Source organism: Tetrao urogallus (assembly GCF_951394365.1).
Source record: "Tetrao urogallus genome assembly, chromosome: 4".
NCBI classification, from domain to species: Eukaryota; Metazoa; Chordata; class Aves; order Galliformes; family Phasianidae; genus Tetrao; species Tetrao urogallus.
In genome coordinates, this window is record NC_136817.1 from 10,949,319 (window position 1) to 11,021,407 (window position 72,089).

General features: G+C 43.0%; 1 protein-coding gene across 1 annotated transcript; it reads left to right on the top strand.

Annotated features, from left to right (window-relative positions):
* Positions 1-3,053: 3,053 nt before the first annotated feature.
* Positions 3,054-26,379, top strand: SMARCA5 (SNF2 related chromatin remodeling ATPase 5; the record flags this gene model as incomplete). Its single annotated transcript, XM_079534903.1, is given in 26 exon segments — positions 3,054-3,165; positions 3,168-3,317; positions 3,320-3,699; positions 5,805-5,879; positions 8,737-8,903; positions 9,609-9,709; positions 10,850-10,950; positions 12,759-12,938; positions 13,961-14,116; positions 14,217-14,348; positions 14,960-15,028; positions 15,581-15,690; positions 15,975-16,201; positions 17,334-17,455; positions 17,537-17,689; positions 18,915-19,051; positions 19,728-19,872; positions 20,103-20,222; positions 20,464-20,574; positions 21,115-21,228; positions 21,401-21,523; positions 22,738-22,870; positions 23,845-23,963; positions 24,581-24,793; positions 25,255-25,365; positions 26,314-26,379. Coding segments are annotated over 26 exon segments (3,627 nt in total).
* Positions 26,380-72,089: the final 45,710 nt, after the last annotated feature.

Genomic DNA, 72,089 nt, shown 5'->3' on the forward strand with positions numbered 1-72,089 from the left:
TTAAAACACACTTTTTAACTCCTATTTGTTTGCTGCATAATATATTCAGGATTCATCGCTTCTTTGTTACCGTTAGTTCTGCTTGCTTGTGTGCTTCACGTGAAGCACTTAACTTTTAAAGGCTTTCTAAAAAAAAAAAGCAGAAGGGTGGGTCAAAATTGGGATTTAGTCTCTCATTGATCTCGCAGTGACCTTCTTTTTGTTGGCTTGCTGTAGAGAGCAGCTACTCGTAGTTCCAGTACTCAGAAGTGAGAAGTTTTGTGACCGGTGTGAGAGGGGCACCAATTTTTTGGAAGTAAGGAGGCTGAAAACTGCATAGATTCTTGGAGGTATTTGGTGGGTAGTGGTTCTGCTTCACTTGTTGGAAAAGGAAAACAATGTAGCATTGGGATGCAATTACAGTGGATCCACAGCATCTTATAATGCATCAGATGGTCCATCCCCAGGTTTTTCTACTGGTATCTGTGGTTGATTTACATCTGTGTGGAGTATTCTTACATTTTGGCCTACTAAAAAGAGAGTGATCTTTTCTTTTAAACTATGAGACCGACTATAAGGATCCAAAAATGTTCCTTTCTACCTTTTCTTTAGCCAGCCATCTAAGCTGACCTGGGATTCGGTCCCGTCAGAAGACTTGGGCAAGAAACAGAATAGAGGCTGATTGATGGTCGGGTCTAGTCTTTAAACTTTTTTATGCAAGCTTATTGCAGACCTAGTTTTGTGATAATTTGACTAGCCATGTGGATTCATTAGGATTTTAGTTCTGGTGGTTTTTTTGGTCAGGGTATATTTGCATAAATGCAGAATGTACTTTCACAAAAGCTTAGGGATGAGTTTCCAGTTGATATTTCTAACGAAATTTCTAATCTATTTCTAATGAAAGCCTTGAGGCTTTCATTTAGTAACTGCTTTGTGTAGGAAGACAGAAACATTGAACTAAGCAAACAGGACTGTTCTTTATATGGAATTAATGCCTCTTATAAAAAAAAACAAAACAAACAAACAAAAAAACAAAAACAAACAAAATAAAACCCCAAGCATCAGAACGTGAGAATGTTTTCATTTCGTATCTCAGATTAGCTGCAGTTGTACGACCTTCTGTTTCCTTCAGAAAGTATCACTTCTAAATAGCATCAATTTTGCTGGCTGCAGCCTTCTGCTCGGAGCTGCTGAAATAACTTGGCCCAGCCTACTCCCATTTGGTTGATCATTGGCTAGAATTGTATCTGTTTTGGTCACATATTTATGTCAGACTGTCATTTTTGCTAGGTCTTTTCTTTTTCCCTGCTTTGTAATGAATTGAGTACTTGGTGTTATTGTTGCCTGTGTGCTTTGTTCTTTGAAGTTTTACTTTGATTTTTCATGTCTTTCTGACAAGACTTATCCCCTGAATCTTCAATTCGAGGAGGTTTTCTCTGTCTCTGCCAGCGAGCAGACCGGGCATGCACTGGAAATTGGGAGGAGACAGAACCCAAAATGGCAAAGGGATATCCCATACCATGTGGTACCATGTTTATAAGTAAAATGTGGGGCATGTTCGTCAAGGGGCTTGCCATTGCTGGGCACTGGCCAGCTACTGGTGAGCAGCTGTGTTGTTCATCACTTTCATTCTTGCTTACTAAACTGTGTCTATCTCAATCTGCAAGTTCTTGTGCTTTTTCCAGTTCTCTCCCCTGTCTTGCAGTGGGGAGGAGGTGAATAAATGGCTGCACTGTGTTTATCTCCCTGCCGGCTTAAACCACAATAGTAACTTTCTTTTGCTTCACAGTATGATTCACTTCACTTGGAAATAGTTTGTCCAAAAACTGCATCTAAGAGTTGACTCCTAATGGTATTGTACTGTTGCTGTGATACAGGGTCCATGGCAACTTCAGGAGAGTTATGCTGAATAATGAATTAGGGTGAATTAGTGCTACAGTTAGAAGTTACATTGAGAAGTAAATTGTATTCAGAAGCCTTTGGGTCTATCGTGTGTTTTCACAGGTATCCTATTAGGGTTATCAAGGAATACTCCTATGATGTTCCAAGTTCTGTACAGCTGCAAGACCAATTTTATTTCCTGTCTCTATAGAGAGGTTTGGGCTAGAATGTTTTTTAACAATGCTTGACCGTATCTGAATGAAAGATTTGGGGCTGACACTTCATTGAATCTTAGCTTTGAAGCAAAGATTCTTCTCTATAATAAAAGAGGAAGAGAGAGAAATAAGCTATCCAGGAAGAGAAAATAATTTTGCCATAGAGACAAATATCTTCTGAGGCCCACAAGGATCTCAACACCACACACTGCCTTGCTCGACGGCCAGGTTCGATGAGGCTAGGATGGAGATGCTATTTTCCCCCCCTCTCTAAAACTTCTCTCGTCTCCCACCAGCCCGTATGATCTGACCTGATGATTTTTGAACTGATAAATGTTGACGCTGAAACATCCCCAACTCTTCCCGGGTGCCTGATTTCTTCCTAAAAGTCACGTTTCTCCTCACCAGGGATCTTCCACCTGTGGTTTTGAGTGCTTCTCGTGGGAGGTAGAGTAAGAAATAGGAAGGGCACCACGTGGTGCTTCCCAGCCCTCCATCCTGCCTGCACTGGGGGGAAGGAGTGGAGGAGAGCAGGTAAAAACCTGCACCCAGGGTCCTGTTAGATGAGCACAGGCAGCTAAATGAATAAAAGGGGTGTAATCAGCTACTGCTTACAGTTCCAGGGTTCCGGTCGGCACTGGGCTCTCCTGTGCCGTGAGGGAAAACAAGCAGTAGAAAGCATGAGTTGAGAAATCCTATTCTCGGGAAGCTGAACATTTCTGCCGTGTTATTCTTGTTTTCAGAAACTGAGTGCCACAATCGCTGTATCAAAGCCGATTCCCTCCGATCCTTGGAAATTTTAGGTCGGAGCCGCCATCCCAGCAGCACTGTCCCGGCGTGGGACGGGCAGCTCCGTGCGCTCATTAACAGCAGATTGAGGCAGGCGCACCTGCGGCGGAGCGACGTGTCATCACGGTGCGTGCAGCGTGCTGGGACGCGGGCTCTGCCTCAACGAGCAGCTGGCGCGGACGAGCACGCATGTGTGCTTCGGCCGAGCTACCAGCCGGCTTTGCCTGCGCACCCGTGACGCCGCCGCGCTGGTCCCGCCTCCTTCCCCCGCCCCCCCACCGCGCGCGGCCCTCAGCACGCGGCGCTCCGTTACCGGCCCGCACAGCCGTTCGCGCGCGCGAGGCAGCCCCGCCCCCGTCCGGCTGTTGCGTGGCCGCGCTCGCGAAGGCGGGCGCGAGAGGAGCGGCGCCAACGGCCGCCCAAGGAGGAGGAAGAGGAGGAGGCGGAGGCGGCTCGCGACGCGCTCGCTCCCGCCGCGCCGCACGTTGAGGCCGGGCTCTCGCGAGAGCGGGTTGCCGGCTCGGTTCCTGGTTGGTGGGATCCCGCCGAGAAAGCCGGGGCGGCAGCGGGACGGGCCTCCGCCGCCGGTCGCGCACCGGGCTCCGATCGCAGCGGCCCGACCCCGCCGCCGGGCCGCCCGCCGCGGGCGCGCAGCCAGCCGGGCGCTGGCCCGGCCCGCGTCCCGCCCGAGCGCCGTCTGCGGAGAGGGATCATGTCCGCCGGGCAGCAGGGACCGCCGCCGCCGGACGAGCCGCCCGCGCCGCCGGGGGCCGGCGGCGGAGAGGCGGCGGGGACGGCTCCCGCCGGGCCCGCTGGAGCCGACGCCGCGATGGAGGTGAGGCGCGTTTCGGCGGCGGCCCCGCGCACCTCGCCGGAGGCAGGTGCCCGCCACGAGGGCCGGCGGGGCGGCCCGGGAGACAATGGAGGGGCGGGCGCGGGGCCGAGCCGTGCGTCGCGGCGCCTGCGGGGGGGGCGGCCCGCCGCACCCGGGACGGCCGAGCCGCGCGCAGCCATCCGCCGCCGCGGAGGAGCCGGCCGGTTGGGGCTGTGACTGAGGCAGGGCGGGGGGTCCTTCACCGCCGATGCGGTTCGCGGCCGCTCCCGCGTGGGTTCGCCTCGCGCTGCTTCCGAGTAACGCTCCCCCGCCGGACGCCTCGCTGACGGCAGCGAGTTCGCGGCGCTGAAACTTGGGCGCTGCGAAGCGGTCTTTAACTTTTTTGGGGAGGGGAGGGAGTTGCGGAGGGGTTCTTGGCGCTTTTTTATTACTGTTTTGGCAGCAGGTGCTTATTGCGGCTCCTAGAGATGCGGGTTTTATCGCGGCTCTGTGTCCGTGGCGATAGGAGGAAACCGGTCGGTCCTGCTCCCCGCGCGGAGCTCTGAGTCACGCCGCCATCCCAGCGCCTCGCCGTGTTTTCCAGATGAGCGAGGAGCCGCGGCGCTGTGGGAAGCGGGTCCTGCCGCAACCTGCGGGAACGGGGCGCCTCCGGGCTGCGGCTGCCGCGTGGGAGCTGCGAGGCGCGGGCTCCTTCAGGGCCCGCTGGTCGGTTCCTTCTGCGCGGGGAAGGGAGAGCCTTCTGCTCGGCGAAGCTTCTGTTCGGGCGGGTCTCGGTGGTCCCGAGCGCCTCGGAGGCACGGCGGCTTCCTGCTCTCCGGCTGAGGCTTGTAGCTGTGTGAGCAGCTCTGGCGGCGTGCTGCCGTGCCCCGTGTTCCTTGCTGCCGGCGTATCTGCAGAAAGAGGAATTTGGCACGGAAGTTCCAACGGCCCTGTGGTGACCGGCTGTCAGCTAAGTGCAGCGGGAGGAGAATAGAAAGGTTCGGTATAAGGTTAGGAGACCTTTCGCCCTAACTCTGCCTTCTCTGAATGTTGGCCGACCTGCGTTAGGGTTGTTCCATTTCCGTGGGCTGTACCTGCAGAGTTGTGCGAGGAGCCGCCCACAAACACCCCGTGTTTTGCCTCCCTTTGTTTAGTGGTGTTTTGTACTTCTGCCTTTGTTCTCCGCTGGCTGGGAAGGACTGCGTTCAGCTCTGGCTGGGCTCAGCCGAGCAGATGGTTAACGACGGTTCTGAGGGCACTGTGTGCTTGTTTCTGTTTCTGAGCCTTTCAGGAACTGCTGTGTAACGTGCTGTTTTAGTGCGGTTTAGCGGAGAATGGTTGCCCTGTCCTTTGGGGTCTGAGAGCAGAAGGTGAAATAATTACACGTGGGAGATGATGGGGAAAGAACTAACCTGGTTACAGGCAAGACAAGGACAAAAACACACTGGTCAGGAGGCACAGTGGAAGGCACTGGGTGAAGGATTTGGCAGGAATGGGCTGAAGGGAGGACTGCCCTCCAGCGTGTTCTCCTATTAGCAGCGGTGGTGTCCGTGGTTATCAAGACTTCTGTTTGACATGGACAGTTGTTTGACTTTTCAAACCAAACAATAGAAAAGTGTGGTTTCTCTAAATTCCTGTGCTGTTTTCAGGACAGAGCTGCAGCCCAGGTTCTTATTTGGATTTGTTCCTTTGATAGAGTACGATGAGAAATTGGGATATGCTGGAAAAAGGAAACACTGGGAAGCGCTCTTCCTTCAGGACCAGAGCTAGTTCTTTCCCCAGCACTCCCAGGAGCCGGCTGTAGGAGGCGTTGGCTCAGCACTCTGAGATGGCCTGCTGAGCTGCTGCATCACAGCTGGTCCCTCATCCACCCGGGTGGGATGCGGTTACGATAGAGCTGAAGTGGGTCAGGGAGAGCGAGCTCTGTCCCACACCCTGTGGCAGGGATCTCTGATCCAGCTCCAGATCGCTTTACAGTAATACGAAGCTAACTGTATCAGAGCAGCGAAAGGTGGATGTGCCATCTGATGTGGATAGATGGTAGTTTGCAGTGAGCTTATTCTCTTTGACATAGATCTGTTCTCTTATTCAGAAAATAAGTTGTTTTTAATTCTTTTTCATCTTAGGAATCTTTTAATGATGCATCACCAGGAAAACCAAAAGAAATCCAGGAAGCAGATCCTACATATGAAGAGAAAATGGTACGTATCACTGGGAAATGCATACAGCTGTCCTGTACTTAGGCACTTGTTAGAACAGACTTAGTGTTCTGCTCTTTTTAAATCTCGTAACTGGCTTTGTAAGACTTTGTTGGGTCATTCAGAAATATCTGAGTAATTTAAAAGAAATAATCCCTTCCCCTCCCCCCCCCCCCCCCCCCACACACAAGAAAACCAACAAAAAAGCCCACAACCCATTTTTATTTTTATTTTCAGCATTCTGTTCTGTGTTTTTCCTGTGGTGGTCTGTGGGACTAACTGTGAATGTGTTTTGCTTTGTCTGACAAACATTGAGCAGCTTTGAAGTGCCCCAGGCTTATCAGAATCACGTAATGAGAAGTATTCTAGTGTCTTTAATTTAAGAAGTGGAAAAGGAATTGGTTGCGTTGCTTTTGAGGTTGGGTGTACAGTTGTAGACAAGGAGGATAACAAGGAGTTGATCATTCCCTTTCTCAGTCAGAAGGATTCTCTCTTGGTTCCTAAATGGCTGCTACTTCATTTTCTTCAGTATGTGGCATCAGTTGAAGGCTAGGATCTTTTACGTATCGCTGTTCAGCACAGGACAATAATCAAATTTGTTTTTGAACTGCAGGAGTAGGAGTCTTGTGTAGGAAAAGTACATGAATTTTAATGTGAGGAGTGGAAAATGATTTTTTAAAAAAAGGGGGGGAACATAAGGCTTTGAGTGGTCACTGTGTTCGTTCTCAGTTGAAATGTTCTCTGGCAGCGCACTTCAGAATAGGGAGTTTCTTTCAAGCAGTTCAGTATATGAGTAAAGTAAATAAAAGTTAGCTTTGAAATTCGCAGGAGGCTGAGAAGAGGTTTGCTGTTTAGTATGAGTGCTGACTGTAAGCCTTCTCCAGCTCTTCAGCCCTTTCACATTGTTTAGACTGAAAGGGGTTTTATTAGCTTTTCAGAATTGCAATTTGTTCTTTATGAAGCTCCAGTTTAGATTCCTCAAACTTGAGAGTGGGTAATTCCATGTCTCAGATTAGATAGGAGAAAATGTCCTGTATTTCCTTTCATGATATCCCAAATGTAGGAGATACAGCCTTCCGCTCCTTAACGTTGCCTCACGTTTTCTTTCTGTGTTCCTTCTTGTTTTCCCGCTCCTGATCCCAGTGCCTGTGAGTACATGTGGAATTTCTTCATAGCAAAGCGAAACTGATTCTTGTCATCTGCTACTTCCTGTGTTTCTTCTTAGCACTGAAAATAACCCAGTCTTCTGCTAATTTCTTTGTGCTACTTCCTAGAAGAAGGCAAACTTGGATTTGTTTCCTCCATGCTGTAAATAGACACAACGACAAGGAAGACTGTATTTTACTGTAAAAATAGTCAGAAGATGCACTGTAAAAGAAAACAGGAAAAGTTTCTCTGTCGGTTGAAGAACAGCTCAAGATTGTGTAGTGCAACCTATTCTTGCCTGTGTCCCGCCTTAAAGATACAGACAACATTTGTCAACTCTTAAGGGAACGCCCTGAAGCACCTTGAAAATGGTTGTGACGTATTTGTGCACCGCCAAAAAATTATGGCCATTTCCTTGCTAAATTTGTTAGAAAGAGGAAGCTTCCAGAACGCATTTTGTATTTATCTTTCGTGCACCCAGTGGAACAAACAAGGGTTGGCAGCTTGGATAGCAGTAAAATCTCAGCTAGTTTAGACTTCAGAAACAGTTACAGTGTAAATAAAAGCAGTCGATGAGGAATAAACAGGAACTGTTTATTGGCTGTGGATTTCAGCTGTGTCAGTCAAGCTGTAACTGTGGTTAGAATCTTTCTGACTCCTCTAGTACATAGAGGATATTCTTGTCTCTTCTCATCCCATCTTTCTGTTTTTCATGTAGCACAGGATCTGCTTCAAGAGGCATGTACTCAGAGGGCTGGCATTGCTCTTGCTAAAGTCTGGAACACGTTCCTTTTTACCAAGAAAGTGGCTTCCTGTAGCTGTGCGTGTTACTAAGTACCAGGTTACGTTGTGGCAGCCGGCAGAAGGTCCGAGCGGTTGTTTTTAAAATAGGAGCTGCCTTCTGTTTTTGTTGCCTATTCTAAAGTTCCTGTAACCTCAGAATGTTTGGAAGATGTGTTGATTCCAAACAGAACCTGTCTCGGAGGCTCTAAACCTTTTAGATATTGTCTCCTGAAAAAAAATCTTTTTTGTGTAGCAAAAATGGTGACTCGTATCAAGGGGTGCACTCTGTCATCTTGGGCTGAACGTGTGTTATGGCCCTTTACTGCTGAAATCGGTTTACTGGCTCTAGCGATGGGCGTTTCTGCTGTCCCAGCCCCTTTTCATGCCAACTCTCATACTTATCTGACACCACACTAAGCAGCTAGGGTGCTACTGCGATAGCAGAGAGAATGGTTGCTGCCAGGTTGGTGAGGTGAACGAGTTCGCTGCTACTGTGATAGCAGAGAGAATGGTTGCTGCCAGGTTGGTGAGGTGAATGAGTTCGGTGCAGAATTCTGTGCGTGGTGGGTGGGCGTACAGCTCTGAGAATAGGACAGTAATTTTTAATGGAAGGAGGTTGTTGAAGGGGCTATGCTGCCTTGTTTAGCGACACTCGCACGCTCCTAGTACCAGTCAGATTTCAGTCTTAGGGCAGGTCTGTTTGACAGCTTTGATCCTAACACTGGCAGCAGCAGCTAGCCGTGACTTAGTGAAAGGATCTGTCAGCAACAGTTACATTGCCGATGTTATTCATCTCTTTTTTGTTATTGTAGATATGTATTTGAAGATATGGGAATTGTTATTGTTCAAAAAGCATTTGTTGTCTTATCTTTTAAATGAATGCATATTGTAACGTCTCACACTTCTTCTGCTTAATTTCCCTTGTCAACAGCAAACAGACAGAGCAAACAGATTTGAGTATCTGTTGAAGCAGACTGAGCTGTTTGCTCACTTCATTCAGCCTGCTGCTCAGAAAACTCCAACTTCACCTTTGAAAATGAAACCAGGACGTCCACGAATAAAGAAGGATGAGAAGCAGAACTTGCTGTCAGTTGGCGAGTGAGTGATGACATGTACATCAGCTTGTATTGTAATTAAGGATTTTATTGTGTTTTAGAAGCGTAAGTTAACCCTGTCAGCTTTTGTCCCATTTGGGTGTGTTTTACACTGTACAACTGTGGTTATTTTTCCCCGACTACTTTGTAGCTTGTAAATTGTCTAAGAATTCTAGGAGTTACAAGACATCTGTGGAGGTGGCAAAGTACTATCACAGTTGAAAGTATTCCAGTACCTAGAAAAGCTGGGGCAGAAGAAAAAAGCAGTCACGTCTGTAGCTTGTAAGAGTTCATGAGTAACACAATGTCACTGTCTTAGAGGCACCTTGAAAATCGCATCTACAGAAGTGGATGGCCTTCATTGCAGCTTGTGCGTCTGCACTGCTTCTGCAGCTTCTAGCAGATATTGCAGAACCTTGAAGCACAGGTGTCATTTCCTGGCTTGTAGTTCAAGACCAGTACTGGTGCGCAGTGGCTTTGTGTTCTTAGCCCTTTCATTTGCCCTAACACTTGACCTTGCTCACAATGCGAGTCACAATCTAGCAGGCATCCTATCATAAGAAGCTTCTGTTCTAAAGAGTTAAAAGCGTTTCAGTTCATCAGTTTACCTTTAGAGTTCTCTTGCGAGAAGCTTCTTCAGGTGTTCATGCTTACCCATTAAATTTTGAAATAGTTCAGCCGAAAACTTACTTCTTTCTTGCACTTTCAGCTATCGCCATCGTAGAACAGAACAGGAAGAAGATGAGGAGCTGTTAACAGAAAGCTCCAAGACAACCAATGTCTGCACTCGGTTTGAAGAATCTCCATCATGTGCGTTTCCTCTTCTATTTTCTTTCCCCTACCCAAAGTGTTTTCCCCTTCACAAGTCAAGCCTGAAAGTCAAGATTAAACAGGAATTTATTTTCACGCTAGTCAGTGAGAGAAAGAGTCAACTAGGTATGAGGAAAATGGGGGAAAAAAACCAGCACCACCCTGATGGAACAAAATAGGCTGGCAGGGGAGCTTTTATATTCAGGCTAAAAAGATGCTCCAGTCAGTCTTGTCCTTTAGAAATCCATTTGGTATACCGTAGTTACTAAGAAAGAGCTAGCTTTAAGTATTCTCACAGTTCTAGCTATTGTGATTCAGCTTCAAGTACAAAATGGCATCCATCCATTTGACAGAGAAATTGATTTTCTGCTATTTTAACATAGTGCTTTTGTAACGTGATGGAAAGCTCAGCAATGACGGGACAGCAAGTTCCCAGGCTGCAGCAAATGAGGATTGTCTCTAACACAACAGCTGTGGACATAGAAATAAGGGAAAAAAACTGCTTACCTTCAGAAGGTTCTAGGCACGTAGGGATCTTCAGAGAGATTCCCTCACCTCCACTGCCAGCCCTTAAGTGAATTCTGGGAAGGGATGGATCCTGGCTCCACCCCTTCCACTCACTCAGGTACATTGCATGCAGCTGAGCTCCCCTGGGTTGGCCCCGCCTTCCCACCAGGTGCTCCATCACTGCTTCAAGCCGTGACAGCATTTCCAGTACAACGGTGTTCTCATTTTGGGGGGATTATAAAATTAGAATATCTGTATAATTTGCATCGTTTCCGAAATCAGAAACAAAATTAGCCGTTCACTGTCTCCAGTCTACTTTGTCCTTGGAACTGCATATTTACCACTTGAATTAGTTCTGTAGCTTAGGTGAATGTCAGTTGGCACGCAAGGAAAGGTGAAATTCTTTGGGACAAATCTTCCCAAGTCATCGAATGGCCTGGGTTGAAAAGAGCCTTTAAGAACAGCTAGTTTCAATCCCCTGGCTGTGGGCAGGGTTGTCCGCCACTAGATCAGGCTGCCCAGAGCCACGTCTAGTCGTGCCTTGAATACCTCCGGGAATGGGACAGTCACAGCCTCTTTGGGCATCCTCTTACCACCATCCTCATTCTTTGTCTATTCTTTTACATCTTTTAGATGTTAAGTGGGGAAAGCTGCGTGATTATCAGGTCCGAGGATTGAACTGGCTCATTTCTTTATATGAAAATGGCATCAATGGTATCCTAGCAGATGAAATGGTATGTATGGAACCTGTATTTCTAGTGGGGAGCTTGTGAACACCTGTAAAACAAGTACAGCCGTGGATGTTTTTTTATTTCTATTTTTAAAATACATGTTTTTCCAATTTTGTTTTTCTGTTTTAGATTTCTAATCTTAATGCAATTTCACAGGTATGTTAATTCAAATAAATGCGGACACTTTTGGAAACAGACGTGCAAAGAGGAATCTGTTAAACTTTAGAAAAGTGAAATTAGGGTGAGGCATTCCATGGAGTGATACATTCTTTTCATTTTCTCGACGTCACAACAATCTTGTTGTGGTATTATGAGGCTGCCCTTGCAAAGAGGTCATTGTGTATGAAAAGAGCAAGAAACGCGGGCACGCTTTTTGTTCCTAGGATACGCAGCAGAGACAGCACCGTACGCATGGCCTTTGTGGATTGATGTGCCCAGCAGGAAGAATGCACCAGTGGGAAACTTTCCAGGATAGATGTAATCAGGGACTAAAATGGTATTTTACACCATGGCCGTGGACAGCGCAGTCAGTGCTGGCCGTAGTATCTTTGCTCATTGTTGTTCTTTTTTCCCTGAAGGATGAGAGACAAAGGGAAAATAAATTCCAGCGGTTTGAGAGGCAGACGGACTTGTGTCCTTGAAGTGATTTTAATTGTACATGATTTTTATGAGGAGCTGATAAGGGAGAAAAAAAAAATTAAAAAAAAAAATACCACCAGAATTATATTTTTTATAATGCGTTTCTCACAACTTCCCGATAGCTGCTCTACTGTATAATAAAATTTCTTCAAGGTAAATTAGAGGCAAATAGCTTCAAGTTATTATTTCATGACATTTAATTTTGAAATAGAGCAAGAGTTTTCTTCAGCATATCTGCTTTTGAACAGAGGATTTTCTTTGCTTAGTTCCGAGTGGAGTGAGCTTGCATTAACAAAGAAGAGCGGGGAACTTTTTAAGTTCTTGCATTTGTGCTATTCCAAAATCCGTTTTGGATTGAGGAGTTCAAATGTTTGTTACTAAATATTTTTAATTTATTTATAATAAGTTATTTTGAATTCATTAATACCTTTCACGTTGCCTGTAAACACTTTGCGTATCTCACAGCAGGTGGAATGTGGTCATTTTGAAGGCAAAGACTTGAATTTTGGAAGCAAAATGACTTGCGTTGATGTTTGGTTTTGTTTTGTTGTTTCTTAAATTCTGTGTATCTGTCTTGCAATCTTTTGAATTATTTGGATAACGTGGATCATCTGGGTTTTGAGCATTTTCAGTTTTGTTTTAATTAAAGCGACGTGGTGAAGATGCAGGGTAGCTCTTGAATAGTCAACAGTGCTTAAGAAAGTCATTCTGAAGCAGCTCAGTGTCTGGGTTTTTTTTTTTTTTATACGTTTACTTTACCAGGGTCTTCGCTTATATGCTTAATTTTAAGTTTAAGAGAATACGTATGTCAGTTTATAACATTGACATCTAAATAAATGAACTGAGCGCACCTAATCTACAAAAATAAATTGCTCCAAATATTGCTTTCTTAACTGTTTAGAAGGTCTCACTTGAAGAAAAAGACAAACTTCTAACTCCAAAATTCCACATTTGAAAATGCTGCTCTAGGACTTTTTCTGTTGTGAAGTTGGGGGAAGATACATAAGCTTCCATTAACTGAAATGTTGATGTCTTTTGTTGTCTTTTAATGTATCTTATCCGCTTGCTGAGGCTGCTGCATTTTGTATGGTGTACTCCGAGCACCCTGCTGAGCTTTTTAAAGGTGTTTGCAAAGAGATCTCGTATTCCTGACATGTTAATATCTTTTAAAGGGTCTTGGGAAGACACTGCAGACAATCTCTCTCCTTGGATATATGAAACACTACAGAAATATTCCTGGTCCTCACATGGTGTTAGTTCCCAAGTCCACCCTACATAACTGGATGAATGAATTCAAGAGATGGGTACCTACGCTTCGAGCAGTGTGCTTGATAGGTGACAAAGACCAGCGAGTAAGTTTGGATGTTATTACTGTTCCTGTATTCACACGCAGTAAATCCAGCATGCGATCCTGCTGCTCTTACCTTTCTTTCACAGGGGAGGAAATTGGATTTCTAGCTGTTGAATAGTTTAAGACTCACAAGCGCTTCCTACTTAAAATATGACCGGCTCAGAATTCACACGTGTGTTTTGCAGCTGTGGCTTTGTCGCCTTACGTTTCTTCCCATGTAGAACAACAGAAACAATTAAAATGCTTTCATTTATGTGGTTTCAGATGCCTCTGGATAGAAGTCATTTGTTTTCTGCTCCATACGGTTTATCATATGGAGCGTAACTGGTTTTTAGGAGGGCTGTGGGCTCTCATCGAGGGATGGTTTCTGGAAATGTTGATCAACTTAATGTTGGAAAAAAACTGCTAACAAATCCTATTTGCCTTGAATTGTGTCAATTAGAAGATACGGTCCAGCTACTTAAGGCCTTAGTATTTCAATCATTTGTTTTTTGTTACTTCAGTATCGTCAGTTCTTTGCTAGTTTTTCAGCGAAGAAAATTTGTATTTTGAAAAGCACGGGCTGTGATGGCACGTCATAGATTTGTCAGCTGGAGTTATTTATGGAGGGAGTAATTGCTGGCGGCATTAAACTCACACTTTTGGCAGCAGAATTTTTAAATTATTATTCTAAGGGCACTCAGGTCTACTTTTGATGTTTGTTGGGTTGGAAATTACAAAAATACTGAAACTTTGAAATAGTTTTGGAAGTCACCGATCCAGATCTGGTACTCTGAGTTTTGCAGCGTGTCTTTTTAGAATCCCAAAGTTTGATTTTGGCTGCCTTTCTCCCGGACGTGAGTTAACCTCTTCACAACTGTATGTCCTTATAGTGGTTGTACGTTAAGTGAACTCTGTCACGTTTCCCAATTTAGCAGCAATGGTTTTGTCCGTTTGTTCTGTTTTTAATTTTGGCAGCGTTACTGTTCTTTCTGTTTTAGTTTTGACAAAGCCTCACTAAAGAACTGTCACCTTGCTGTCTAGGCTGCCTTTGTCAGAGATGTGTTGTTGCCAGGAGAGTGGGATGTCTGTGTCACGTCATATGAAATGCTTATCAAAGAAAAATCAGTATTCAAGAAGTTTAACTGGAGATATTTAGTCATAGATGAAGCTCACAGGATTAAAAACGAAAAATCAAAGGTAATTTATGCTTTTACTGATAGAGGCTTTTTTCTGTGTTGCTAAGTGACAGCAATAGTAGTAATGTATTTATAATCACTGCTGTCTCAATCTCCTTCAGTTATCAGAAATAGTGAGAGAATTCAAGACCACAAATCGGCTGCTGCTAACTGGAACTCCACTTCAGAACAACTTACATGAACTCTGGGCGCTTCTTAACTTCCTTTTGCCAGACGTCTTCAATTCGTCCGAGGTAAGTCTTCCTTGCCATTAGTGAAACTAATTTGAAAATAGACCTCATCATCTGTGCGTGTGTAATTTGGATTATCAGTTATTTATAATGATGGATTGACAGTAAGCGCTTCCAATATCGTATCTTGTACCAATAGTAGATAAACTAAATTTTCCAGCTTCGCCGTTCCTAAGGGCTACTGTGAGCCCTGCAGATCCGAGGTGTTTCAAATTACACTGTGAAGATGATCTCTACCGTGTATCACAGTAGGCTTAAATATTGGTAAAGCAACTCGGTTTTTACATTTAACTGGAAGTCGCCGTGTTATTTGTTTCCCGTGAACTGAGAGATGTTGTGTAGTCCACGGTGGGCTTCACTAAGTATTACCTATGCCAAGCAAGAAAACTTGCATCAGAATACTGTTTCATTACTTCTTTGTGACAGCTGTAGAAGCGGAAGCCTCGTGACACTAGAATTTTACTTCAATTTTTTTTTTTTTTTCCATCAAAAGGGGCTTTGTGGTTATTTATGTGCTGCTTAACAGAATTGCTTGAATTGTATCTATTTCCCATTATAATGATAGCGCACCTTGGGAGAACAGCTCTTACATGTCAGTTATTTTGTCGATGCAGGACTTTGACTCATGGTTTGATACGAACAACTGTCTAGGGGATCAAAAGTTGGTGGAGCGTCTCCATATGGTAAGTGTCTGTGCTTTTTGTGTGTTACATTTACCTAAGTTAGGTTATAATTTTTCTAATACTTCTTGTGATGAAATACTAGGCCTAACAGCTTATTCCAGAAACTGCGTCCGGTTTTTACAAAAACTTAAAGGATGTCAGTTTTTTGGAAAAAAAGTTGTTTTCCAGAGAGGAAGAGTATATTCTTCTGGCTCTCAACGTTCTGAAGATACTCACATTTAAAACGTTAGCTTTCAAGGCACTGCTAAGATTTCAGTTAAGCAAGGTTTTTAAAAAAAAATCACCTAAATGTTCCGGAGCCTTCTACTAAAATATTGAAAAATTTTTACAAGTCTTGTCCTGAAAGTCACGACCTGGAAGATTCAGAGCTTTCCAAAGGAAACTGATGTATGTTCCCATATATAATAGCTTGCCTATAGTGATTGTTTTATCAGATGATCGGATTAAAGCTCTGGCATTGGAGGATGTAGAGGAGAGAATATCTGCAGTGCTGTTACTGATCGGTTCAACGTTTAGTTTCCAAACTACAGTTAATGATGCAATCTCTTTCAGGTCTTACGACCATTCCTTTTACGTCGCATTAAGGCTGATGTAGAGAAAAGTTTACCTCCAAAGAAGGAAGTGAAAATTTACGTGGGTCTCAGCAAAATGCAACGAGAATGGTAATTCAGACACTTGAGCGTGCTGTGGCAGAGGCTTAGAAGGAGCGTGCTGTTTGTGACTTGGTTATTGCACGGAACTCGATTTAATTCCTTACACTATACTAGATGCCTGCTTTTTTTTTCTTGTGACACTTTTATGAAGATAAAAATGTGCAGATAAGAGTGAGTTACCCAATGAAGCAATGAAGTTAGAAGGGGTGAGCTTTTGAATACACCATGTTATTTTAATGAAGGACAACTTTGTTTTATAGTTTCAAAAGGGTTTATTTCTTTCTTTCATGTAGGTATACAAGAATCTTAATGAAGGATATAGATATTTTGAATTCTGCTGGAAAGCTGGATAAAATGAGACTGTTGAATATCCTAATGCAACTGCGAAAGTGTTGCAATCATCCCTATCTCTTTGACGGAGCAGAACCTGGTCCACCTTACACAACAGATATGCATTTGGTCACCAACAGTGGCAAGATGGTAGTACTGGACAAATTACTACCAAAGCTGAAAGAGCAAGGTATGCATCTCTTTGTTGTCGTTTGGGTGTTGTTTAGTTCAGGGATACAAACGAAAATCAGTACTTGTTAGAGTCTTCATTCAAAAGCAGCATATGTTATAAGGGATCATGGTTGATTTCTAAGCATCATACCAGCTTCTTGAGCACTGTATCTTAAGTAGTTGACAGCGCCTTCATAAATAACTGAGTCAATAGTCCGTTACAGCTTTTTGTGATTTGGAAGGGGTTTTTGGTCTGCTAAAGTTGGTTTTCCAGCTAAAGGTGAGGCTGCAGAAGCATCAGTCGGTTTGGGTTTTAGGTTTGGTTTCTCAGCAACGTTGGCTGTGTGTAACGTAAAGATGTGGTACGTTGGCCAACGCTTCAGTTCGTCGTCACGTACCACCATTTCAGATTCCAAGTCTTCACAGTAGGTTCAAGTCGTATCCTGTGTGAAATGTTGTTCTTTCAGGATATGACTTTGAACAGCATGTGAGTTGTTTCAGCGGATTCCTCAAGGCAAACGTGGGGGAGCACGTCAGTTATTTTATTTTATTGTTTTAATTTTAACATTTCGATACTATGGAGAAAGTATGGAGCGTATTACTGTTGAGTCACCAAAGAAGTGGAGGAAAGCTTGCGACTGGGGAGGCACTGCAGAAAAATAGAAAATCCAGACCTCGGTTACTTGCCCTTGGTATCCAACGAATATTCATAATAATAATATATATAAATAACAGCTGTGGTGATCTGCGTCTTCTGTATCACTCTTGTCCCAACTAGATATCATTTGAACAGTAAATACACACTGTTCTTAGAGAATACAGAATTGTGTTTAAAGCTGTGGGAATTCTTTGCAGTACTTGACAGCAACTTCTGCAGCTTTGCGTTTTGTAATCGCAGAAGGGTTTGAAGTCACATTGGTTTGCTCATTCTTTCACATTCTAGTAGTTGCTCAACGAAAGTAGCATATTTTTAACATATACTATTTTATGCATATGTAGTACTGAAAACGTTTTAAGTCAGTCTTTTCTCGAATACTTCTGCTGTTCGTAATACATGCAACTGCCCTCCTTCCCTTTCTGATTCGGCCGCTTGGGGTGTTCGGTGAAGCTGAAGCTTTGGAGAAAACATAAAGGCTTTTTACCCCAACCAGGTTCACGAGTCTTAATCTTCAGCCAGATGACCAGAGTCCTGGATATCTTGGAAGATTATTGTATGTGGCGCAATTATGAGTACTGTAGACTGGACGGACAAACACCTCATGACGAAAGACAGGTACAGAAGTATTTTGCTTACATAAAAATAGCATTTATAACAAATCCGGTTCAACTGATGGTAACGTTTCTCTTTATTTAGGCTTCTATTAATGCATATAATGAACCTGGTAGCTCGAAATTTGTCTTCATGTTGAGTACACGGGCTGGAGGTCTTGGAATCAATTTGGCTACCGCTGATGTTGTAATTCTGTACGATTCAGACTGGAATCCACAAGTAGATCTTCAGGCTATGGTAAGAACCGAGACAGAAATGTCCTTTTTTCCTCACGTAACTTTCCTGAAAATGTGTGTGTTATGCAAAGGTGGCATTTTTAAGTTTGAAATGAAACATTTAAGCATAGAAGTAGTATTTTTAAGACTTAGTTTTCAGTTTCAGTACAGCTTAGTCACGTTTGGGCAATGCAGTGATTTAAGTGGGGGGAAAGGCCACGGTACTCTTAGTAGTGTTTAAAAGTAAAGTAAAAATAACTGCTTTCATTAAAAACTAAACTAATGGCACGTCTTAAGTCCACGACTATAGATCTTCCTTCTCTGGGGAGTCAAAATCAATGTATTTTCACTGTCTCCACTGAAACCTCGGAAAAGACCGAATAGAAAGCGAATAAAAAACCGAATTGCAGTTTTAAAAAATGGTTTCTGGGCAGTAATAAAAGGGCAAGCTTCACAACCATCTTTGTTCACAGCCATCTTTGATTTTCTGTAATTGTCTTTGGAGTAGATTTGTATGCATCTCCAGACAGTGACAAACAAAGAGCGCTAACGATTAAATAAGGAAGTAGAGACGGTACTTAAAATCTTACCCTGTTAACTGGCAAACGAGGTCTGTCACTGACAAAGCTTACACTTTTCTTAATTGTTGTAGTTAAGCTATACGTTCTCAAGTATTCTAGCAAAAATAGCTTAAAGGAATGATGAAAACTGTGCCTGGAGGACACAGTGATGTAGTTCAAACTCCCACTACAGGTGTACTTTTGGAATACTAATTCTTGTAGCGGTTAATGATTTGCCAGTCAGGTGAGGTTGCACTGTATTTTTTTAATGGAAATATTCATAGCACAACTGAACGATTTTCAGAAAGGTAGCTCTTGGTCAGTACAGAGACAATTGCTAAAGTGCTATGGTTTTACAGAAGGTTATCTAACGTCACGAACAACCCGTCTTCCCCTTTGTTGTTTAACCAAAAGAACCCCGGGCTATTTTGAGGAATTGTATTTACAGATGCGCTTATTGTTGATATAGCTTTAAAAAAGAAACAAAAAAACCCAACACCAACTTGTAATGCCAACTTGGGTACTCGCGCTGCTGGATTTTCTATAAAGAGGCAGCTAACCTACGCTATTCTGTGTTACCAAGTAACTAATGAAAATGCATGACAATTATATATTCGATTATATATTTAATATAAATTCTATATTCAAGTTAACAAGCAAGCATTTTTGTGATGTTATTTTGCCTAGGATCGAGCTCACAGAATTGGTCAAACAAAGACTGTAAGAGTGTTCAGATTTATCACAGACAATACAGTGGAAGAAAGGATAGTGGAGCGTGCAGAAATGAAACTCCGCCTCGATTCCATAGTCATTCAGCAAGGCAAGTATCTGGAGGCAATTAATTAAGTTTGTACACAGGATGAGTTACTTTATTTCGTTTTATTTTCAACATTGAAAATAGTGAAATCAAGTGAATGTTAATGGGAATGTTGCTTTTGCCTCAGCTGTACTCTGAAGACGGAGTGCAAAGACCCGATCCATTTGAAAACTTACAACAGGGGTAGGCTTCTCCTCATTAACTTTTTGATTATTTTTCCAGAAATAAAGCGGTTATAGACAGATGTCATTTTTTTAATTATTCGCTTTTTAAAAATTAGTCTCGAAATGGAAAAAACAATGCCTCGGTTTTATTTAATACGTAGGGAGAAGCGATGAGGATATTTAACCTTCTAGAGTAGTTTGCTTGGAATCAGAGGCTTAACTGTGGAAAGATCATTCAACAAGGTTTTGTCTTGAAATTGTAAAACAAAAACAAAAAACAAACCATGCACCATAACATAAAGCTTACATAGAAGGTCTCACAGCCAAAACCGTTCCATGTACTGTAAAACAAAATGTCTGTCATTCCTGGCTAGTTTTTGCTGGCTTTTTATTTATTCGTTTTTCCCACGTGGAGTTTCCCTGCATGAGGTGCATTTTCAAGTTAAGGCTAAGAGGAGGGGGAAGTCTTCCACTGTTCCTCCTTGTGTTGTTACCTTCCAATGCTTTTCTCTTAGGAAGACTGGTGGATCAAAATTTGAATAAACTTGGGAAGGATGAAATGCTGCAAATGATTCGACACGGAGCGACGCATGTGTTTGCCTCAAAGGAGAGTGAGATTACAGATGAAGATATAGATCACATTTTGGAAAGAGGTGCAAAAAAGGTGAGATAAATGACGTACAAAAAGGAAAGAAAGACACTTCCCTGTGGACTTAAATGAGGTGTTAGGAGTATATTGCCGATGACAACCTTGTTATAAGCTGGAGAAAATACGGTTGTTCTTTGCGAGAAGTTTTGTACTGGTCGTTGTTTTTTCCTACTGTCGCAACTGAGCTTTGTAAAGAGGTACCTTTCAAAGTCGTTCATGTTCTTTTCTCTCTCATCCGCCCCCAGACTGCAGAAATGAATGAAAAACTTTCCAAGATGGGTGAAAGCTCACTCAGAAATTTCACGATGGATACAGAATCCAGCGTATATAATTTTGAAGGGGAGGACTACAGAGAAAAACAGAAGGTAACCTTTCTGCTTCTTTAGAAGGAAAGTAGCGATTCGTAAGATTGTACCATACTTTAAAACGTGTTGGTTAAAATACAGTAGAACTACAGAAACAATTTAGAATGTAAACTATTTAATGAAATAGAGGTACGCTTCATTTCATATAAAATGAATCTGATCTGAATCTTACACAGGACTTAGTCTTAATAGTTCTTGGGGGTGGTAGAATTTTATTACTGTTGTTATTGTTATTTCCCAGATGGCATTTACAGAGTGGATTGAACCACCTAAACGAGAAAGAAAAGCCAATTACGCCGTGGACGCTTACTTCAGAGAGGCTCTTCGAGTCAGTGAGCCAAAAGCACCCAAGGTGAGTTGGCTTGTATTAAAAATAAATTGTTCAGATAGACTTGAGAAGTTAAAGCTGAAAGCAAGAAATTGGCCTTAATTTATTAATATCACTCTGTTTGCTTTCACAAATTGGGGAAGCACTCGGAGGGTTTGATTTTAGAAAAATGGAAAGGTTTTGAGACCAACTTACATGAGGAAAGAGTAAGAGAGGGATGAAACCTGTAATGTAAGAGTTCAGGAGGGTAAAGACTCGACTTTGCTTCTTAAGCAGCGGTCGTTTTTCTTCACCTACGCACTGTGTGCTCGCTTGGTGCACGTGGTGAGTCTTTTTCCACTATTCTCTTCCCCAAAGACACCGCCTGCTCTCGCTCACCTTTTCACTTGCAGAAGTCCTCGTGTTGTAGCGGACTCTTGCACGGTGTTTTAATGTGACCTTCCTTTAAGTAAGGACAGTATGTTTTGGTAGAAATAAAGGGGGTTTTTTGCTCACAAACTAAGCTCACGAACTGAGATTCTGGCTGTGAACAGGAGACAAATAGAATCACGTTATGTATTTCAGGCACCACGGCCTCCAAAACAGCCAAATGTACAGGACTTTCAATTCTTTCCTCCACGACTCTTTGAACTACTGGAAAAAGAGATTCTCTACTACAGGAAAACAATCGGGTACAAGGTAACAAAGTTCGCTCCTTGCATCAATACACTGGTAGGAATGTACGTCCTGTCCTGCCTTTCACATTAACTTAAAATCACATTGGGCTGAACAAATGATCAGGTTGTATTAACGGAAAGCTACTAATGTCTGTGAAAAGTCACCAGGCTTTACTAAATGTAAAACCTTTCAGGTACCTCGTAATCCTGATCTTCCGAATGCAGCCCAAGCGCAAAAGGAAGAGCAGCTTAAGATTGATGAAGCTGAACCTCTTAATGACGAAGAACTAGAAGAAAAAGAGAAGCTTCTCACCCAGGTACGGTTGGTTCTTTAACGATACCGATGTCATCTGAAGCTAGGTTTGTTTTGTACCGCCTTATAGGAACGTGTCTTTGTCATTGATTTACAGATGCCACATTGAAAGTAATTAAAGCGGCCGCACGTTTTAGTTTGTACTACTGAATAAAAAGTGTAACGCGAGGTTTGTAGCGATGTGCCAAGATAGCTTTTTGAAGGATATCTACCTACCAAGTCAGTGCATTCAGAGTACCAGACCCTATCAACTTTCTGTGTATTTCTAAGCCTAATGAGTAAGACCTATCCGGTGTCCGAGTCCGGCTTTGCAGGTTTGCACAGACTGCAGCCTTTGACATCTTTTTTCTCTGTTGTGGAACCATGCAAACCAGCAGCAAAGCTGCACGTATTCCTTTGCACATAATGTGAAGCATGTTCTTTACTCGCCACTCTCACATGTAACTATGTGCTGTGGGCTAAAGGGTCAAGTTTTTTAAACTATGACTAGAAGTCAATAACATTTTATTCACAGAAGATATAAGCTGGGCAGCTACGTGATTACTAATAATCATGCGTTTAAGTGATTCAAAGTAGGTAAATGCCTGTTTGTCTGGGTATTATATTTTCACGGTGTATTTTCTGGGGGTAAGACAAACTTGTTTGAGTAGTAGCGCAGTGAAAGAGTTGCTATATTATTCGTGCTATATATGCACGAATTATTATATTCGTGCAGTCAAACAAGCTGTGGTGAAATCATCGTGCGGCTGACTTTGTGCCAGTTTTTAAGGTTAATACTACTTGCAATTAGCCCGTTTTGGCAGTTGATAACTTTAGCAGTGCTGTTTCCGTCCTTACTGAGTAGCATCTCACAACAGGCATCCTGAGGGCAAGAGACCAGAGGTGACACAGGAGGCTGATGATATCTGAGCGGTCCTTGGGCTGAACAAAGCCGTTACAGAGACTACTCGCTTCTCCTGAGGGATTTTCTTAAACGGGTTAACTTATGACCTGAATATTTTTATTATCTGAAAGTAGCAATAAGAGAACCAGTGCCAATCCTTTGGCAGTTTCTACAGTGTCGTCGTTCTACTAAGGTCAAACAGCAGGAAAAGCACAAGTTTACACTGTTGCTACGATGCAAGTGTTACTCTCAGGCGTTTTAAAAAATTCTGTTAAGACAAACGTGGAAACGGACGAATCCTGAACTTGCAATGTTTGCTTTTAATTTCTGCAAAGGGATTTACTAACTGGAATAAGAGAGATTTTAACCAGTTCATCAAAGCTAATGAGAAGTGGGGCCGTGACGATATTGAAAATATAGCACGAGAAGTAGAAGGAAAAACCCCGGAGGAAGTCATTGAGTATTCAGGTAACTTATTTTTCAACTACAGTCCAGTCTGTATCTGATGCTGCTTTTCTAGTTTGAAACGCCTGTGAATGTGCTGACCGACTTCCGTGCATTTCCTGTATGGCTCTTTTAAGTCTCTCGTTGGATTGTGCTGATGGAGTTGGGTTCTACTGAGAAAAAAATGTAGCAGGTTTAGCCTCCGCGTGGTTAAAGCTGTACTGATACCTGCACACGAGCTGTTACAGACCTCCTGTGATATATTCCAATTGGAGAGCGCTGGTTTCAATTCTTCCTCGGTTTTGCAAAAGGCAGCGCTAAGCAAAAAGGGCTGTTTTCACTGAGCAGTAGCTGTCTCAAATAATTATACCTTTATTATGTACCTCACACTGTTAAAGCACGAGATGCTGTAAATATGCTGCGAGTGAATGACAACCACTGGCTTTTGTGACCGAGGACCAGTTGGCCCCTTAGCCCTGGCCTGTCAGAGAAGCGCCTTGCGTGGAGCGCAGCTGCACTGTTCAGCATCTACATTACATTATGTGTACATTACACATACATAGTGGTACACAGCTGCTGATTTATGGATGTGATGTTTAAACAGTTACTCGTCTTTTAGACACTTTGTTCCTGCCTTTGGCTACTTTCTTACGCTGTCTCACCCCCTCCCTTCCGTAAAGCCGTATTGCTGTTTTGCCACTTTCAATTTTAAGACTTTTAAGTTTTTTTTCTTTTTGCTTTGAGAAGATTAGTTAACAAGAGTAGATTTCTGGCCTATGTCACACCTCTTTTAAAATGAAGACTCCTATGTCTACCATTTTCGAAATAGTATTTGCAATACTGCAACACGATTTCAGGCATTGAAGTTAGCTTATCAGGTAAAGGCGCAGCCTTTTTTATACAGCAGTGAGCTCTGGTAGAAGGAAATAACATCTACTGCCTGTTCAGGCTAACACCTCATTCCAAGAAAAGGATCTAACCGGATTTTCTTCTCGCAGCCGTGTTCTGGGAAAGGTGCAACGAACTTCAAGACATAGAGAAGATCATGGCTCAGATAGAAAGAGGAGAAGCCAGAATTCAGAGACGGATCAGCATAAAAAAAGCACTTGATACGAAGGTATCTTTGCTGTGTTTCTCGCTGCCCTTATTTCTCCGTGCCAAGGAGGCGAGCTGTTGTGCTGTGTACTTACCCAGCCTTTGTTACCAGTACGTTAAGAAGACGTCGCTGGGCACGATATCGCTGTCTTTGGTCTGTTCATCAGCGGTTGCTACCTTTTCCTTTTCTGTAGAAGCGCTGTTCCTTTGCAGGTTCTACTTTTGAATTTAATTGCTTTATATAGACTAAAAATTCCTATTTTGGCTGATAGCTGTGATGATAATTTCAGGTTTAGTTGCACACACTTTTACTTTTCCTGTGATTTTACCATTCCCGATCAGAAAGAATCCCAGCCAGACTGGCAGATTTCAACCATTTTCACAGGTAGTGTCAGGTCTGCAGTGCGCAGATAATCGAGATTACTGGCAAACTTTTCTAAACCCGCTTGTTTAGATGATATTAATAAAGTCAATGGCTAGAAAACCAACAGTTCCTACGGCGTGGTGATGTTAGAAATCTAGTTTTCTAACTTGGTATCGTCCATCTGCCTGTCAGGATTATTTTGCTTTTATAGAAAACAGTTTCGTGCTAATTCTACACAGTTTCTTAGTTTGTATAATCTTATTTGTTTTGTTTAGATTGGCAGATACAAAGCCCCTTTCCACCAGCTAAGAATATCGTATGGTACTAACAAAGGGAAGAATTACACTGAAGAGGAGGATCGCTTTTTGATCTGCATGCTTCACAAGCTAGGATTTGATAAAGAGAACGTCTACGATGAATTAAGACAGTGTATCCGAAACTCCCCCCAGTTCAGATTTGACTGGTTTCTCAAGTCTAGAACTGCCATGGTACGTATTAATCTCACGTGCTCCTTCCCTGCGAACACCGCACCGACACACCGCAGTTATATAGCAGAGTTACTGAATGGCTTCTGCGAGAGTAAGTGTGTGCATGTGTACAATATATTAAATTTTTATAGACTTTTCGACAATTTTAAGACGGCAAAGGCAGTAATCTAAAATTGTCACGGGAGGTGAAATTTAAACCTCCAGTTACTGCCGTGTTTCACAGTCACCGTGAGTTTGAATTAAATACAGCTGTGTTTTAAAAGCCAACATTGGCGATCAAACCCACTCCCGTGTAGCCAGATAATGACTATCGTAAAGCATTCAATTCCTTTTTCTACTTCCAAGGTTTTGCACAAAGTACAAAATACGTACAACTTACAGGTATTTCTAGTCTTCTGACGTGATGCTGTTTACACTGAGTGGCTGTCTAAAGTAGTGAGTGACTCTGTTGCGTTATTTAGGAGCTACAGAGGAGATGCAATACTTTAATCACCCTGATTGAAAGAGAGAACATGGAACTGGAAGAAAAGGAAAAGGCAGAGAAGAAGAAACGCGGACCAAAACCATCTTCGGTAAGATTTAAAAAGGTGCCGGTTTGGTTTTGGTTGCGCTTTTTCTTGTGCTGTTTTTATACCACAAAAAAGCACTTGACGACAGTGAGTTTTTCTAACGGTATGTGATATGTGAAGTTATTTTAAAGTAGCGTCCAACAGAAAGCCTTATAGGACAGCGCTAAGAGCTGCTTAAAGTTCACACAGTTACTCAGCTATTAGCTTCGTGGACGGCAAATAAAGTTCTGGTTCTAAGCTGCACCTGGAACAGATACGCTTGCCTCGTTTTTTAATCACTGAGTTGGTAGGCTGTGAGTTTACCTTTATAAAATACGCTTGAGATGGGTTTAGCCTTGTCATTAATTTTTATCCATAAAGAAATGGATGTTTACCACAGGAGGATATCTAGGCAGGCAGTGCAAACAGCTCAGTTCGCTTTGAGAACACTACAGATGTGTTTACAAATTAGACATTAAAGCCTGCTTTCACGCTCCTTGTGTAGAGGGCTTGTCGTGGAACGGGCTCCAAGAGCTAGATTTGGGGAAACGAGCGCATATGCTTGACAGTAAGTGCTCTGAAGTGCAGCTAAACACACAGGTTTGTTTTTGTAAAGGAAATAATCACCTGTTTTCTTGCCTAGGTTTTTTTTGTTTTTAAAACTGTTGCTTCAAATGGTTCACAGAAGTGGTGCCTAGAAGTACTATTCTATAACCAGGGAAGCTTTGTAATATCCTTACTTGTTTGTAAACATTTTTTTCCTCTATGGAATTATGCCCTTCCGGTGTTGTAAGAATATAAGGCAGCCGCTATACTGAGCGGGATTTGTATTTATCTGCCACGTTACAGTTGCGATTTGTCACCTTTTTAAAGCTGCCCAGGTTAAATCGTCTCCATCTGTTTGGGTTCAGAAGGCGGTGCTTATGGATCTTTTTCTGTCACGTGAACTTACTTGACAACCTTACCTTGCAGGCACAGAAGCGCAAAATGGATGGTACTCCTGACGGTCGTGGAAGAAAAAAGAAGCTAAAGCTGTGAACGCAGAAGTTTTGTAATCACTAAATTTAAAAAGTAGTTCTTTAATTTACGGGTCTTCATAAGATGTACTGTACAATGCTCAACTATTATGTCATTAAAGGACATCGGGTTCATCTGTTTACTGAACTAGAAACATAGTACTTAATGTAGTTTCACTTTTTTAAATGCAACAGCTGTGCTGACTTTTTTTTACCATTAACACTTGAAATAATAAATAGGCTTCATTTATTAATAGTGCTTTACTTGGCTTTCTTTTCATTCATGTTCCTACCTTGGTACCTATTATTTATTCGGTCATCTCAGAGTTGCGGGATTTGCCGTTTGTTTTTAACATCAAGCGGCGCTACAAACACTGAACGGCTGAGGTGGGTTTTTTGGTTCCGTTTGGCTTTTTCCGAAAGCCATCACCAACCAGCTCCCCTTTTTGGAAATTCCGTGGCTTTGACTTTAACGTTGCTGAACTTAATTTTCACGTAGCAGTATACTTTGTACTTGGACATTGAAGCTAATGCCAGGTATCTCACCTGAGGATGAACGAACCGTGAGACAAGAACAAAATCACATCGACTCTCTGCTTACTATCGATCATGGCGTAAAGGTAGCTGACACTGAAGCTTGTTCTTCCTTACAGTGGTCTAAGAATGGTTGCATTAGTTTAATGGCTAACAGCACAACAACTCAGGTCTCTCAAACAGCTGTGGTAGATGGAGAGATGGTCTTGATTTGTGTGAAAAAAGTGACGCTGACTCGAGGCGGGGGAGATTCTGTGGTGTTGTCACACCGCCGTGTACGCTGTTCAGCCGAGCCAGCAGGACAAAACTGCTCCATTTGGGAGTGGCTCCTATCCTACCTCGCTGTCTCAGACACGTTACGGCTATAATTGTTTGATTCCCGATGCCGTCATCTAATTTAGCATAGTTTTGGAATTCATTAGCGGGGGAAATGAAGAGAACTAATTGTCAATTTCTAGTAAGTAACCTTTTCTCAGTTTCAGCTCTTTCAAGAACCGTTATCAAAAGGCATCATCATTGTAAGAAGAGGGGGAACTGGAATTCAGCAGCAGAGAACAGGCCGACTTTCCATTTTTTGCTTTTCAAAACGTCACAAGCAGAGTTAAGCAAATCCACCGGAAAAAAAACGTAAAAGCCACAATGTTATGACAGTCCTAGAAAACATTATTGTAGCTACCAATTACTTACACTTAAAATAACCTTCAGCAAAAAACTGTACTGCTCTAGACTTCCTTTAAAATCATTACTTTGCAAAAAATGAAAAAAAAAACAACTGCAATCCAGCCCAGCACCAAAAGCCACAACTCCAAACCAAGTAACCGTAATTGTTTACGAGTAGCCAAAATAAAAAACTTTCAGTGGAAGTGGTGAGAAAAGATGTATCAAATAGCTCAGCAGCAATTGCTTTGTGCTAGCACATCCCAAGTGCCGCCGCGGCAAATGAAACAAACCAAACTTTATCTTCCCAAACTGAAGCTCCGTAGCATCAGCTTTCTTTCAGGTAGAAGTTAAACAAAATATTTACTGTGGAAGCGCTGGGTAGCTGGCCGAACACAAGGATTCACAAGGATTCCTGCAAAGGGAAGTAAGGAATTACTGTATAACACAGGAAAGCGGTAATATTGTTTTAAAACAAGAAAATCTGTTTTAAGCATCTTTCTGCCAGTCTGTGAAAACTGATATATTATTTTTCTAGTGCGACATTAACAAGACAGTTCTAATTCTTGTTTAACATTCTCCTTCCAACAACTGTAGTTTTACAGCTTTTTCCCATAGGAGTCTCCCACCGCTGTCTGTAGGCCCAAAGTTCTTCGTGAAATGAGACAAACCCATAGCTATCCTTCATTGAAAAGAAAAGCTTACCCCTTGGTTTTTGTTATAAAACTTGTATGACCCTCTTCACTGGATTTTTTTTTTTTTAAAGCAAAATAGTTAGTTGTATGATACCTAAGTATTTTATACTAAGTAAAAGAAGTATCTCTCCAAGCACCAAGCTTCCGCGGCTGATAGAAGACACATTTCCAGCAGCATATTCCAAACATTAAAAAAGCACCAATAGTGTAGGGTGTTTGTTTGTTTGTTTGTTTGTTTTTTAAAAAACAACAGCTTCTTCTGTTCAAAACACTCTGATTTGAATTCTATAAGTAAATTCTATAAGTAAACTCACCACTAAATGAATTCAATATTTTCAGAAATAGCTGCTGATTAGAAGCAGTACGTGAGCTAACACCTGAACCAGAGCGCAGCCAACCGTCTGTGTAACAGGGTGAGCCGAGAGCCACATTTCAGAGCCTGCTTCCAGATGAAATCACATCCTAAAAGACAAGCAGCCTAGCAACTGGTTGGAATTCTGTACTGACAGCGCTGCTGTAGCTGACAGGTGCCTTGCAATCTGAAGCAGTGGAGGTTTCCTGCGTGTCAATAAAAGAAACGTTTTGACTGCAGTGCACAGCAGAAACAGCAATGCTGTCAAACCCCTGATAGTAAATAAAATACTGTTTGCAGAGTTCCTCCTCGTGCTTTCCAGAACTGGCTTGTTACGTACAGTGTGCCCGTTAGGAGAGCTTGTCTTTCCGCGTGTTGACAGCTTTGTGGGAACGGTCCAGTGCAATTCTGAATGTTTGTGCCCCTTCTTTTGTCCACTCTGTTGTCGTGCATCAGGACCGGGGTGTCTGGGTTGGCTCTGCTGCTGCATTTAAAGGCGAAAGGTGCTGATTCTAACAGTAGTAGAGAACAACTTGTGATAGTTGAGACTTCTTTTGCCATTGTACGTGTGTGTTCTCCTTTGCTCAAGCCGTGTAGATGCTGTGAACGCACCATTCCAGGCCTGCTATCACTTTCAGGAAAACAAAGCCCAGATACCCGTAATGCACACGTACTGTAAACTGGAAGATGCTGTGTTGCCAAATATGTCTTCTAAAACTGATGGCAAAAATACATGGTGATAAGATTAATTTGTAATGCAGCTTTCTGAAGTAGGTCAGGTAAATGTGTTCTAAAAGAGCCTGTTTCTTTCTAGCAGTAATGCAGAAGGGTTACTGCAACTACTGAATGCTCTGGACTTTAATATCTGTCTGTACGTACCAGGGCCTTGAAACTGTACAAGAAGAGGGGGAGTCAGACAGACAATCAGTCCCCCATTCTCTGGGCTGTACTCGGGCACATACCTACCGCTTTCTGCATATTGCAGCTGAAGAAGTCACCCAGGTTCTGAACTGGATCCACCATCGCTCAGCCGTAGATTTCACATTCTAGGAAACCACATTGATACACTTTACATACTTTCAATCAATCTGAATTTAGTAAAGCAAGTAATTACCTAAGTTGAAGTGCATTTGTTATGTTTGCACTTGAAGACAGCCATGCTTCAGGACTGTGATAACGTGGCAACCCACGGAACTACAGAAGCACAGAATCACAGACTGGCCAGGGTTGGAGGGGACCTCAAAGATCATGAATGTCCAACCCCCCTGTCACAGGCAGGGCCACCAACCTCCCCATTTAATACCAGACCAGGCTGCCCAGGGCCCCATCTGACCTGGCTTTGAACACCTCCAGGGACGGGGCATCCACCGCCTCTCTGGGCAGCCTGTTCCAGCAGCTCACCACTCTCATAGTAAAGAATTTTCCCCTGACATCCAACCTAAATCTCCCCTCACTGAACTTAAAGCCATTTCCCCTTTTCCTGTTGCCTACCCTTTCAAAGAATTGATTTCCCTACTGTTTGTAGGCTGCCTTTAGGTATTGGAAGGCTGTAATGAGGTCACCCCGCAGCCTTCTTTTCTCTAAACAAGCCCAGGTCTCTCAGCCTGTCTTCATAGGGGAGGTGCTCCCATCCCCCGATCATCTTCGTGGCTCTCCTCTGGACAACATTCACATACTCCCTGCGAACCGACCAGAATTTCACACACTGAAGTCCTGCGCTTCAGTATTTTTTACCTGTTACCATTCATACTGATGCAGTTCTCACGGTGCCGCGCTAAGTAAGCTTTTTCGGTCACTAGAGGGCAACCCACATTCGCGTATAAGAAGCTACCCGCTCCGATAGCCTTCTAGCAACCAAAACGAAGCTCGTAGCAGAACAACTGGGTTTCAGACAAGCGGCTCAAGTAAGGGACCAAATGAAAACAAAATCACGTCTGATCTAAGACTACTTTTACCAAGAGTTTTCCTAGAACCTGTTAACAGCTCTGGGCAGCGAGTGAGAGTGCTTACCCTAGGTCAGAACAGAATAATACCAAAAAAAATTTCAGAGTGAGCAGCTTGGACCAAGCCAGATACAGCTATTGTGCATTCCAGTCTGAATTGGAAACAGCTGTAGAATCAAGTCCTGAGGGGTCTCAGGTGTACAAGCATCCAGTTGTTCCACTTCGGACTGAAACACTAACACCGCTTAGCCCTCTCAAAACCGGGCAACTGGTTCTATAGTAGGCAGCTTTAAAGCAAAACAAGCGTAGCGAAGGCGATGTGTGATTACACAGTGGCTGAACCAGTTTTCAGTACTGCAGTGTCAGGTACACGTACGTAAAGTCTGCACTTACCTTTGGAACACTTTTCCTCTCAGAGCCCATAATCTGAACGCAAGTGTATCATCATTTGTCACGGTTGTATGATTTTTGGTTATCGGTGTCCCGCATCATAACAGCATGTAGCACACCAGGAGTTAAGAAGTTCATGTTCCAGTTCCATGGATGGTCAATGTGCTGCCAAACGGTGTATTTTTATTGAACTGCTCTTGAAGTGAGAAGTCTGGAATGCACGACTCGTTCCACTGCAGAACTCCAGACGATCTGTAATTTGTTTTAAGTTGAATCAGTGTAAACTTAATAAAGTATATCAGTGTAAACTTTATAAATTGTCTTATGTGCATAAAAAGGATCTGCTGGGTCTAAATTATGCCCTCTAAATTTTCTTTCGGTGTTTTATAGAAATTGAAAACAAGAGTGGGTTGATACACCGCAACTCATTTTTCCACCAGTTTCTTCATTGAAAAACACACGCAATTTATTTTTTTTAGCAAGACAGAGTTGTAGGCAAACAACGCTTAAAAACACACACGCATCCCTGTGAAGGAATTCCCATTTGCTTATAAATTGCCTTTGTCTTTCTGAAGTATAAAAATTTATCATTAACTGGCTATAAGATGCCACGGCTGATTCAGAGGAATCGCGCTCGGTGATGTTTTACCTAGTCTTACTTTAACAAAGAATTACTGCGATGATTAGAAACAGTGGGGGAAAAAAAAGTTGCTTAGAAGTTTGCTCAGGCATTCGAGACGCAAGAGAATTCTACAGGCGACAGAAGCCTTTCAAACAGCCAAAATCTGAGCTGGCAGCTCTAATTTTTGGAGCCAAAAACCCTGCTAAGGAGCTGCTGATGTTGTTTCTCCACACACTACGATGCCCTCACGCTACCTGAAATTACTTCCCCGAACCTCCCGTACTGTTTTCCCTCACAGCAGAGCGTAAATTACTGAGCCCAGGTTTTGCCAGAAGCGTTTTATCATTCCAACCAGCCACGTTGAAATTTTAGAGATGTATCTCTGTATTTGTTTCACTCAGGAGCTGCTTAGAGTGAGATCACTAATTGCTCTCCTTCATGCTGAACTCCAAGAAAAATATCCCATTGACCTCAAAGAGCAAGGAATCGGGCTCAAAGGGCTCACACGGGACTGATTCCTGGACTTTTAGGGAACCACTACGCGTTGATGATGTTAACTTACCTTGAAGTTATGAATGAACTAGGCCAGGGATCTGTTGTTAATGCCTATTTGAATTGTAAGATGTGATGAAAAATAGATCTGTATTTAGATCACTCACTTGGACATTTCTCTGAAATACTTTATCGGCCTGTATTATGCCCTCCGTAGTCCATTTCTATTTTGCACATCAGTAAAACCTGTAGACAATAGAGGATTGCTGAGTAACAAACACACATTCGCTTGTCACGCAAATGACAATGACTTCAAGTGTTAAGATGAGGAAAACCGTCAAAAACAGAAGGGCATAATTCAAGAAACCGTTACACACCCCAGAGGAGGGAGTTCTGTGGATTTAATTGAAAACCCTGCAGAACATGTCACTGTCAAGTAAAGCACACCCCGTACAATTCAATAAAACCTTCCCCTTGTGAGGGTGGTATTCCATTATGCGCAGGAGAAACGAAGCAGAATACAAAGGGACAATGGCAAATTAACAGGGGACGGACCTTATCATAGCACAAAATTCTAGTATTCGACAACCAAGGAATTTGGACAGAAAGGATGAAATGAGAAGGAAAAAAAAAAACACAAAAAACACCCCCAGAAGAGGTCTCATTTGTTTCCAGAGCAGTTAGGACAGAGAGTATACAATGGTAATAAAGCTATTATTTAATGACAACAGTAAAAAAGAAGCGATTGCTAAAGAAACCTCACCAACACGTAGCCTAAAAAGGCATGCATCTTAGAAAGCACTCGAATAAGCGGCAAGAGAACTTTTCCTTATGCTGCGTTATTCAAAATCAAATGATCCAATTTATCTCTGTGAGCACTGCATTTGCCTTTTCTCTGATCTCTCCATTCTTTTCTCACTGGACTCAAGTACCCTTCACTGCTTTGGACGAGGAGTGAAGGAAGGAAAGGAAACCTTTCACGTTTGAGGGGCAAGGGAAAGCAGAGTGGAGACGGCATGCAGCGGGGGCCTCTGGAAACCTTAAAGGCCGGGGACGTTCTTGGGAGGGGTGATTCTCTATCTATTTCTATCGCTCCATTTGTGTCAGACATGAAGTGACCCCTTTGAATTAGACACAACTGTTTAACTTAACTAAGGAATCCCACAGCGAGGTGAGGAGGATAAGCACGTTACAAACTTCAGTTTAAAGTGTAACGTAAGCCCTGAATTCACATCTAGAATCCACGTGTCTACCTGTCAGGGCCATAACGAGGCCCGGCTGCGACTCCCAGGTGCCGGGGCCGCGGCCGCCCGGGCGCAGCTGCGGCTCGTCGGGAGCCCAGGGCACGGCCCCCCCCCGACGCCTTTTAAGCTCCGCCGGAGGCTGTGGGGAGCTACCGGGAGATTCCTGAGGATCCCTTGCCTGTCGATGTGGGCTTCGTTCCTTCCTGGAGCGCCGGCACTGCGGGGATTGAAAAGCAGCGCGGGGATCTGCTTTGTCAATGCAACGGTGGGATTCTGTTTAACGTTTTCTGTTTGTTGTCTTGTTTCAGGCTGCTGTGAGTCCTTTGGCGGTCGAGATCAGCCCGAACCGGTGAGCGCTTCTGATAGCGATGGCGCAGCGGAGGCGGAGAGCCCGGGAGTCGTCACGGGTTCCCGGCGTGCGGCAGGACTCTGCCGGGCCGCCGCCTCGCTCTTTCCGGGGCCGGGGTAGGAGCTGCCGCCGGGCTCCCTTCGGAGCCGGGTATGTCGTCGCTGCCCGGCTCCCGTCGCTTTTCCCGAACGGGCTGCCGCTCAGTTTCTCGAATCCTTGCAATCTTAGCCCAGCCCCGGGGTGCTCTCAGCCCCCACGAGGTTCTTCGGGGCACCGCTTTAGTTTTTCCTGCTGTCCTCGGTGGGAGCGAGCGGGATTCTTTCCAGCCCCATTCCTGCAGCCTCGGTGGTGCCGGGAGCAGGAAGCAACGCGAAGGGCTGCAGAAAGACGAGATTTTCTTTCTTTGCAGGCTGAGCGAGGGCTGCGGCGGATTTTCTCGTCAGTCCGAACAGGTGAGTTTAGGAATCCTTAAGTAAGTTCTCTCTTTCGGGGGTTTGTGTAGGGTCGCTTTCACGTAGCTCTTTAGAAGGGCCGGCACGGGGCTGCCGCTCGACTGCCCGAGACCGAGCCCGGCCCCGGGGCGTCCTCAGCCTCCGAGTAGGGTTTTGCGGGTGCTTCGGCCCCTCTCACTTCCAGTAGCCGGTGCTGACAGGGTGGGACAGTGTATTCCTCCCCCCTCCCCGCCCTTTATGTTTAACTCCAGGAGCATCACGTTGCTCCCGTTGTGGAGCCATGGCAGGGCAACTTGAGTGACAGGAATGCTGTCGTGGATGGCTGTGTTCTTAATAGGGAAGTCAGACCAGTGAGGTGATGGAGCAGCTTTTCCAGTGAGAGGATGGGGATGTACTGAGCCCTGCCTATTGAGGAATGAAGAACTAGCAGAGCAGTTGCCCGTGAGGCTGAAACAGCAGGTAAATGTGTATTACAGGGGGGTGCTGGTTACAGACCAGCGTGAGGATGTTGATGGGACTTTGTGCACACTGCTTAAAGCAGCCTCACAGCTGTAGGTTTTTTTTTTTTTCCTCACAGTAAACTGGAGCCACTGTGCCAGCTGTCAGGAGAGCAAGGATAGCAGGTTATCATTCCAGGAGTTTCCTGCAATGTATTGAAGGTAAAAACTTCTGACACAGGTGACGGAGGAGCCAATGAGGAGAGGAGAGCCTCTGGAGCTGGCTCTCCCTGTTGCAGAAGTGAAGCGTAGGGGTGGCCTCAAGTGCGACTGAATTCTGGATGTTGTGTGGAGGATGAAGAGTGGGACTTGCAGGAAGACAACTTAGTCCTCCTAGAGGACTTATGTGGAGGTCTGTCCTGCAGAGGAGCTGGTCAAAGGTGAGAAAAGTAAAATTGGCTGCAGATCCCTGGCCCTAATGGGATATGCCTGAGAGTACTGTGTTAGAAGCGATTGCCACCTGGTTGTCTATCACTTTCCCTATGGTCTTTCTTGTAGGAAAGGTGTGTGAGAACTTGAAGATAGCTGGTGTTGCTGCAGCCTTCAGAAGGGGTGAGAAGGATGGCCTGCGCGAAGGTAGGCCAGTTGGCCTGGACTCCATCCCCCAGAAGATGATGCAGCAACTTCTAGATAGCATCTTTGAGCAGCAGGAAGAGAAGAAACTTCTAAGGAGTACTTCTGGTGGATTTGCTGAGGGGAAATGACTGCAGACCAACAAGGTCGCCTTGTGTGTTGTTGGTACTGTTTTGGTTTTTCTGAGAGAAGGCTGGTGGATGTCACCAGGGGGAATATGGCTACTGCTAGAAATATCTGAAGTGCAGGAGTCTTGCCGATGGAGATCGGCTCATCGGCAGAGCAATGGGAGCAGCATTCAAGGACTTGCACTCCAGAAGCTCTATACCAAGGGAAGGAAGAATGATTTCGCTGTGTGAGCGATGGGATAGGCTGCGGTCTCCTACTCCGGGGCCGTTCCGGTTGCTTTCCTGGGTGATGGGCGGCTTCAGCAAGGGAGCGGGACGGTTGTGATCCCTGCGGCTCTGTGATGGTGTTTGTTTTGCAGGGCGAGGGCTGCAATAGGTGCCGGTCAGAGGATGTTGACGGAGGTCTTCCTGCAGGTCCGGAGCGAGGTGAGTTTTGTCTTCTTGTCCTACCCCTGGGATGGAGTTCACGGCTGGGATTGGGCGCTGGTATGCTTTTGTTTCAGGCCTGAAAGAGTGGCAGATCTTGCGGATCTTGTACAGGAGGAAGGGAGTTGGAGGAGCGAGAGGTGAGGGACGTGCCACACGCGGCGGTGGCGGGGCTGCGGCAGCCCTTTTCTGCTGGAGCTTGTTGCCTTGGTGCTGTTTTGTGTTACAGGGGTGGTCTGTTGTCTCTTCAGGTGAAGCGGAGCACTCCAGAGTTGCGTTCTTCTTGCAGCGCCGGTGCCTCAAGAGCAAGGTTGCGATACTGGTGTATGTGGAAGTGGCAGAGCTTCCAGGTAGGCCTGCGTTTTGTACTTTACAGGGTCCTGCTGACTTTGTATTTTTTCTTTGGAGTTGGCTTGTTAGTCAGTTAGTTTTTGAAAGAGGGTTCTGGATTTGAGGTGGTGGGGGTAATGTTAGGTTGTTTTTGGTGCTAGGAACTGAGATTTGGCGTTGGTTTGTTTGTCAGTTGGGTTGTTTATTCATTGGTGGTAGAAACGGTAAGTTGGAATTGGCTTGTATGTTAGGTTTTTTTTTCCTTAGGTGCCAGAAACTGAAATTTGGAGTTGGCTTGTTTTTTCTTGATGCTAGAAGCTGAAAAAGGGAATTGGCTTGTGTTAGGTTTTTCTCTTTGGTAGAAACTGAGATTTGGTGTTGGCTTGCTTGTCAGTTCGGTTGTTTTTTCTTTGGTGCTGGAAACTGAATGTTGGAATTGGCTTGCATGTTAAGTTTCTATTTTTCTTTAGTGCTAGAAACTGTAATGAGGAGTTGGCTTGTTAAATTTTTTAATTTGGTGGTAGGAATTGTAATTTGGTGTAGGCTTGTTAGTATGGTGATTATTTTTTTTTTTTTTTCTTGATGGTAGAAACTGAAAGTTGGAATTAGCTTGTTGGGTTTTTTTTCTTTGCTAGAAACTGAGGTTTGGTGTTGGCTTGTTAGTCAGTTTGGTTGTTTTTTCTTTGGTGTTGGAAACTGAATGTTGGAATTGGTTTGGATGTTAGGTTTCTTTTTTTTCTTTGGTGCTGGAAACTGTAAAGAGGAGTTGTCTTGTTATGTTTTTATTTTTGGTGGTAGGAATTGAAATTTGGTGTTGGCTTGTTAGTCAGTTTGGTTGTTTTTTCTTTGGTGTTGGAAACTGAATGTTGGAATTGGTTTGGATGTTAGGTTTCTTTTTTTCTTTGGTGCTGGAAACTGTAAAGAGGAGTTGTCTTGTTATGTTTTTATTTTTGGTGGTAGGAATTGAAATTTGGTGTTGGCTTGTTAGTCAGTATGGTGACTTTATTTTCTTGATGGTAAAAACTGAAAGTTGGAATTAGCTTGTTAGTTTTTTTTTTCTTTGGTAGAAACTGAGATGTGGTGTTGGCTTGTTAGTCAGTTTGGTTGTTTTTTCATTGGTGCTGGAAACTGAATGTTGGAATTGGCTTGTATGTTAGGTTTTATTTTTGGTGGTAGGAGTTGTAATTTGGTGTTGGCTTGTTAATCAGTATGGTGATTTTTTTTTTTTGTTGATGGTAAAAACTGAAAGTTGGAATTAGCTTGTTAGTTTTTTTTTTCTTTGCTAGAAACTGAGATGTGGAGTTGGCTTGTTAGTCAGTTTGGTTGTTTTTCCTTTGGTGCTAGAAACTGTATTGAGGAGTTGGCTTGTGTTATGTTATTTTTGGTGGTAGGAATTGAAATTTGGAATTAGCTTGCTATGTTTTCTTCTGTGGTCGAAACTGAGATTGGGTGTTGGCTGGCTTTTTGTTGGTGGGGGGAGTGTTTGTTCCATTTTTTTTTTGGGTGCTGGACACTGGGTTGTGCACTATCTCTAAAGAGATATTTTTTTTTTTTTTGGGAGGGGGGTGGGTTGGTCGAACTCGGAATTTTGTGAGGGAGGGGGGCGCCGGGGCCCTCCCCGGGAGGGAGGGGGGCGCCGGGGCCCTCCCCGGGAGGGAGGGGGGCGCCGGGGCCCTCCCCGGGAGGGAGGGGGGCGCCGGGGCCCTCCCCGGGAGGGAGGGGGGCGCCGGGGCCCTCCCCGGGAGGGAGGGGGGCGCCGGGGCCCTCCCCGGGAGGGAGGGGGGCGCCGGGGCCCTCCCCGGGAGGGAGGGGGGCGCCGGGGCCCTCCCCGGGAGGGAGGGGGGCGCCGGGGCCCTCCCCGGGAGGGAGGGGGGCGCCGGGGCCCTCCCCGGGAGGGAGGGGGGCGCCGGGGAGCCTTGCTTACCTAGAAGGAGAGTCGCTGCTCTGCTCTCAACAACTTATTTTCAAGTGTAGCTGGTGAAAGAGGCTGGTGAAATGGTAAAATAAAACAATGGAAGTGCCTGTGAAGCCTCCTTGTGAGAGGTCTGTGAGACCAAATCACTTTTTAGTTCTGGACAGTTTTTGGTGTTGGTATGTCTCTTGTAGTTAAGTTTTAATCCTTAATTAAGGTGATGCCTTTTGTGAAAAGTCCTCAGTTGTATCAGGGGGCAGGTAATGTAAAGGACAAAAAAAGATTGTCTATTTAAGTAGCAAAGAATTTGGTCTCTGTTTTAAGAGAAATATCTTTACCTGTTCTTCTGCAGCTTTGCATCAAGAAAAGCATCTATGCATAGCTCTGTTATTCCTATTTCCATGTGCTTCCCCCAAAAACTGGTAACATCTTAGGTGGCTTCCAAGTGCTGGGAAGCAGGTGATGATGCATCCATTTTCTTAGAAGATTTGTCATTGTTATTATTATTTTTTGGAAACGCTGCTTTTACCAAAGGCAAGAATGCTCTGTTAGGAATTTACATTACTAACATGGACTACAATGGAATGGCTAAATACATTTACCTTAAGTTTTTGTGCAGGCCTGTCTGTCTTCTACTTAACAAAACTAAAACTTCTGACTTTATCGGGGGAAATAAAAGAGAATGTGCTGGTTATTGGTGTACTTAAGACTCATTCCCTAGCTACTGCCCCAGCTTAGTTATCTCAGGGGAAGAGAAAGGGGACAAAAATTACCCCTCCTGCAATCATCAAATGAGCTTTCTATGATCTCTTTAAAAAAAAAAAACCAAACTAACAAAACCAGGAAGACATAACTCAATATCAAACATTTCTACAACTTATCTACTTCAAAGCTATTACGTATAAAACTTGCATTACTCACTGAATGGAATTGACTGGTGTGCTTCCTGGGTTTGCTGTGTTGCAGCTGAATTTCGGAATAATGTTCCTTCTTGAATTTGGTAGAGCTTCTTGAAGTTGAAGGCGAGAGTCCTGTTGGGAGAGTGGAGCAATGACAACTCTTTCACAAAATTTATTTTTAAGTTAAGTACACTGGTAATTATCTGCTTTAAAGCTTGATAATTCAAACTAGTGCTTCCCAACTAAACACGTTATCTTAGTTTTTATGAAGTTAGTTCCTGTGAACTGTCATCCACAACTGTGATGCCAGTGACAAAAAGCTGTCCTGCTCTGCATTTGCCTTGCTCATAAAAGAAAGTGAACTGTGTTTGGTTTCTGCCTTTGTGTAAGATGTTTGCACGCAGTAGATTGCATCTCAATAGAAGACATGGCAATTATTCATTTGCTTCTCTGTTAATTGTTTTGTTGAATGAGATACAAACTCATTCAGGAGAGAAATTGCAGATAGTTTACTGAGCTGTAATGCTGCCCTAGCATAATTGCAACTCTATTTAAGGGACTAGGTGATTTTCTTCATGAGGGGAAGAAGGCTGCAGGTCATTAGCATGTCATTTCCTGAGGACAAGAAGAACACGAAAAAGAAAAACCCTCCACAGGAAGTTGTACTACTGAGTTTTGGGAGGAAAGTAATCAGTAAACTTAACGCTGCAATGAAGTGTGTGTGTATATGTGGTGTTTGTTTACAGAATCAAAAAGTGGGGGTTTGGAAGAGACCTTGCACTCCTAGCTCTATGCAAGACTAAGACAGACTCCAATTCTGTCTCCACGAGCGTTGTCCAAATGCTACCTTAACTCACAACTGGGGACAGGACTGCTGCCACCCCTGCCTGGTACAGTGTCTGCAACGCTAGGGGGAAGACACTCCTCGGTCTCCCACCTGTCTGTCACCTGACACAGCTCTATGCTGTCCCTTCAGGGCTGCTTGCTGGCACTGCTCGGCGGCTGCCTCCTGTGTGAGGAGCTGTAGCCTGCTGTGGAACCTTCCCTCGGCCTCCTTTGGGCTGAACTAAGTGTAAGAGCAGGGCAGCTTATCACAAACCTCTACCCCCTGGCTCTCTCTGTCTTGTATCACAGAAGCAAAAAGGTAGGTGGAAAAGGTCGAAAAGATCACCTAGTCTAACCCTCAACTCCTCCCTGCCCCATGCTTAACCTGTGAAACTCACTACAACAGCAGCCCTTTCCATCAGCACCTCAACGAACAGAGACTCCTCCGGCTCCTCAGATGTTCTTGTAGAAAAGGAGTTCTACTGTTCAACCAGAACCTCCTCTAGTGTAACTTAGGGCTGTTCCCTAGCACTAGTCTACATGGGAATAAAAGCGGATCTTTCCTTCACTACAGCCTTCTTTGGTGTAGTTGTGGAGAATAGGCTTAAGCCCTCCCCTGGACACTCTAATAAAATATATATTTTTTTAAGCTGTGGTCATAACAGCAGGCAGCGCTCAAATTAAGGGTGTGCCACTGCAAAGCTCATGTGGTCAGGCCCAAAGTGCTGCAGGTATGGTTGGTACTCTTGGAGGCTGGAATGCAGCTCTCATTCCTTCCCAGGGGGTGGCTCACCAGCCTCTAATCTGTACATATAACCGGCATGGACCCATCCCTGGTGTAGAAACTCATCAAACTTGATGCTATTGGGACTATACAGCATACTACTGCATTGAGATCTCTGTCCAAAGCCTTTTACCCACAAGGGCTCAAAAGATCCTCCTCATTTAGTGTCGTCCACAAACTTGCTTGATCCACACTCAAGTCCCCTATCACTCAAGTTCCCTATCCTGAAACTGAGAAGAAAGCTGGCTCTGAAAACAAGCCCTGTGCAACTTGTCTAGCCACTGTCCACCAAGCTCTTGCAATCCTGTTTAACACTACGAGCCTCTTCTTATGGGGCCAATTAATAGGTGACTGTTTTGTTGGTTTAAAGAATTGCAATTGGAAATGCTGCTTTCTAGGGCACAGTTCAGTTTTTGAACATGCTTACCTGACAGGGATTTTCCTTACATACTCAAACAGGTAATACACGCTTAGGACTGAACTACATGTGAAGAAATTTCTGTAATCCAGGCATTCTCTTAAGTGGCTGAATACTGCTGAGCAGTGATTAGCTCGGACAAACAGTTAAAAAACAAGGAGATGGCAATTAATAACCATAACAGACAGTTGAAGTTAATGGACACATCCCTCTATTATAGGAACATAACACAAGAAACCTTAATTGGTAATAAATTAACAGCTAATGACTGAAGATCTCCTCCTGCTAACCGTTGGCTGTTTTTAATCGCTACGATCCAAGTTATTTCAATATTCAAATGTTATGCATAGTGATGCTATTACTACATATTCCACTCTTAATATCCTGAATGACTGAGCGACAAGTACAATTTGCAGGTATAAGGCCTAAAACCACCAAAAAACCCCTTCCGTATTTCCTGGGCGCGCACTTTCTGAAGAGAGCTTCCACAATAACTGCCTTTATAATGTATTTCTCCTTATAAATGGAAGACTCTCTTTACTGTCTCTTTATCCAGAGGCCCAGGATGGCTTTAAGTGTATTCTTCTATCTCTGAATAGAAGAAATGATTTGCTTTTCCTTTTTTTATTTTTTCTTAAATGTTATGGTAAAACAGAAATCAAAGCTCTAATCTTTAACTCGTGTGGGCTTTGCGACCGTGAGCAGCGTTTCGCTGTTTCCAAAATCTGACCCTTGATCCTTCCTTGCTTATCTTGAACATCAGTCCCTAATAGCGCAGGACATGAGGCGGCTCTAACTTTCTCCCATATCTATACTCACGTGTGATAATAACGTGCACAGTACTTTGACTAACGCATCGCATTGGGTTACCCAGTAAGAACATGAATTCCTCCCCAAAAATGTACACAATGAATTTCAAACTACAGGCATTTTCAAATACAAAAAAAAAACAACCAACCAACCAACCATCCAAGAACAATAGTAGGTCTTTTAAACTTCTTTACCTGATTTCACGGTTCGTAGGTTCTTAAGTATCAGACACCAAAAAACCAGTGGCAGAAGCAGGAAAAATAAGGAAAGAGGAGAGCTACAGACATGGTCTTACACATCTTATTGCTTATAGTATAAGCCATTTAAGTTACCTACACACAGCAGCCTTAGAAAAGCCAGGCAGAACTGCTACCCATAGAAAAGCGGAATGATGAGAAGAACTTGAAAAGGAATAATCGCTTGGAAAAAAAAATCGAAAGGTAACCGAAAAGAAAATCTAGCGTCTAGCAGCTAAGGGATTAACCGCCACGGAGAACTTTCTGCTCCTCCTTCTCCCAGTCACTCCCAAAAGGTATTTGAGCGTTTAGTTTTTTAGCTTCACTAACCCTATACTGAAATGCTGAGGTTCTCTACGTGGTATAAAACAGCCCTCAGATTGCCTTTTTATTTTCCTCTTCAGACCGCTGGAAGTGTGATTCCACACGAATATCCTACGTGGTCAGAATTTCTGAGTGTGCTCACACCATCCTCTCAACAGATCGCTAATAACTTCATGAATGAGTAACTGGCCAATAAAGGGAAGTTGGGAGCTAATTTAATTAATTAATTAACAATCAGATAACAAAATAAAAATTAAATTTTCCAAGAAAAAAAAGAAACAAAGCTGTTTCAGGGGTGTACTGAAACAAATCACAGTTCTCTGGCTCAGAAGCATGTCCCTGTATCAGCCTTACAGTTTTGCTAAAGACAGGGAAACAGAAGAGAGTGCTTTGAACTTGGGCTTCCAAACACTGAATTACTGTATTAGCTATTTTCTCCCTTGAGCTAAAGACAGTCAGACCTAAAAAACCCCTGTCAAGAAAAATCCCTCATCCACTTTGCTAGTAACTTTAAGGGATTTCAGCCAAGAGGCAAAAGCATTCACCTTGGGAGAGGAGTTCCCACACTTTGGAGTCTCTGTGATCTTAAAGAGGCACTGAAGTATGCACAGAACCCCTATAAAGCGCATAGCATGTTGGAAGCCTCTGTCTCCACAAATGGAGGATGTAACACCGTACCTAATTGTCAGGACTTAACAGGGAATGAAATGGGTTTGCAGTAAGGTGCCCCTCAGCCAGCACAAGGCCCCATCTAGAGTCCTGTGCCCTCAACTTGAGAAATACTGGGAGCTGTTTGAGTGGGTGCAGAAGAAGCCCTAAGGGTGATCTAATGGCTGCAGCACGTCTCCTATGAAGAAAAGTTTATGGAATTGGGTTTGTTTAACTTGGAGAAGAAAAAGCCTCGTCGTGGCCTTCCTAGCACTCGAAGGAAGCTTTTAAACAAGAAGGGGATCAACTTCTTACATGATCTGTGTAACAATATAATGTAATAGAGATCACAACAACAACAACAGCAGAGCAGCAAAGCCTCTGGCTGCAGCAAATAAAAATGAGCCTAAAAGCAGCAGCTGAAAAATGAAGGGGAAAAAAAGCTGCTTACCCTCAGAAGACCACAAACTCACCAGACAGATGGCTCCTGCTTCCCCTGCCAACCTTTAAATGAGGTCTGGGAAGGGGTGGATCCTGGCTCCACCCCTAGCAATAGCTCAGGTACATTGGATGCACCTGAGTTTGCCTGCGTTGGCCCTGACTTCTCACCAGGTGCTCAATCGCAGCTTCAGGCTGTGACTCGGCATTTCTGCTACAAACTGACAGTGATGGGACGAGGCAGGATGGCTTTAAACCAGCAATTTAAACACTGCTGTGAGGCAGTGGCTGGGCGTTCTTAAAAAGGTCGTGACTGCTCCGCCTCTGAAGGCCATCGAGGCCGGGTCAAATGGGGCCCTGGGCATCCTGATCCAGTGCTGGCAGCCCTGCCTGTGGCAGAGGTGTTTGCACTAAGTGATCTTTAAGGTCCTTTACGACACCAGCTTTTCTACCACAGAAATGGATTGATGGAGGCGGAACCGACTCTTCGCTTTTTTACACGTTTACAGTATATGATTACACAGAGATAGACCATGGTAAGCCACGCCTAAGTTAAGAGCAGAACACTGATGTGGCTTTCCATCAGGTTTGCTTTAGATAAAATTTTACTCAGTTTTGGAAAGCAATTCATTGTACAAGTGACACATCGGAATCTCCAGGGACTTTCAAATCCCCGGCTACGCTAAGCATTGCGGTTCGTCAATGGCCGCACCGCTGAATTCATGTACAGCCTGTAACCCTTTGTCTAATCCATGTTCTAACCGGCAATAAAATACACACCACAAACTCGCCATCTACATTAATTACCAGGTTGAAGGGACTGATTGATCTAGCAGTATTGAAATAATAAAAGTGTACATCTTTGCCTACACAAGACTACCACAGGAAGATGAAATGGATGATCAAATGCACAACTGTTTTTTCAATGAGAAAGTGATCTTAATTAAGAAGTCAATATTTGCATATTTTAACCACTGAACCACGCAAATGGCTTAATGTCAAATTTTGTAAAGTTTTACTGACCTTCTCAGATCTGCATCCCCATGAGGACTGATCGCCGTTCTGTTACCGTTTCTGCTCAGAGGGAGCAGGTAAAAGTCATTCGGATCTCCTGACCTGCCCTTTCAATCTCGGCAGTGTGTGAGCTCCCGGGACCGTCTCGCCTCAGTGTCACAATAAGGCCTTTGGCTTTTGGACACTCTCTCTCATTTTCATTGATTTATTCGCTCCGATTCTAATTACATGGCAGTATGTTGTGTTGTAGTGTGTTATCTCGCAATCCAATATCCTATTTAGTAATTCAGTTTGTTTCTCCTCAGATCGCTGCCACTGTTTTATTTTTAGGCCCATCTCTCTACCCTTTTCCCATTTTTTCCCTATTTCCCCTTTTCCCTTTCCCAGGGTGTGGGTCTGTATGTCCCCCCCCCCCCCCCCCCCCGCCCTGCTAGTCACAGAGCCAGTCTGAACAAGGCCATAAAACCATGACAGCGATAGAACTAAATAAACATACGGTCTGTACTGAGCACTGTTTTGAAAAATATGTGTCACAGCATTATCTAGATCACTCTGTGTCCGTGACAGGGGACATGCAGGCCGGCTGGCCTGAGAAGGGGAAGGGAAAGGAGAAGGGTAGGGAGATGGGAGCTGGGCCCAAAGACAGAACAGCCTCGATGATGTGAGGAGGAAAGTCACAACACCACAACATTGCACCCCTTATTCCAAATCATTACATCATGCTTATACACATACATACATATATATAAAGTATATATATGTACGAGCAATAATTAAAATGCATGACACGTACGTATAAACGCAGAATTACTGACTACAATCCCCCAGCATCAAATTCCCCTGTGGTACACATTGAACAGCCCCATCTTTCTGCAGCACCCACCAAGTACACGCAGGTCCTTGGGCAAAACTAATTCCACGGAGAGGTTTGTACTTTCCAGAAGCAGGAAGGACCCAAACTGTTTTGCACGACATGGACTTTACAGGTACTACAGGGACCTTATCTCCCTCCACGGTATGTCAGGAGCTGGATTGGGGAGGGCCACCGTGATTGATCGATCCTCTCATGTAGACCGACCAGCTGGCTTCTGCCAAATGCTTCTCCCGGTGCTCAACTGTTCCACCACCCATTGCCTTCAAAGTGGTTTTTAACAACCCACTGTATCGTTCAATTTTATCAGAAGCTGGTAAATATGATAAATCCGCTTGATGCCATGATCTGTGACCCAAGTATTAACAAGAGAATTTTAGAAATGAGACCCATTATCTGATTCAGTTCTTTCTGGGGTGCCATGTCACCACAGGACTCGTTTCACAAGACCCAATACGGTGTTACAGGTGATAGCATGGGGGTACCGCATACATTCCAAACCATCCGGTGGTTGCCTCCACCTTGGTAAGCACATAATGCTTACCACCGCAGGTTCATGGCAAGGTGATAAAATCAACCTGCCACGCCTCCCCATATTTATACATTTGCCATCGCCCTTCCCTCCTGAAAGGTTTCATCCTCTTGGCTTATTTAATTGCGGCGCATGTGTCACAGTCATGAATAACCTGTGCAATAGCGTCCATAGATAAGTCCACCCCTCGGTCTGTAGCCCATGTACATGTTGCATCCCTTCCATGATGGCCTGAGGTCTCATGGGCCCACCAAGCTAGAAATAATTCACCCTTGTTCTGCCAGACCGAGTCTACTTGAGCCACTTCAATTCTGGCAGCTCCATCTACCTGGTGGTTATTTGGTTATTGTTCAGTAGTCTGACTCTCAGGCACATGAGCATCTACATGCTCATCTATGCACCTTTACAGGCATATTCTTCAGCTGGGCAACAATGTCTTTCCACAGTTCAGCAGCCCAAACAGGTTAACCCCTCTGCTGCCAGTTGTTTTTTTCCCAGTGCTGCAACCACCCCCATAAGGCATTTGCCACCATCCGTCAATCAGTGTAAAGATAAAGCACTGGCCACCTCATGGCATGATGGGCAGAGGGAACCTTTCCCTTGAACATCTGATTCAGCAATAGCAGTCAAGGTTGCTAGAAGGAGCTGCGTTTCAGGACCAACTGCTTCGGAAGCGGCCCGAACCCCTCATATGCAGCTAAGATCTTCTTTTCAGTACTCTTCAGCCCCCTTGTACGCTCAACTCCGGAAACCCAGGGGTCGGCCTCGGGTCTCTCCTGAGGCTCTTTGCCACAGACTCCATGTGGAACCTTTCTCTCTGGCAGCAGTATAGAAAATGTTCCTTACATCCTGTCCTGTCCATCCTGGCCCCAGGGCCGCAGCATGGGCTATCTCCTGTATAATCTGCTCCAAAACCTACTGCTGCTCAGGACTCCACGTCAAATGATTCTTCGTCCATGTCTTACAATGAGGCTATCGTTTGGAACACACTTTCTCCAAAAGCCCACTGCGGCGAGAAAAGATGGTGTCTCTTTCTTGCTACAGGGTGGAGACGTAGCAGCGATTTAGGCGGTCGCATCTCCTGGGATGTGACGACGCCTATCGTGCCATTTTAATCCTAGGAACTGATTTCCCTAGACAGACCCTTTCACTTCGCGTCACTTAATAGCGAAACAAGCTAGCAGAAAAATAGGGATTATTCACTGCGCTTTCCTGAAAACTTCTGCTGTATCCCCCCACACAACAATATTGTCAATAGACTGCAGATGCCTGGGAGCACCTCCCTGTTCCAATGCGGTTTGTATCGACCCACAGCAAATGGTTAGGCTGCGTTTCCACCTCTGGGGCAGGCAAACAGTTCCAGTTACAGCGAGCGCCCCTGGAGATGAAAGCAAACTGGCCTGCGTTCTGTGGCCAAAGAAAGGGAAAAGAAGGCATTAGCAATGCCAGTGTTGGCATACCACAAGGCTGCTTGTGACTCCAGTTCATACAGGAGTTCTAACGTGTCCGGGACAACAACCCTCAGTGGGGTGTGACTTCATTCGGGCCGCGGTAGACTACCGTCAACCTCCACGGGCTTGGCACACTTGCCATTTGGGGATGTCGAAAGTTGAGTGAGTTTCGCTTATCGCTCCCTGACACTTTAGCTGACGAATCACCTTATGAACGGGGAGTGAGGAATCCATGCGGGTGCGGTACTGCTATCTGTGCTATGTTTTTGTAGCAACTGGTACCTGTTGCTTTTCCACTTGCACTTTTGAAAGAATCTGAGAAAGACGTTTAGCAGACAGAGTTTTAAATGTTGGACCGACTCAGCTCCGTTAGGGAACGATAAATGAACTTTTAATGAACAAACCTTACTCACTTTTGCACTGTGCAGAACTTCGTAAACTGCACTTCCTCACATGAAGCGCAGCAGCAAATCGAATCAAGCACGACTTCTAAAATGAAGAATCACATCACGAACACTGGAAATACCAGCAAAGCTTCTACATGAAGCACATACTTTATATATTAACTTATAGTTTACTTAAACCTCCTAGGAGGTTTCTGGAATGTACGGAGGATAACTTTCTGATGCACGTGATGAGAGAGCCGTCAAGAGGATCTGCCTCACTAGACCTGCTGTTCACAGAGGTCTGGTGGGAGATGTGGAGGTCAGGGGCTGTCTTGGACAGAGTGATCGTGAAATGGTGGAGCCAGGAGGGGGAACGGCGTAACTGCTACCTTGGAATTCTGCAGGGTGGACTTTGAATTACTCAGAAGAATAGTAGGGTAAATCTCCTGGGTTTCAGTCTTATAGAGTAAAGGGGTCCAAGATGGCTGGTCACTCCTCAAGAAAAAGACTTAAAGGCACAGGAGCAGGCTGTCCCTCTGAGATGCAAAATGAGCCTGAAAGGATGAAAACTGGAATGATGAATAGGGAGCTATTCTTGAGGCTCCGGGAGCAAAAGAGAATGTATCTCCTGTGGAAGAAGGGGATGGGTGACGCAGAAAGAGTACAGAGAAGTTGTTAAGATGTGTAGAGAGAAAATCAGAAAGGCAAAAGCCCAGCTTGAACTCAACCTGGCCGCTGGGGTAAAAAGGAACAAGAAACTCTTTTACAAATAAGTAACAGTAAGAGGAAGACTAAGGAGAATCTCCATTCTTTACTGGATGAGGCTGGGAATATGACCACCGAGTAAAAGAAAAAGGCAGATGTTCTGAATGCCTTCTTCATGGCTGTCTTTAAAGGTCAGACCAGTTATCCTCAGAGAACTCCGCTCTCTGACCTGGTAGTCTCAGCTGCAGTGCGGACTGAACCCCCCCTGATTCAGGAGGACGCAGTTAGAGGCCTACTACTCCAGCTGGACTGTCGTAAGTCCATGGAGCCTGACGAGATTCACCCGAACATGTTAAGGGAACTGGCGGAGGCCGAGCCACTTGCCATTATCTGTCAGCACGCCTTGTTGACTGCTGAGGTCCCAGGAGACCGGAAGCTTGCAGACATGATTCCCATCTACAATAACGGTTTTAAGGAGGATCCGGGGAACTACAGGCCTGTTAGCCTGACCTTGGTGCCAAGGAAGTGTATGGAGTGGACTGTCTTGGTGCAGATCACGCGGCATGTGCGGGACGACTGGGGGATCAGGTCTAGCCTGCATGGGTTCGTGCAAGGCAGGTCCTGCTAGACCAACCTGATCTTGTATGATCTAGTGACCCATCTGGGAGATGAGGGAAAGGCTGCTGATGTAGTCTACCTAGACTTCAGCAAAGCCTTTGACACTGTCCCCCACAGCATTCTCCTGCAGAAGCGGGCAGCCTGTGGCAGGTATGCTCTCGACTGGATAAGAAACTGGCTGGAAGGCTGGGCCCAGAGAGTGGTAGTGAGAGCTAAATCCAGCTGGCGACCTGTCATGAGTGGCATCCCCCAGGAGTCGATGCTGGGACCTGTCCTCTTCAGTATCTTTACTGATTACTTGGATGAGAGCATTGAGTGCACCCTCAGTAAAATTGCAGATGACACCGAGTTGGCTGGAAGCGTTGAACTGGGGGTAGCGAGGCCCTACAGAGGGATCTGTACAGGCTGGAGAGCTGGGCTGAAGCCAATGGGATGAGTTTCAACAAGGCCAAATGCCCAGTCCTGCACTTTGGCTGCAACAACCCCAGGCAACGCTACAGGCCTGGGGCAGAGTGGCTGAAAGACTGTGTAAAGGAAATCGACCTGGGGGTATTAATTGATGCTGAGCTGAATATGAGCCGGCAGTGTGACCAGGTGGCCAAGAAGGCCAATGGCTTCCTGGCTTGCATCAGGAACCGTGTGGCCAGCAGGAACAGGGAAGTGACTGTCCCCTGTACTCGGCTCTGGTGAGGCTGCGCCTCCAGTACTGCATCCAGTTTGGGCCCCTCGCTGCAAGAAAGACATTGAGACCCTGGAGTGGGTTCGAAGAAAGGCGACAAAGCTGGAGAGGGGTCTGGAGCACAGGGCTTATGAGGAGCAGCTGAAGGAGCAGGGATTGTTCAGTCTGGAGAAGAGGAGGCTCAGGGGAGACCTTATTGCTCTCTATAACTACCTGAAGGGAGGTTATAGAGAGCTGGGGGTCGGCCTCCTCTGTCATGTAACTGGTGATAGGACTAAAGGGAACGGCTTCGAGCTGCACGAGGAGAGATTTAGGCTGGATGTTAGGAAATACTACTTTTCTGAAAGAGTGGTCAGGCACTGGAATGGGCTGCCTGGGCAGGTGGTGGAGTCTCTGACCCTGGAGGTGTTCAAAGAACATTTGGATTTTGTGAGGAGGGACATGGTTTAGGGAGAAGTATTGGTGATAGGTGGATGTTTGGACTGGATGATCTTGATGGTCTTTTCCAGCGTTTGTGTTTTGGTGATTCTGTGATTATTATTCCTTGTTGATGAGCACATGCCGAAAAGGTAAGTGGTTTCATGTCCTATTTTGAAAAACTCTTCTTACTTTCCGTGTGACGTGAATGTCTTGCACAGTATGGTTTCCCTTTCCCAAAGTTATCTGTTACCTCTCTTAACCTCAGCAAAATTATATTCCTCCATCTGTACACAAATCAGAACATATCGCTTGGGATGCTCAGTAATAAGAAAATTACAATATTGTAAATAGGCAGAGGAATCATAATTAATTACTGCTCTGTATATCTTGAAAGGTGTTATGAACTTTTTGGTGAAGAATGACATCTCGGGCTTTTTCCACTGTTACAGTGGGATGGAATCCGCTCCCCATGCCCTCACCTAGAGGTTCAGGGTCCTTGCAGACTCTTGTATTTCCAAGTATTTTAAGTTAAAATAAATAAAATAATAAATACAGTTAAAATAAATTAATAAAAACAAACAAACAAACAAATACAGTTAAACTAAACTAAACTAAATACAATTTCATGAGTTTAGAGAAAGTGAAAGCATTCTGTCAGCCCCCGGCTCCATAATCTTTGAAAAGGCTTCTACATGGTTCTATCGGTACTTCCTTTCCCTTGCTTAACAGTTCCATACACTTATATTGGAAACCTAATTTGCCTGCGCTAGGATTTCAAAGGAGTTGAAAGATGTTAATTTCAAAGTGATAAAATGCAGCGTACTCGAGAGGAAGAGAGAATGATCCAACCGTAGCTCCTTCTTTGCCAAATAAACTCCTGAGTACTTTACACAACATGCTCGTAGATAGCACGTGCCTTCAGGTTCAAAATAATCCCGACAAACTAAACTTTGCCATGTCTAGATCTGTTTAGACACAATATTACATCACTCTAAAGCTGCATATTCAATATTTTATGCAGATGACTAAGTTATAGTTTTCCTGTAGTAATGTAATATCTTGTTCACTGAAGTAGAGCACCCAGATCTTTTCAGTTCGTTTAATTCTCCGATTTTCCTCAGGGAAATCAGGAGGATCGCTGTGTTTATATAAGCTGAACAAATCCAAGTTTCGAATTAATGATTCCATTATTGGACAAAGGCAGACCCAATGCTTTTTAGAGATGGCTTCAAGCACCAATTATCTGAGATTTTCCAGGAAACCCGAACTTCAGGGTGAGAGTGCCAGAGAAAAAAATACTATCGTGAGTTTGGGACATCCCCCAGCTGCACTGTCACCTTGATCCAGGTAAGGCCTGACTTCCCAAACGCCGTGCGTACTGCTGGATGTAGTGGAACTCAGACAGCATTCACATGTGCCGTCGGGCCGTGCACACTGCTTGTCTCAAACCTTGCCTCAAAATCAGGATTCCACTGATCTCCTGCTAGAAAATAATTTACAGAAAAAAGGCAGATATCCCACTCACCTCACACAATAAAGGCATTAAAACATACGTATTATCCAGAAGCTCTCATTAGCATCGCTGGCCAATTCTGGTTCGGTTTTTGTATGAGCAGAAGTGTGGACTTCCAGGGAAAGAGCTTCTGATGATGGTACCACAATAGCTGGTCGCAGAACTGTTAGCCGGGTAACAAATCCGTCGCCCTCAAAGAGGAACGGTCTGCGGCTGGAACAGGAGGCAGATTCTCTCATACCACGTCCTCAGTTCCTGAATACTTAGTCACCGTGCTTTTGCCACAGTTTTGTTACACACAGACAAATGGACATTTGTGCAATCCTTTTGGCCTGACGAATATTTGACGGCAGGGTGATTAATGCCTTCTCCTTGGTATATTACTTGTTACTTTATAATTTTTTGTTCTTACTCAAATCTATCCATCTGCCCGACAGACTGCCCAGAATGCCTTATGAAAATAGTCAGAAAAAATTAAAACAGCACGGGGAGGGAAAGGGTACAGAGAAGAATGCTTAGCAGGGGAGCTAAGCGTCAGGTAATAGCTTGACTCGTTCTTCACAAAAGCTGAGCAGAATATGGCAGCCTTAACGTCAGCTGCCAACTTCAAAAAGCCTAACGCCTGTGAGAAGAAACTCTCCCTCCTAACTGTACCTCGACACTGTCCTCTTTAACAGAGTCGGTATTTTGCCAGGAATAAACATCGCTATTTCTTTCCTAGGCAAGCTGCTTGGCTGTTTCAATTGTCTTTTAAATATTAAGGAGCTGGAAACATTCGTCACATCCTGTGCTGTTTACACAGCATCACACAGTCCCCTTTGAAACCATGACGCTTTACGGCAAGCTCGACACGCGGTTCCATCCCAACACTTGCTACTGTATTTGCCAACCACAAACAAATTTCTGCAAACGCTGAGCAAAGCTTTAAAGGTTCTGACAGCCACCCAAAGTTGTGCTAGCACGACTGCCGAGGAAAGGTGGTGTCAAGGAACTCGGCCTCCACCGCTACTACCTGGATGTGGGAAGAGACGTGAACGCAAAGCGCTCACGGCTCCGCACAGCACAGCTCCGGGCAAAGACTTGCTGCCCGGCCTCTACAACCCTGCTCTTCCAAAGCACTGGAGAGCGCAAAGAGCACAAGGACAGTTAGAGAAAAGTGTGAAAGGGTAACTTACGTTGTATAGAGAAACACTGGGAAAGGGCTGCTGTGGTTTCTTCAGTATTTTACACTGATGTTGGAAGAGAAGGCAGTCAAAATAGGACACCTACAGAAATCTCTCTTCAATTCTCTCTCTCTGTTCGTTTACTCTCCAGTCGCTGTGCCTGAAGAAATGCAACAGTCAAAAGTTTATCCCCTGCTATTTCCCAGCGATGCGGCCGTCTCTCCTTGGCGATGTACTGACGATGTAAAATCAGACAAAAGCAGGGGAGGCGAGAAATAATCTAGCTTGAGCCTGAAACTTCTGAACTGGGCGTTTTCTGTAAAAGCTGCTCTTGTGTCAGAAGCTCCCATCGCCACGCTAACTTGCAGAGCGTGGACTCATCCATCTGGTTTTCGTAAATTGCAAAGTACAAGCGAAGCAGGGAACGAACACAGCCCGGTTTTCGCTGAACTCCCCAGGCACCAGCCTTACAAGTAACCCGAGGTACAAAGGCTTTGCGAACGGCCGGCCAGCCCACGCCGCTCTGCTCTCCGTCACGCGTGTGGCTGGGCTGGTGGGCTGGCTAACTCCCCAGGCATCCCCCTGCCCTGCGAGCGGCACGCTGCCCGGGGATGTGCCGAGCGGCGCTCCCCCCGGCGAAAAAAAATGAGCCTGCAGCATCCTTCCCAGCATGAACAGCCTTTTCAGAAAGGGAATTTAAAACAAACACGAGGTTAAATAAATAAAAAAGACAAACTGTGCGTTACTTAAAACAGCTCAACAGTTTAGGAAGTCAATTAGAACAACCTGATGTTTATTAATAGCGAACAGAATGCAGACTCATGTACTTCAAACATTTCCAGGTGGGAAGGAAATACACTGCGGGTTTTTTTGATTTGCTGTTGCATTTTCCTCTCAGAATTAGTGGAAAGCTGCCTGACGGAAAACTTCTGAGATGATCCTGTCCATTAATCACCACAAAGAGCATTTTAATCAAAAGCATCATAAAGTCTCTAAAAGCACCCAGAGAAAGCTGGTGACTCCAAGCTCCTAAAGCCATGTTCACTCTCTATTTTCAGCTACTTAAAGGTCCTGATTAAATTGAAGTGCCAGAGGCTTGAGGGCTCACACACCTTTTTTTTTTAGACAGTTCAAAATCAGTAGTAAACTGCATTGTTTTTCTAACAAAAACACCGAGGAAACTATTTCCCCCTTGTCTATATCAGATAAAGAAGTTTTGTGTTACTTGAAATCAGAAAATGTTATTTTTGTGTTCTTTTTCTTTAAAATATCATCTTGTATTTAGCCTTTCGTTTCACCCGAGGACTTCTGCAAGCTTTTCTACTGGGAACGATCTCACTCGGTTTAACACTGAGAACCTCCAAGGGGGCAGCTTTCCTTAAAGCGTGAATCGGTGAGTCGTTAACAAAATAAAAACACCTCTGTAAACGGTCTGCCTCAAAATTCCAAGGCTTGTCACTTGCTCCATTTCTCTCTTTGCTTGATTATGCTCCTCTATCTGGAACTAGAACTGATATGACTAGATCGGATTGATACTTAAAAAAAATAAAAAATAAAATAACTAATTAGTATATGCAAAGGAGAAAACTATGAACTAATTTTATTCATGTGTATTTTTGCCCGTGCTGTTACAATTCCTTGCGATAACTGTAGAAGTCATTGAATAATTTCAATCGAATCTGATAGACTGCCAGAGTTCTCAAAGATATTATATTCCTACAGCTTTTGTGAAGACAGGCAGCCCTCCAAGATGAGTGAAATACAGTCTTGTGATCCAATATAAAAGGCTACATACAAGTTCAGTCGTATTATTAGACACACAAACAAGAAGTACTTGAGAATAGATTTCATGGGTCCTACTACTCAAATGCTACCACAGTTGTACACCTTCAGCCTGCATTCTAGCTTTTCTCTGTCCACGCAGAAACATCAAAAGATATCTTTTTGATACAGCAGTAAACGGGGTTTGTTAACAGTTGTGTTATTTTTCCTCTCACTTAGTGATCAAGTAAAGTGAACTCACTCTTTCGGGTGTTACGAGCAGGGGCTGTAGGATTGGCCTGAGTGGCCGGAGTGGCTTCCCGGCACCGCCGAACGGCTGAAATCCACTGAGTCATCGCATGTAGCAAACTGCTTCCCCCGTGCTCTCATTTGGCAACACTAGAGGCTAAATAAAAATTTGGATCGGAATTTCTTTGTTCTGTAAAAAGCTTTCAGCTTTCAAGAGGAACGTGCTTTAAAATTAAGCCTTCTATAATTTGTAGCTTCTTTGAAGGCAAAGAGGGGGTTTTTATATCACAGAATAATCACGTTATCACAACGAGCTCACTACAGAGAGACTACTGTAAGCCTCTCACTACAAACATTGAAGTCCTTTCTTTAATCCACTCCCCCACAGCACTCTAAATTACCTCCCTCCATCCCCAACTAATGATGCGTCTTGAAACATGGAACAAGGAGAGCAATTCCCAGACTAGATTGTGTGTAAAACCTTTATCGAGTCGTATATTTTCAAGTTATTAATCATCCTCCATTTGCAACGTTGGATTCACGGCAAGTAGATTAGTTTATTAACTTCTGTACTTCGATAATCCTGGATGCAGCTGTTTTGACTTACCTTTTTTGGAGGCTACTTTATTCAAACAATCACTCACAAGTTATGCAGTGAGAAGCTCTGGTTTAGAGAATATCATATTGTAATACATATACGCCTAATTTCTTTCTACTTGATAGGTCATAAAAGTATTATAAAGTTTACATAAAAGTATGCAAGTCCTGGCATTTTCTCACTAAGTTCTCCCACATTTCCTGTTTTCTGAACTTCCTCGAGATTGAATGCGTTTCTTATTATTCCAATGACCCGCATTCTGTGCTGCCGGTACCTGTGCCTGACGTTACCAAACCGCGCAAAGATCGCCTTCCTCCTTCTGTCAGTTACTCTCGTATACATCCGAGCTTTGTGATAATCACAGGCCCTTTTTGGGGGGGAAGTTCCTATTCCCTATAGTTCTTGTCTGCCTTTATAGGCGTTTTTAACCAAATAAAAAACCTAAAAAAAAAATAACCGCAATACATAACCCTTTGTTGACTTTAAAATGGAGTCTGGACAGAAGCCATTCCTTTGATCCGTTCTCATTCATTCATTAATTTACATTCTATAGGAATCGGGCGAAGAAAAGAGGGACTCACATTTACAAGGAAACCAACAGCATTCCTCCTGTTATTCGGCAGTAAGTCATCTTCCCTGACAATTAGGAGCAGATTCCCACTGTCCTAGTGCAGGTGTCCACGCATCATCGTTTCCATACAAGCTCGTCCACTCAACTTCTCCTGTTGAACAGCTGACGTCCTGAAAAAGATACAGGTCTTTTGCTAGGCGTGGACATAAGAAAGGGAATTCAGATCGCAGAATCAAAACACAGAGATAAGCTGCATTCAGTAAAAAGGTTCAGTCGGGTAACTCAGCAGACTGTTTTAAACAGTTTACTCATTTGCAATGGCTGCAAGCACCCGCTAGATCAGCACAAACGCCAGACCCTGACTCTCGGCCAGTCCCCCGTTGCCTGCCTTGAATACAGTTCTGTCGTGGAGGCAGTGTGTGCCTGCTGGCCCATGTCAACAATGTCTTTCTCAACTCCCGGAAAATCAGAAACCCCTTTCCTCCTTTTTCACTTTGCCAGAGAAAACATCTCAAAAGCTGATGCGTAATAGACCCCACTGTTAGATCTACGTGTGGGCGCTGTCAGTGCTTTGCTTTATACAGCATCCAGATTTAGAAGGATCAGTGTCATTTACAGAGGTAAGGAGAACCAGCAAACAGATTTATGTAGCGTTATCTAGTTACCTAAAAGACTCTAGGGGCAGTGAGGCCTAAAATCATTTGACTAATCTTTTCTCTTTGACATGCTTTCTTTATGGGAGCAGTACCTAATCCCTTGTTTTCAAAGACTTCTTGGAAATCCAACTTCTTCAGCTTCACTGTTGACTTACTTTGTTACATCTGAAACGTGTGGTTTTAACAAATCCCACTTGTGTCTAATCCTTTCTTCTCAGACAACCCATAGGTCCACTTACAACAGTAACTTGAAAATCACCAAAAAACAGGAACAAAAGCCATGTTTCTCCCTGCTGAAGTCTCGTCATTCGTTTTGTAGCCGTTCATTTGTCTCCTAGCTTTAATACAGAACAATAATCCTGGACCGTGGCACTCAAAAAGGAAAACGTACAATGCTTAATTATAAAAAAGGAACCGATGTCAAGTTATTTCATGCTTAAATTTTCAAACTGCTACGGGAGAAAGTCTCACTTAGTTCCAAACACAATGCCGCAGCTCACAGAGGTTGGTGCGTCTCGCTGTCCAGGCGAGGCTCCTTTCTCCCAGCGCTACCTACCTGACTGACTCAACTCTGCTTACCCACGCTCTCGAAACAATTATTCTGGGGAGTTAATAGCGTAAGGAACTAACAGAGCCTTCTGGAAGTAGCCTTCCGCTTAAAACTGATTATGCCTGCTTTCTCAAACAGATGAGGGTAATTAAAGAAAAAAGGGTATGAGTTCTGCGGCCGCTGACTGGGCAAACGCGAGGCACAAGAAAAGGGATTCTGCTGAATGAGTCAGTGTTTCTAGCCTTCCCAGTTTAGGTGCTAGTGACAAAATGGAATAGTTCTGAGTAGCAAAGATGGTCTTTGAAATTGTAGCTTACTCCTCTTGGGACAATGCCTCCAAATGCAAAATTATCATACAAATTTGCACGCTAAGGCAGATTTGTAACAAATGCACTAAAACAAAACTAAGAATGTTTATATAAAAGGCCATTTTCATTTATTCTGATCATTAACAAATGTTCTTCTCAGGTTTCAATCCGGAAAGTTTTACGTAAGCGAAGAGCAATTTGCAAATGATGTTTTAAACCTGTACTGTTTGTCACAACTGGGTTCCACTCAGTCACTTCCTGACTGTGTTAAATGTAATGGCAAAACGTGCTCTGATTAAATAACTAAGCGCTTGGCAACTGCAATATGCAGCTTATCTGACAACTCCCCATAAACCTGGAAAACTTTTATCCTCTTTTTTTACTTCCTTCTCTTTCAACCAAGGAATTATTTTCAACAATGCAATTAGAGAGAACACAAGAAATGAGGAACAAGAACTTTTAAGCAATAGAAAAAAAATGTACTTTATGTAACTATGTTAGCAACTCAGATATTTGTATATTCAGCATCCCAATCATTTGTAATTAACTGTGGTCGTCCCATAGTTGTAATTCACCACAGATAAAAATAGCCACGAGTAGGAGAATTGCTCTTCAGCTATTGTAAATGAATGCGACTCTTACACTATGAAACATTTCCCCTAGACATACTATGAGCTCAAATGACAACAGGATATCAAATGCTTCAGATTTGTGTTAGAAAAATTCAACTGTGAAAACAAAAAGAAAACAGGGTATTTTTTCTGGGCCCGAACCTAGCCATACTCAGAAAACATTTTTGGTGGCTTAGATAAAATTAAATCCAAGTCCTAATAGTTACTTTTGTGAAATAAAAGGCAGTGCAAGTTTTTGTGAAGCAGAGACTTGTCTACCTTGGCCCATCTCTACAACCAAGTGATGAAATACTGCTGCTTCATAAGCAGTTTATCAGTTGCATCAGACAGTTCGTAACGCTTGGATTTTAAGGTGTATTTTTTCCTTTGTCTTCCCTCCCCCCCCGTCCCTGTATCCTTTAGGAGTCTCAAAATAACAATCGTGACTGTGCAGGTCAGAATGACAATGTGCTGCTTTCCATAAATGTAATTTCCTGACAAAACTACAGCTTCTTGTAAGCGTGGATTGTCCGCAATCCACGTAAGGATTCCTCTGCTGCCACCAGCTTCTCATTCAGGTTTACCTGAACTGATACTCCGAAAGGGCAGATGAGGATCTGAAGTTATGCCCTGTTACTCTCTTACTATTTAGTGGCGAGGCGCTTCGTACCTGGATGCCCTGAAGAAAATGCTTGCATCTATTTTCTCAGTTTAAAGCATTTCACTTCTTCCCTTCCCTTTGCCTCCATTTCCCCCTTCCTGGTGATGTAGGTTTTTAATAGTCTTGCTATCTCACCCGTGACCTAGTTCCAGGTTCTGCTTACATCGATGCCTCTTGTCTCTTTCCTCTGGCACTCTGGCGTCCTACACTCCACAGAATGTCATCGCACAGAGCTTTCCGGGAGCACCACGCCAATAGCCTTCCTTTCCACAGCCTGCTTTTTCCTTCAAGGTCAGTTTTGAGAGGCTGAACTTCTGACCGGTTGTGATTAATGGGTATTGCCTAGACGTGACAAATATTCTGATCCCGAAAGCATTTGAGCTTCATACATTAAAGAAACTGAAGTGTGAGCTTTGCAGCATGCTCTGCAAGTTGACTATTCTGACTTATACGCGCATACTATATCATGAATGTAAAAGTTTTACTATTTGAAAAAGCATTACACTTGTTTGATTTTATATTTGAGGGATTAGACAGGCGATTCTGTTTGTTTGTGCCATATTGAATTCGTGTAACTGGCATACAAATTGACAGTCTTACATTTTCCTCAAAGCTTATTGCTTCCCTCTTTAGTTATAAAATAGCGTCAGAAGTAAAATACACTTTGTAGTGGTGCTACCCCAGATAAGGTGATTGGGCTCTTGCCCTTGGAATTTAGATGCTGTGATTAAAAGCTGTTAGCTCATTAAATACACGTGCACGTTACTGATTTTTGCACTTGTTGCTTTCTCCTCCTGTTCAGTTCTCCTGTTCAGTACTTATATCCATATTATACCATTTTCTTCAGATCTGTTCATTTTAAGAAGCAAAAGTTTGTCTGCCGTATGCTGTATGTGTCCATGCTAGAGTGACAAAGACTGAACTTCTGCACTATTGATACGAGATCAAAAGCAACTATTTTAAAAGCTGCTTTGATGGCCCATGACATCAAGAAGATATGTGTTACACTGAAGTCATTTCAGCTGTCATTTATAATACATCCAATATAAAAGCAGACTGATTTAGCAATCTAAACTAGGCCATTTAAAGCGATATTAAGCAGTATGCAGTGACATCAAGCAGTTATCAGATGTGAGAATTTGTTACAAGGGCTTTAAACCTAGACTCCAAACACATGTTTACAGAAGTAACTAGTTCCAGGTGCCTCGTTAAACAAAAATTCACTAGCAGAGAGTTATGAAAAATTTGGCCATGGAGAAACAAGTTTCTAGAGCAAAAACAAAACCAAAGAAAAACAAGTAGGCATTCTGTTTAAAGTCTTGCCATATTTTACCTGCAAAATCTCGAGTCCACAAGTGAAAAATTAGTCTTGCTCATTTTATCCGCATGGAATAGGAATCACATTTCAAATTTCAAATAGTTTCACAGGGAAAAAAAAAAGGTAGAATTTCCCATAAGGTTTCAGGGAAATAAATCTGGGACAATTCTTTAGCGCTGCTAGCATTTTTCAGTTGAAAAAGAATTCTCTTCCTGTCCACGTCCCCTGATTCCCCCTAACTGAGTTGACAAATATGTATGTTTGTATGCTGTTCCTTTCTACACTTTCAGACTGTCACGTAGAATTTATGTTTTTCCTATAATCACAAATGTAACTACTACACAGCAGATGATGGTCATTAAGAGGATAGTAGTAGCTTGGCAAATATATTAATCTAGAAAAACACTGCTTCCAATCCAGGACTCCCAACTCTCCTCCCTTTGTCATCATGACCAGTGACCTGCGACTAGGATAGGTCAAAAAGTCAAGAAGCCTATGGACAAGCAGTCATTAGCTACCTGATCCTCTGCTGCACAGTCACCTAAACGCAAAGCAGGCTGAAGTATTCATTTTAAAGGACTTCTGTAAACAACATGTAAGGATTTTTTTAAAAAACATTTTTCCTTTTAAAAGAAAAGAAGCTAATTTTAGTACTTGTTATTTCAGTAGCTCGTTTTTTCCTCTTTTTTAAAATAAAAGTGAGCTATTACCCCATTTAATGATGATGCAACCTTTCTGGAGCTTAGCTTTCTGGAGCTGTGTGTTTCAGAAAAAAACACACACTGTAAGTACAAGAAAAAAAATACAGTGAAAAATGTAAAGTGTCTCACTTCTCAGTGCTGAAAAGTCATGTTCAGAAAGGAAAACGCAGGGTGAAAAATAGACCAGCAGGCATAACTGCTCAAAACAAAACAAGAGAACTGGAAAGCGGCACCATCCAAAGCTGCGTTTTTTGTCACCGTAAAAGGCCTATGGACTAATACATTCCAATACAAAAACTGCTTGGATTTAATACGGATTTAAAATAGTCTACGGATGCTGTAATATTTTTAAGAAAAGGGACCACGTGAATTCCTCTGGGTCTCAGTTATTTCTCTGAAGAAAACAAACGGCTAATCTCTCAAGACGGTCTTAAGTATCTTCCATCCTCGGAGATTAAATTGCTTTGGTTTTAAGTAAAACTTCACTGCAATGACAGGTGGCCTGTCTTCTCAGAATACATCAAGAGATGCAGATTTATTTGAAAGCCGAGATAAGCCGTAGCTACTGTTCGACTGAAAGATGTGGCCGATAAGATGAATGGTTTAACATTCTATTAGTAGTCTTCTACATTATTTGAACAGTAATAACAACTCGGATTGAACTGTAACTTACAAACTGGCTTTGCCAGAGAGATATCCAGGGAAGCAGCCCTGAAGTTTGGGTTACAAACCACTCCAGTTTAGAACAAAAAAATGAATATGAAAAGCAGTTTATTGGCTACCAGAGCTAATGAGATAAAGATCTGTATACCAAATACCCTGAAAGCATTCAGGAATGAAGTGCCAGCAAATCCCTTCACTAAAAGCAAAAACTTGCAATATTTCTTATTTTTTACGAGTTTCTGTGCTGCGTGAAACTATATGTGCCTCATCAAGCTTTTCATAAAAGTTATTTACTAACCAGTGTGAGAAAAATCTCATATGAAGCACTAGCTACATTTAATGCAGAACTACCAAGAAATCCTTACAGTTAACTTCCTCTATTACTTTTGTTGTCGATATAAGAAAACTTAACCTGCAATTCCCATTGTTCCCTCCCTTGTCATTTCTCACTACAGATTTAATTTAATTCAGTACTTATTTTGGGATAATTTTGATTAAAAGATACTGCATCAATAAAAGAAATTATCTGTGTGTCTGCGGATGAATCCACGATATCTTCTAACTGAGGGGTCTAGATGTTAGCTGTTTTCAATCAAGTAAGCCTTACATTTGGAGTTTAAAGCCTCCTTTACAGAGACGTTGCGTTTCTGCGCAAGCTTGAGACATTTTTGCAGTATTTTGCTGTAGCTCTGTGTGGCCTGAAGATATTGGCAGTGTGTGTAAGTAGCCGGAAAAATCAGATAAATTTTCCGACACACAAAATGTAATTCCTTGCATGCCTGAAGTTGCCTGCTTTTCCTTATGCTCACATGAATTTATTGGAGATCTCATCTCAACCTGTGAATTTTATCCTGACAGATATCTTTGGCCTTCTGGACCATCCTGTTAGTCAGGTTTTATTCATACCTTCTGTCCAGGGCTTGCTCTGTGTTCTGTTTTCCCACATCTTCTCACGGTAATACTTCACTGACGGAGCAAAAGATGACTTCTTGAAAACTTCTTGAGGAACCTGTGAATTAAAATACAGGTTTGACAATGGTTCATTTGCTAATATTAGTCAAATTTGACACAGGCATGCGTTATGTATTTCAGATTTATTTCTTTACTCTAAATAATTAAAAAATTCAAGATGAATTTTTCTCAGTAATAAAATCCATCATTTCCTCTGCCTTCCATTTCTCTCCAAGTGATGGTTAATTTTCAGAACCCTTGTAATGAGAGGTCAAAAGAATGGCAAAGAGGGATCAACAAAGAGAATTCTAGAGACCTTTAACAGCCCCAGAGACCACATTTTCAAGGAGTTAATTAACCGCACTGTTGTTGCAATAAGGGAATAAAACGAAATCATTTAGTTCTTTTGATATTTGACCATTTACAGTATATCTTTCAGAGAAAGGATCTGTTTGTATTTGTTGCTTATTGCCAAATGAATGACCATAAAATATTCTTTGTCCACGTTCTCTTCTTCAGTAAAAAGCTGTAACTTTTTTTTATATTCCCAGAATTTGCAGGGGGTGAGTGCTGTTTTTTGTCGAAAACCTGTACTCCTGCACTAAGAAATGCACGTAGTCTTAGTGATGCTTGAAACAGTGAACTATTTTTCCTTTTGGTTTTCTTTTAAGATCTTTCCTGGGGCCACTCTGCCACCTGCCTACAGCTGAACAGAACTGTGCAATACTTCTCAGATTTGCAAAAGCTAGTTACGTTAAACATGCAAAAACACACATAGATTGAAAGCATGAATTCGTGCTTCTCCGCCTGTATTTTGTCAAGAACATACTCATAAATGCTTTAGTCAATTGAAAGTGAAAAGAGCAGTTAAAGGATGCTCTTCAAATAATTCGCAGGAGTAAAACTTCGCCTGAATTCATTCGCATCACAACCGACTCCCACAGCCACCAGCTTTGACAGATGTCAGATTATTCAGCTTTTCTACTCTTGTCAACTCCATGTAGCTATTCTGCCCCTATCTAAATGACTTGATCACCACGTGAAGGAACATCTTGTCACTCCACTGCCTTTGAAAAAAAAGTCCTTCCTTTGTGCTCTGTGGTAGGCAGAACTAACTCCAGCACATGAATGGAGACGTCCTCATGAACGTAAACTAAGAATATTTCAATCCCTTCAAGAAAAGACACACTCTATTTTTATTCAAATAACTATTTATAACTGTTTAGAAAAATCTTATACTTGGTTCTCTTTCTTCAACTTCTACTCACGAAGCTGTCTCACAGGTATTAACCAGTATTGGGAACAAGGATTATAGTCTCTGAAAAAGGACACTTAGAATTTAGAAACAGATCCTGCGGCTACCAAATGGGAACAAATACATGTTTGTATTACATGTTTGTATTACAAATTACATAGATGAAAAGTAACACTGTCCAAGCACAATTTACCTCAAGCCGTAATAATTATGTTTAGTGAAACAGTCTACCTATATCACCTGAATTTCTAAGATCTTCTAAGTCTTACAAAAACTTGACTAACGGTCAAGGTGCCTTCATAACTAAATCACCGAGCTGTACAATGATTCGGTGCTGTGGCTCACTGCAAGCAGTCAGCCTGTGACAAGATGCAATTTTAAGTCTACACTGTAGCAGAATTCCTGAGGAAAAAGTGCCACCAAAGAATTGTTAGTTTTACAGAACTGCAAAACAGTGACGGAGGACAATTTAGGATGTCTTAAATAACATTAATTTGAGTTGTTTCTCCAGGCTTTATTTTTTCTGCAGATAAATGAGACAGGTTGTATTTCAATTGGCTTTATGTATGGTTGCCATTGTAAGGGCAAACCTTTTAAATTTCTCTTCTAGGCTTTAATTTCATTTTGGTGGAATTCAATGAACTAGACTGATAAATCAATCTTATTCAAGTTTACATTACAAACAACACTGGACCCTGAGCAGAACACCGCAGACAAAATACATAGGATTAGTACACGGAAACAGTAGAAAAGTGTTTTTTTCCCCCTCTGTGTGTCCCCTGGAGGAAAGAAATAAAACTAACTGGGTAAAAATGATCACCTGTTCCCTGAAATTATTACTACTTTAGATACAGGACTCGTATGTTTTCTACTTGAGAAATATTTTGGAAATAAATAAATAAATAATAATTAAAAAAATAAGGACATCATATAAGTTATCCAAGTTCCTAATTAAATTGGTTGCATTTCACTATTTTTTCCATGGGAATCAATGCTCGTGGTGTAGAGACATTTTACTGCCACTTCTCTAATGGGACCACTGAGCCATTATTTTAGCGAGAGTACCTGATGTTCCCATTAACAGCACTAATTCCCAGCAATCCCAAATCAAAGAGCATCTTATGGCCACTTCTACCCGATACTCAACTACATTATTAAACTGGCTCTGTCAACTGATAGCAAATACACAGCTGAGCAGAAAAAGTGAGGAAATACACCTAATCCTACATCTTATCCTATTTTCTAGTCTAAAGCATGAAAAAGAAGAGTTCTTTTTAAACGGCGACACAGGTATTTGTAGATTTCAAGGAACAGAGGATTATAACTCATACCTAAACAGAGTTTATACAAAAAGTGACCCTTTATTATTAGATTATTATCCCCTAGCTTGGAAAAGTCCTGCAAGCCCAAATATCTCAGTTCTCAAACACGTCACTGATTCCTGAAGAGAAATACTATTCGGTGTTGATAAACATTTCAGTTCTTTGGCAGAAGACTCATTACTGCCAGTGCTTTTTCTTTGCAGAGAACTGGTTCCTTAGTTCAGATCTGTGAAGAACTTGTGGTGAATTTCTTAAGCTCGTTAGTAATTACTAAAAGGCAAACGCCTTGTGTTGCCGCACAGGAATAACCACGCGTACAGAATACACACATCTCCCAAATAACATAGCAAATTTGCTTCCCAGTTTTGTATGTTACCTCGCCATGCGTCATTCTGATTTAGGCCTTTATGGGCACAAAATGCTTTGTTTAGAGTCATGGCAAATGCCTTCAAATTTTGTAACATTTTAGAAGAAAGAGATCCTCCAACTGCATGTGTGTAAGGAATATAACAGTGTTATCAATGACCAGGAAGACTTACTGTTGACAGATACCCACTGCACAGACCACTTGAAAATGAAGTGCTTTTCAGACATATTCTTTCTGCATATCTATAGTCTCTCTTCTGCCTGAATTCATTTCCTCTCCCATTCCATCATCACCGTCAAGTTCTTAAAAACCTGAATTGCATCACATTCATTGAGTCAAAAACTGCACTTGGACCCCAAAGCTGTAGATCGCATATACCTTCATTCTTCACTGCACTATTGTGAGGGAATTAGCAGACGTGGCCTAAGAACATTCAGGCAAGCATGTGCCCTGATGCAGCATATTGTGTAACCCCGATTCAGTTCATTTCAGTCCAGCTAAGCACAGGGGAAGGAAGGACACTCTCAGAACTGCTACAGCTGCACCAACCGGACAGAGATCACCATTCAGAAGGTTATCTAGCCTCTCTGCAACACAGAGAGAGAGAGAAAACGTTGTCATGAAAATCCAGGTGGGATCTACTGCGAATGTGAATTAAGGTCTTGCTATGCTGCAAGAAATAATTCCCATTCTTAGAAAGAGTGAAGGTTACATAGTGGCTGCCTATTTTCAAGCTGCTTGCCTGATCTGTATTCGGAAGGATGTGTTTTGTCCTCTTGACAAGATAAATGTTCTACATATCACTGATAACCACATAACCTATGCAGCAAAATTAAGAGTATTAGCCTAAAAGCAGCATTAGCCTTGCAGAAATTTATTTTTGACTGCTTATTTTTCACAGTACACCGACGAAGCAGTGGATTATTCCTTAGCATATAACATAATTTCTGTGCTTGAAGATCCTCCTATCAATTTTCTCTTAAGAGGACACTAACAAGCATTTCATTCTCTCTCCTGCCATACAGAAGAACAGAAGCTTATTTCTTTGATTGCTGAGATCCCCTTGTGCACTTTAACTCGCTGTAACATCCTGTGTGCTCCTTGGGAAGCAATTACACACTTCCTTTACTTCATTTTGCTTCTAAATAGCTGCAGAGGCAGAATGATCTCTGCTACCAATCCAACCCAGAAAGCAGTCAGCTTACTGTAATTATAACCTCAATACAAGCTGCCAGCATTTTTCAAAGTACAGGCTTTTGCCTGCAATCTATGAAGACACAATTACAAGCAGGCCAGGCTGATGCTTCAACATCTGGTAAATCACCTGCAAAGGCAAATGCCAACTGCACGAGAAAAGTGCTATCATAACAGTAAAATTCCAGGTTTAGAACTTTAAAACTCATGCTGCTAGATATATTTCACCCCTTTCTCTATTCTGAAGGTTAGAAGTAATGCTTCTATGTGCCCAAACAACAGATTTGGATCAAATGTTCGGCCACCTAGCCTTTGATCAGCTTCTTAAGCAGTTCTGCCCAAGATAGCACCTGGGCAAAAGATATACCCAATACTCCAGGACCTAAAGCACATTCACTGATACTTGAACTTGGAAACTTTTAGAGATCAAGAAGAAAGCTTGTCCAAAACTTACTGACAATTTAACACAATTTGTAAATGATCGTAAAGAGAGTACAGCATCAGACTCTTTTAAAGTGACCCAAAAGGGACACTATACCGAGTAGCAGAGAACATTTATGCTTACTAGAATGCGGATTTCACCGCAATCCCTAACACTTCAGCTAGGATCTCCAGCTTCAACAGCTGTCTGTTTTTCAACTTTTAAGCCCCAGAGACTAAAACTCACTTTATTTTATTTGAATTGAAGGTGTGACAAAACTGCTGTTATCTCCTAAGAATGTCTTACAGCCTATGCTACCAATTTTGAATCTTGATTAGTGAAGGTGACTTGGGAAAAATTACAGACTAAGAACATTGCGTTGTGTTACACCCTTTCTATTTTCTCTCTGAGACTGCACCTATAAAACTTCCTTCTTGCAATGCACATCAAACTGATCCGTGAAAGACTGAGCTAGTATTTGAAATGACTTCTCCTGTACGTAGTGCCACAGCTGGTCTCACATCAGATCCTGTAACACCTGCCTTGGTACTGATCTGTAAGTGTATAGATGCAGGGGTAGGAGGAACAAGCTGCATGAACAACTGCACGCCTGGACATTCAACAGCAGTTCGCAGTGCGTTCGTACCTTGTTCTAAGAGCTCAGCAAGTAGAGAAATTGCCGCCCACTCTCTTTCCACGCAGACAAACCATAAGAAGCCGGGTCCAAAAAACACGAGTTATTACACATTGAGAAGTACGGTAGGGCAAAGGGCCAGGCATCTTTCTGCATAGATTCTGTTTGGCGTAACAGAGAGGAAGATTTGAAATGGAGTAACACCCACTGATGGGCTTGGACTACAGAACTGAGGTCCCTTAGGTCTCACAGTGCTTTGTGAACATACCATAGAGCTGTGGAGAGCAACGAGTTGTTCTCATCTAGAAGTGCTGTGAAGCATTTGCCAGGTTCTCAGCCCTGAAATAGTGATACTGAGCTGTTTCCCTCTTTGCTTCATCTCACAGATTCTAACAACTGTAATATTCATACTAAAAGGAAGAGAAAGTTTTAAAGAAGTATTTTCTTTTGGCTTTGAGCTCACTTTGGCTTATATCAGAAATGACTTGAAGATTCTGCCTGAACCTCAGGGTTACCCTTCTTTCAAAAGGGAGTTGCATAAATCAAGATACTGGCTGTTCCCATGCTGATTTTCCTCCCCTCTCCTCCTTTTGCAAAACATATGTTCTCCAGCTTAGCTAAAGGAGAAAAATTACATCTTTCTTTCAGTTGTACAAGCCAGCAAGGCAGTGCTCTGCATCTTCCTTTGACCACCATGAAGGAAGCAAGATCTCTGGCACCCAGTTAGGAACACCCAGAATTATGATATTCCCAACGGTTCATACAGTAATATACATAGCAGGGTTTCATTTGTTACTTTTCTGGCATACAGTCATTCTGTGCTGGCGGGCTCATCAGTACTTAGCAATTGTTCCCTGCGTATGTGAAAATATTTATTGGATTAGAATTCAGTATCTGTGCGGCTTACTTGTTAAACGATGCAGTAATAGAAAATTTATTTCACACTTCATCATTGTTAACAGAATCATAACCATGACTGAACTATCTTGGATATACATATTATATTCAGTATCATGTATAACAAAAAAGCACTGCATTTAAAATTCCTATTGACCGTCAATGGTTTAGTTACAATCTATTAAATGACACATAATGAATCTCATAACGTTTCACTTACTAGCTTTTCAGTCTATAATAAATACTAAGTGCAAAAAGAGTACCACATTGATTTTCATAATAAAAGAGTGCACTGTAGTCATTCTACATAAGCCTATAGAACATGCAGTTTCCAACTCTGTGAATCTTCTATGCTTATTTGGCTATAAAAGGAAAGCCATGTCTCCAAATAATGAAGGAAAAGGTAGTCCTGCACCACTGTCCATGGACCACCGGATTCTTTCACTGTTTAAGCTACGTTTGTAAAAGTTCAAACAGATTTTGGCACGAGAAGCCTAATGTGCTGGCTTATTTCTGATGGTAGTACAACTCACAACCATAATGAATTTATTATCTCTGTGAAGCAGTTGCACACAGTATTTAAAAAGCAGCTAAACCTAGCATGCCAAGCACTGTTGGAAAGTCATTTGGATCCCCCCCACAAAAAAAAAGAAGAGTGTCAAAGCAAGAACGCACACTGGGTCTTACTTATGAGTGATTAACATCTATGCCACTGAATTAAAAGCTGGATAGAAATAAAGACACGGATAAGACACCTGATACTGCTTCAAAGGGATACAGATCTATTTCGGACCTCATTTAAATAAGAGTAAGTTGTGTTTTACCCCAGAACCAGGAGTATGCTATACCTGAACCAATGGCTGTGGGAAATACTTAACCAGACTTGGGGCAACACCAAGAGAATCTGACCTTTCTGACCCAGGAAGGGAACAGAGCTTGTACTGAGCTAAGGTAAGCTTGGTAAGGAAACCGACACGTGAGACCGTGTTGTGAATATGATTTTCTGTAGGTAAAAAAATAAGTCTCTGTCTAGAACATGATTTTTTTTCTTCTTTATTTGGATCCACATCCAAAAAGTAGGCTCTCCAAGGACAAAGGCAAAGAACTTAGGGGTTCATGAGAAGTCAGAGATCCAGCCTGAGACTGCAACCAGGGTCTGTCCCAGCCCTCCAGAGAATGGAACGGATTTCTGAGGAAGCACACTTGACCGTCTCTCAGCTCCTTTGGAGTCGTGAACTGCCATGAAGAAGCAGCTAAGATCGGTTTGGCACAGCTTCTTGGCATAGTTTCTAGATGGACAGAGATCTTTAAGATATTGCACTAAAAAGCTAACCAAATCCAACAGGAGAATGGAAATATATAAAACAAGCTTTTGACTTCTGCATTGCAGTTAGTCAGCTATGATGAGAAAGAAATACTTGTCGGTTTTCTAGTGATAATTGCTACTAAAAATCCAGAGCATTAGCAGTATGTAAGATCCCACCTGGAAAATCCACTGTGTGTTTTCATTGCTCACTTGATAATTCTCCAAATATCCTGATTTGGCAGTGGGTACAAAAATAAAGATCCAATGAATGGTTTCTAAAAAAAAAACTTGATTTATGACAGATCCTGTTTAATTCTGTTTACGGAGAATCCTGCTGCTTGGAGAAACTGATCTTAGCATTGACAATTTAACGTGATGCTACTGAGGCTGAAAATGAACCATGCATATCACAGCTATGAGAATTTTTAAGCAGCATTGGCTGCTACATTTAGTAGATGCGTATATTTATTGTACCAGAACCACTCACAGCAGAGCAAAATCTTTGCAGAAACAATTAATATTGCTACTGAAAATTTTTCTCTCAATCTCTCTACATACCTAACAAAAACACCTTGGTTTTTGCAACTATTTCGTACCTGCTAATTCCCAGGGTGATGCGTGTTGAATGCAGGATATTTTAACACCTGAAGAACGGAACAAATCTTGTTAAGATGAAATATTCTGCTTTTTAGAGTGTTTTAAGGTATAAGGATTACGGCTTTCACAGTTTATGCGAGCACTGCTCTCCAACTACTGTAGTATACACGAAGGCACAGTGGAATGAGTTGATCCATCTCTCTGGCTTGGAGTTATTACTTGGTAGGACTATAAAAAGAGAAATTAAGAAAGAGCTTAGCCTGACATGAGTCAGCACAAATGTTTAGTGCTTTTGGTTTTGTTTTTGTTTTTTTTTCCTAAACGTTTTTAAGTGGTTACAAAAAATCCACTGTCAACAGTACTTCATCCTTTGTTGAAGGAATTGTCATACTATTGCATTTCCATTCATTGAAATAGTTTTAAGAAACTGGATCACATCTCAGGATCACATAATACAGAAAAGATTTGCACCATCAGGTTTCCCTTGGGTTTGCTGCTTTTCTCCTGCTTTCTATTCTGGCTACACGAGACAGAAGACAACTATCTAACTGTTCATTACAAAGCACACGCTTTGCATCCCCAGGTACAAATCCTAGTCCTGAAAAAGCCTGGACTTTTATTAGTTGGAAATATGCCTCACTGTGTGTTGATAGAGACACATAGCGAGGCTCTAGACGGTCTAAATGCAACTTGCTCAGCTGAAACTTTTACCTACTTAGAAAATCAGGCAATACAGAAGAATAATTCTAACAGTGGCATATGTTATGACCAAGAAGGAAAAACTAGCTTTCCTGTTTACGTATCAGGCTGAATTTTTTAAAACTTTGAAACTAAACTAGAAGACTTTTGAAAGGGGGACACACTGACAGCAAGCTACTACAAGCCAGGTGTAATCGTCACACATTTTACACCTTGGTCTTGGAAGGAAAAAGATGAGAAAGAACACTCGGCTGAAAAAGCTCAGATATCTGCTGTTTACCAAAACAACCTACTTCAACTAGAACAAATCACAGGTTTTCCTTTTTATTTGCAATCAGTATGATTACAGTCATTGTAGTTCCTTGTAAGTGGGGAAATACTCATCCAAACAATCTGCAAACACAAACAAGCTATTCATAGCATATATAAGATATACTGAAAATATGTTGAACCAGACGGTAGGAACATTGAGGTAAGTGGGATTTGCTACATTTGCTACATTTCCCCCAAATCCTTAGGATACTGCCACAAACAAAGGCAACACTCACAACATTCCTGAAGGGAATTCAAGTTTATTTCTTATGTGTGAGGTCTAAGCATGTGAGACATATGTCCGTATGTTCAATGCCACGCTGATATCACAAAACATTTCCAAAACGACGCTTTGGCAAGTCCCGGATTGATAGAATTGACGGTAATTGTAGCGGTCAACACTGCCGCCCAGTGGGGGCTGTTCCAACTGCAATGGCCTCCTTTCTCGGCACTGATAAATGTATTTGGAGTGCATTATGGAGTGTGTGATTCCATGACTCTACCTAACTGAATTTTAAGAAAATAATTTTAAAATCCAGCGCTTATCAGCTGTTTCTTCCCGATGCAAAGAAATACTGCGCAAACATAAAGAAGAAAACCAAGCTAGTTAACGTTACGCCAACAGGGCAAACAAAAACATGCTGAGTTTAGTAACAGAAACATTTTGCAAGAGACTTGGCAGATCTTTAAGTGTTGGTAAAAAGAATGACAACTACCATCGTAGGATAGTCCATCATAGCCCACACAGCATAATGAAGGGTAAAATTCTTTCTAATCAACAACGCACAACACCAGTCTCA